The 72,089-nt window shown below is 47.1% G+C and overlaps 1 protein-coding gene across 1 annotated transcript; it reads left to right on the top strand.

Annotated features, from left to right (window-relative positions):
- The first annotated feature begins 29,733 nt into the window (after window positions 1-29,733).
- On the top strand, window positions 29,734-42,371 carry LOC144834365 (uncharacterized). Its single transcript, XM_078689236.1, has 3 exons — window positions 29,734-30,245; window positions 38,015-41,564; window positions 41,652-42,371. The coding sequence occupies exon 2, from the start codon at window positions 38,047-38,049 to the stop codon at window positions 39,355-39,357; it is 1,311 nt and encodes a 436-aa protein (XP_078545362.1). The 5' UTR covers window positions 29,734-30,245; window positions 38,015-38,046; the 3' UTR covers window positions 39,358-41,564; window positions 41,652-42,371.
- Window positions 42,372-72,089: the final 29,718 nt, after the last annotated feature.

The following is a 72,089-nucleotide window of genomic DNA, read 5'->3' as shown; positions in this document are numbered from 1 at the left end:
GAATCTAGGTGGCTAGATCTGTGTGGTCAGAATATCTTTGCTTTGACTAGTTCGCCTTGAGGTCGTTAAACACGTCTTGTGTTTTAGGCAGGGCTTCATATGCTTTGTGGGACTCTGTCAGCCATCTGCTTCCTTCCCTTCCTGAACTCTTTCAGCTGGTACGGGGCGTGGCCACGGAGGCGACTAAGATGGCCGCCTTTGTTTGAAGCTCCGCCGTCCAGGCGGCCTGAACGCGACATCCTGAGGGCCTTAGGCTTCGTTGACCCCGCTCTCCACATCCATCCTGCAGCCGCGGTGATTTGCCGCCGTTTGACACCAGACTCGGGCTCGGAGGTGCCCGGAGGGGGACACACCGGCGGAGGAGCGGATCGCCACCCCATCGGCGGCTGCTCTCCCTGCGCCTAGGTCGCGGGTAAGTTCCGTGCCGGGGCGCTACGACTGCTGTCCGGGGTCCGCTTTGGGTGCCGGGGGCTTTGGCTCGCTTTTCGGGTGCCGGCCTGAGGGTTTGCCTGTGCTGGCTCTGTGGTTCCGGACCGCGCGAAGCCTCGGGCCTAGTGCGCGGGCCAGAGCCGGGGGCTCGAGTTGCGGCTGCCCCGGGCTGGGGTCGTGAGGCGGGCCGGACCCGGGTGCCGGGAGGGGACGCCTGGGCGGGGGTGGGCGCCCTTAGGTTCGGAGCTGTCGCAAGGCTGGGCGGCCCCGCCTCGCTCCCCCTGAGCCCATCAGCAGCGTGGAGCGGGGCAACACTGGACGCTCGGCGGACTATCGGCCCTGATCCGCCATCTTACCTGGCGGTCCCACCAGAAGCGCTGTAGGTACTCCACCGCCTACCAACAACACTTTAGCCTTACCGTCAGCATAGTTGGAACAGAGTCATGGCCCAGTTGCATGGCCGGTGGCGGAAAGCTTGTAGACTCATCTCTGGGTCGCTGACTGCCCTGAGGACCGCCGGGAACCGGATTTGAAAGCCCATCCTTTGTTGTTTCACTCGGCCTGCACATAGCGAGAACTGTAAACGCCGAGAGCATTGCCAGACAATTGCCACGTTATCCTGATTGCCCAGCACATCCACACTAGGCCTCAACATTTGCCCCCCCCCCCGCCTAGCTAGTTAAGCTGCCGCGCGCAGCGGACGGTCCATCGGCCAACATGGGGAAGAGAGACCCTAACCAGCGTAAGCTCAGCTTTGATAAGGCCTCCCTGCTGAGTGATGACACTACCACAGGCTCCACGTCAGGGGCGGTGCCCCCTACTCAGCAGAACAGCACCACTACTTTGGTCGCAGCGATGATGTCCGAAATGAGGGCTGGGTTCAAGGCGCTGGACAATAGATTCGATACGCTGGAACAAAAACTCGCTGACATGGGTTCTAAAGTACAGGCCCATGATCGCCGTCTGGACGTGGCCCAGGCCCGCATTTCTGATGTTGAAGACGCGGGCTCTAAAACGCTAAAACGTCTGGATAGAGTCGAAAAGATCTTGAAGGAAGTGGCCATAAAAAATGAGGACTTGGAGGCGCGCGGACGGCGCAACAACGTTCGCATTTTGGGTGTGGCTGAATCGACCCAAACCGGCCGGATGGACGTCTTTGTGGAAAAACTACTCATTGACCTGTTTCGGAAGAGACCAGTTTACTCCGGGGTTTGTGGTGGAGAGGGCCCACCGCTCCCTGGATCCCGACCGCAATCGGGCCTGCCACCACGCCCTATCATCGCCAGGATCATGAACTTTAGGGACCGGGATGCAGCCCTGCGTGCTGCCCGGGAGAAAGGGGAAATACGGTGGCAGGGCGACTCACTGTCCTTCTACCCTGACTTCACCGCCATGGTCCAGGAGGCACGTCAGAAGTACACCGGGGTTAAGGCTACTCTGCGTAATCTGGGCCTCAAATACGGTATGCTTTACCCCGCACGCCTCAGAGTGGAGATAGCTGGCAGGGCTCGCGTCTTTGACTCCCCATCGGAGGTGCAGGAATTTTGTCACACCTATAAATCCAAGGGTTCCCAGAGCGCAACCAACTCCAGGGCATCGTCACCAGCTCAGGGTGACACTCAACAAAGCGTGGATCTGTTCACGGACACTGGACATGGCTGACAACTAGACTCTTAAGCTTGCTTATACTTTAACATTTTGGACAATTGGCGTTACTACTGGTGACTCACTGGATTGTCTACTACACAATAGTGATTTGTTAGCCCGGATGGCGAGGTGTCGCTACCCCCCCTGGCGATCGCCGTTCTACTTGCGGACTTTCTTGTTTTCTTTTTCATCACTGAGGTTCCAGTTGCAATTGTGCTACTACTGTTCATAATGTTCCCTTTTACCTCCGTACAGGGTGGGGTGTTCCTCTTTGGGGTTTGCAAGAGGTTGGGTGGGGGGTGGGAACGGGGTTTTGTTGGGTTTTGTTTTTATGCAGGTGTCCAGAAGTCTTTGCAATTGCAGTTTTGGTATTGAACTGCTCATACAATAGGTCATTTAGCCTTCCCTTGTTCCCATGGCCAGATTAGGATTGCAGTCGGGCCCCTCAGAATTGTCCATGATGACCTGGAATGTTAGGGGACTGAACAACGACAGAAAGTGTAAGCAGGTGTTTAATTATATAGCCAGGCATAAAATAGACATTGTCTTCCTGCAGGAGACCCATTTGACCACCGAATCCGCCACAAGGGTGGCCAGGGGTTGGGGTACACATCGCTTCTTTGCTCACTACAACAGATACTCCAGGGGGGTGGCTATTTGCATCCACAAGCGCTTACCATTTCCACTGCACCACACTGTCATCGACAAGGATGGCAGGTATGTCATCGTTACGGGAACCCTGATGGGGCACAGGGTCACGCTCGTTGGAATGTATGGCCCTAACACTGATACTCCCACTTTCTTCAATGATATACTGGTACACTTATTGAACTCGGAACCAGGCCTCATACTGATTGGCGGTGATTTTAATCTGCTACTCGATCCATCACGGGACACCACGGCGACTACCCCGGACATGAGACCCCAATCACGTCCAGTCCTTCGAGACGTCTGCACACACTTCTCTCTCGTAGACATTGAAGCGTTGTTGCACACTGCCACGCCAGCTTCTTCCCACTACTCTGGGTTTCACGACACATGGACCAGGATCGACTATTGGCTGGTATCCCCAGAGGTTGTTGAGTGGGTAACGGACTTGCTTACACTACCACGCACGCTATCAGATCATTCCCCCATAGTGCTGAGGTTGAGGATCCCACGGGAGGGGGGTTATGAAAGAAGGTGGCGCTTCCCTGGGAAGGCTTTAACGGATCCAGTTTTCACAGAAGAAATCAGGGAGGCAATTGTAGAATATTTTGAATTAAACACGGGCACGGTGGACACCTGGGCTGTCCTCTGGGAGGGATTTAAGGCAACCATCAGAGGGGTGTGCATCGCTAAACACACTGGAATGCTGCGCGAGGTGCGCGCTGCCCTCTCTCGCATAGAGCACGACATAGCGCACTGGACGCAGAACAACTCCAACACCACACAGTGGAGTGGGAGCGCAGGCGCTTACGATTGATGGTGGAGTTTCGGGAGGAAGCAGAACGAGAGCTCCGATTCTTGACCAGATCATACATGGCCAAACAACATGGGGAGGGCGACAGACCTGGCAGGCTCCTAGCACACTTACTCCGTCCACCTCACTCCTCTTCATATATCACGGAGCTTAGAGGACTGACGGGAGACATATTACGCACCACGCCTGAGATCTGTGACACTTTCCTATCCTACTACACCAAGCTATACACCTCCACATTGTCTGACGATGCTGCTGAGCGAGGAGATTACCTGAATGAGATTGCTATGGTGTATTTAGATAAATGGATGATTGACTTTCTATCGGATCCCATAACATCGGATAGTGTAGAGGAAGCCATTGACTCCATGAAAAGTTCTTCGGCTCCAGGACTGGATGGGTTTTCAGCCGATTTCTACAAGGCTTACAAGGATCTGCTGGTTCCCCATCTGGTAGAAATGTACGCCGAGGCTCTTGAATCTGGTTGTCTGCCCCCCACGCTAAGGGGGGCGGTCATCGTGCTGCTACCTAAGCCGGATAAAGACGCTGCGCTTTGTGAATCCTGCCGCCCTCTGTCCCTATTGAATCTCGACTACAAGATCTTAGCGAAAGTTCTTCCCATCCGCCTCTCGCTTCGGATGGAATCCATAGTCTCTCCTGCCCAGTCAGGCTTTATCCCACACCGCTCCACTTCCCTCAATCTCCGCACCCTTTTCTCCGTTTTACACCGGGTAGACCCCGATACACCAGCGGCAGCGATACTGTTGGATGCCGAAAAGGCGCTTGACTCCTTAGAATGGCCTTTTCTCATGTCTGTGATGCGCCGCATGGGACTGCCGGAATGCTTGGTCAACACAGTGGAATTACTGTATACTCTTCCCGTCGCCCGACTGCGCTTAAATGGTACACTCACTGCCCAGTTCCGACTGGCGCGCGGTACGAGGCAGGGCTGCCCCCTGTCCCCACTGTTATATATTTTGGCAATGGACCCATTGGTCCGTCATTTCCAGGAAAGGCATCTGCACCGAGGCCTCCAATTCCGCACTGGCCCATTTTTGATTTCGCTATATGCGGATGATACCATCCTCTATGTCAGGCAACCCCAAACCACTCTTGGAAATTACCCGATTTGGCAAATACTCGGGCCTTCGTATCAACTGGCACAAGTCGGTCATATTCCCGCTTACGCCCAGTACTGTCGAATGGCCCACCTCCTTCCCCCTCACATGGTGCTGGGATTCAGTGAGATACTTGGGCATCCATGTACATTTGGGGACAGAGTCCATTATCAGATTGAACTACGGACCTGCGCTGGCGGCCCTTGAGGGACAGATTGAACGATGGAATAGACTCCCATTGTCCATGGCCGGCCGCGTTGCTATCATCAAAATGATAGTACTGCCAAGGTTTCTATACCTGTTCAATAATATAGCTATACCCCTTACCAAAATCTTCTTCACACAGCTCCGCTCTTTACTTCTGAAATTGGTGTGGGGCAACAAGACCCCGCGTGTGACTTGGCACGTGCTAACGCTCCCATATGAACGGGGTGGTTTGGGCGTCCCTGACTTTTATCTCTATTTTCTGGTGGCGAAGTGCTCATACGCATACCCATGGTTTCACCCTGACACCAGGATCCCATACCTGAAACCAGAGGCCGATTTAGTGCTGCCGGGATCACTGGCCACCACACTCCCGTCGGGCTTTCCTAGAGATCCGAAGGATATCCAAACGGTTTCAGCTACATGCTGGGCATGGGGTAGACTGGGCCGCCTTGTCGGCCTTCTGCGGCTGTATTCCCAGGCCCTTCCGTTGCCCAACGCCAGCTGGCTCCCGATAACTGGGGAGACAGTGGTGCGACAAACGTTGACCAAGTTCCACATAACAACCGTCGGGGATCTGTTCCCGGAAGGTCATGCATTCACACTGACTGAGGATCCCCGTTTTACCGAGAGGACGTTCAGGGACTCATTTGTTCTAACCAGACTGCGCTCTTTGCTACGCGCTTCATTCTCCTCGTTCCCCCTCCCCCCCGAAGAGATGACGCCCCTCACTTTCATCATACAGCACCCATCGGGCGCACACTTGGTCTCTAAGTTGTATCAGATGTGCTGCGACCGGTATACAACCTTTACCACGCATTTTTTACCACGCAATACCATTACAACGCAGGCATTACAACGAATACCATTACAATGCATTGCGCTGGGGGGCGCTCTAGGATAGGGAATAAGTTTAATTTTCTATCCAACACCTTCCCTAGTGTCCACGGGGACTGGAGTTGGAATAGAAAATTATACTTACCACTATCCAGCACCTCTAAGCGCTATGCGTTGTAAAGGTATGCGTGGTAAAAACCGCGTTGTAAAGGTATGCGTGGTAAAAGTATGCGTTGTAACGTCATACATCCGTTGCGACCTCCTCCCCTCTCGAGATCAGGTAGTACGTGCTGCTTGGGAGACAGATTTGGGGTACACCATCTCGGATGATCAATGGCAGTGGTGCTGCAGAGCGACCAAAAACGTCTCTATCAATAGCAAACACAAACTTTTACATTTTAAGTTTTTGCGTAGGCTGTACTTCACACCAGCGCGACTACACAGGATAGACCCATCAAGATCTCATGCCTGTCCCAAAAGTGGTGGACCATTTGCAGATTTCGCTCACCTTTCATGGACCTGCCCTAAGTTGCATGAATATTGGTCCCGAGTACACAGCACACTCAGTGACATGCTTAACTTAACCCTGGGCCCGATCCCGGAGATCGCTCTCCTGGGATACGTGGCTGAATTTCCAAAGTCAGTGCGCAGACAGGCGGCACTGAGTTTTCTGCTAGCCAAACGAGAAGTGGCAATGAGATGGTGCGACTGACGGCCCCCGCTACACAGCTCCTGGCTCCGGAGCATGGCACACTACAATATTAACAGTACAGAATACTCAGACATGGTCCCTACCACATCCAGGCCAATCGACATTTGGGGCCCATACCGCGCATATATAGCAGGCAACATTGAGAGTAGGCAACGCACCCTTGAGGGTATTGGTTGAGGGATGTGGGGGTACCCTGATGTTGACCATTTGCTCGATGCACACTTTGCGGGGGCTCCCTGCCCACCTTTGTCCGGGCGCCTCGCTGATCTGGGGAATTGCAAATGACACATACACGGGTGGGACCGTTGAGTGGTAACACTGCCTTAAATGATTACGGTGGATTTGTTTCCTCACTGTGGGCCTTTCTCTCTATCTTGGCCATGCATTTTGAGTATGTTCGAAAGATTGAACAAGTAATGATTGTGACTAGAGTGACACCTTATGAAACGACATTGTATATTGAATTTGTATACTTCTCTGTATTTCTGTATTTCTTTCGGAAAATAATAAATACATTTTAAAAAAAAATCTTTCAGCTGGTACAAGATGGCCATGAGATGGCAAAGTTTAATACTAAGTCAGCAATGGACACAACAGATTCTATTGGCAGAGCTATGGCTCAGTTGGTTGCTCCACGTAGACACGCTTTGTTGCTGGAGTCGAAATGCCCTAATGCCCGGGAGAGCTTGAAAGATATGTCCTTTGACAGGTTTGTTTATTTGACAGCCATGCAGATTCAGCAATACAATGCCTCATGGCTGGACACTTGTAGTTTGGCCTTGTCAAGTCTTTGGCTTATTCTTTATAAAGCCACGGTCGTGGATCTTTAGGTTTGAGGATTCATATCCTGCTTCTGCTGTTGCACTTGTGGTGTTGAAGTATTAAGCACTAATTCTGTCTTACCGCAAGAGTGTTTGATTCCGGATTTGACCATTTTAATCTCTGGATTGTCTTGGACTTTGTTATGTGCTCCCTATTGTTGTGAACAAATAGCCATCCTTTTTCATCTTGTGACACCCTTTTTGGGGGTTCTGTTACATTTACACACCCCTCCAGTTTTTCTTAGCTAGGGTAATCGGTGCAGTTCGTTTTCCATTCTTGAGCGGACTGCATATTTTTTACAAGTGCTCCAATTTTTGAAGACTTGTGCTGGTAAATTCAGAGTTTATGGTGTATTCTCTGGAATACATGAGTTAGTGGCCTTCGCCTTGTAGGAGGGTATAGGTAATTCCTTTGTTCAATTTTGGAACATGGTGGTGTGAACTCTGTATCTTAAGCTGTCTGAAACATTTAAGGCTGTTTTCGGGTCATACATTTCATGGTGGGAGCTTTTAGGCTTAATAGCCTAAATAGTCTTATTATTCTATTACAATACTTTTTGCATCTGTCTGAAGGGTAGATATTGCCGAGGAAGAGAAAGACCTCTATGTGAAACCATATTATTCTGTATGTTGTGTGTAAAGTGTGGAATGGTAAGAATGAGGATTGAATGAGATTGAAATATGGGTAATAAATTATGAGAGTGAGTTTTATTTTGGGTTGTCTAATGTCAATTACTACGGTGTATTTGTAAAAACAAATATTTGTGAAGATTTATAATCACGTGTCACATGTTTGTATCTTTGTATTAATTCCTAGAGATATATGTATATATATAAAAAATATACAAAAATAATTTAATGTACAATAAAAAGCGTTGACATTTACAAAAATGTCTGATGTTTAAATGTAATGCTATGAAATGTGTACAGACAGCTGACATATAACGAGGGCACTGTGGCAGTATAAAACCTTTGTGGTTGTTTGTTAAATTAAATAGATCGGCATAGAGGTCTTTCTCTTCCTTGGCAATTTTTTTCCCTCCCTCCTCTTGGACCTAAAAGCATTGCCTTTATCCCTTTGAAGGGTAGATATTACCTTTCTTCTTGAGGTGTGTCTCTAATTTTGTTCTGTGCTTAATAGTCCTTGAGAAATCATGGCTGTTGCTTCTAACAGAAGTGTAAATGATATATATATATAGTTATATCCGTGTCGAACTTACAATCAAATTTTGTTTTGTATCACAAGTGTGGTAGTATGTGCTTGTCGCTGACAAGGATTCATTTTATGTATGGTCTTCATGATATATTTTGGTACTGCACTGATAGGTGCGTTCCCTTTTTCAACAGAACTGTAATGCAGCAGCGAGACTTGTCATGGAGCTTCCTACATTTCACTTAGTCTCCTCAGTAATTCTCAAATTACACTGGCTTCCTCTAGAAAAGAGAATTCTGTTTAAGCCCCTCTGCATTCTCCACAGGGCTCCTCATAATTCTGGTCCTGAAGTAATCAAACGACTCTTCCAACAGTACGTCCCCTTCAAACAGCAGCGATCTGCCAACAAAAATTGGCTGGTAGTCCCAAGGATCACTAGGGCTAGGTGGGGTGGAAGAGCTTTTGCTGTCGCCGCTTCTAAGCTTTGGAACACTCTCCCTCTATCGATCTCTTGCCAAGAGTCACATTTTCTTTTCCACAAGTTTTTAACGACATGGATCTTCGGACTTTAGTACCTGAAAGGCTTATTCTTTCCACTCTTGACCGCTGGTTTCTATCCCTAGTACCTTGAAGCCCTTGGGCAAAGTTTGAGCTCTATAAGATGGTCATTCATTCAGTGTAAAGCGCTTTTGGACTGATTTTTCAGTTCTATTTAGCTATTAGGTATACAGAGCTTACATGGCTCTGTGCATATGTGTTATATATATTTGGTATTCGATATTTAAAAAAAAGAGAACAAAGAGATTTTAATGTGAGATGTGGTTGCTTCTCTTTTCTTGCTTGCCTTGGTGCTTTGAGCAGTCCACGGCTTATCATCGTGCTCAAACTGTCGGACCATGGCACTGAAGGCCATGCAGGGGGCAAGCTTTGTAGATCCTTACGGTTAGGCAATAGATATTGGGCAGCGGAATTCCGTGAATTGTCAGGCCATTGGGATTCTCTGGTGCCATATTTATGTATATATATATATATATACTGGTCCGTGCATTGTGTTCCTGGCGCAAGCTGAGACGATCCGCAACCGCGCAGGGAGACTTTGGTTTGTCTCTCTCTCTCTATATATATATATATATGTACTCCCTCCTGGCTCGCTTTCTCCGGACCCCCTGGCGCTCTATGTTCGGTGCCGGTTTCAAGGCAGAGCCCCGCCGTATTATATTTCTCCAAATTAATCTTTTCCAGATTATAGAAACCGCACTCACAGGGTGTTTTTTCCTCCAGTTAATTTATTACAATTCCAATGTCCATTTTCGAGGATCAACTACCGATGCGTTTCGTGAACACAGTTCACTTGATCACGGTTAGGAGAAACGGACCACTTCGAATTTCAGGCAAGATGTTTATTAGACCATATCTTCCATATGACCCAGCAAATGACGCGTTTCAAGCTCGAAAGCCCTTGTTCACATCATATATATATATGATGTGATATAATTCATATATATATGAATTATGGGAAATGTAGTGCAGCAAGAGTGGGACATGTGATCAATTACACCTGGGACACTGCACTGATGGGGCAACACCTTTGAGAAAGGCAATTGGCCGAAACGCGTCAGGTGCCTCACACATGCTGTTCCCTGCGCCAAAAGAAATAAAGCCTTTCTTCCAGAAACCGGGTTGTGGCGCTTCGTTTGTTGTGGACATTGTTGACGGGAAGTGCTGTCTCCCGTTGTAGTCACGACCGCCCTGCATGGGTTGGGGGTCCCCGACGACAGCCTCTTTTGTTGGAATATATATATATATATACTACTGGCAGTCGCCAGTAGGTAGTTATAGATAGGACCTAATTTCCATAGAAAAATCGCAACATTCTATTCCCATTAACTTTGGCACCGATTAACGAATCTTCGCGAAATTTTCAAAACTGGTGGCCCGCTATGGTCCGCTCCCACCTTAAAAGTTTCGGGGTGATTCGTCAAGCAGGGGGCCGAGAAAAAAGGGGGTCCCAAAACGTGTTTTCCCCATGCAATTTCCCATAGGAAACTTTAGACATGGCTACAGCCCGAACTGCTGAACAGAATTACACCAAATTTGGCAAAAAGGTAGCCCTTGGTTAAGAAAGATCCCTTTTTGTTAAAATGGTATAAATCCGTTCAGTAGTTAGTGAGAAAATCAAAATTAAAAAAGTTTCGATATCTATGGCCGCGCAGGATCCGCGCACCCTCCCGATCACAAGCTTTATGCCAATTGGCTGTCAACACTCCAAACCAGGAAGTGTTGGCAGCCATCTTGTGCCTCGAGACATCAGTTAAAATAAATGTGCAAAACACGAAAAGGGGGCAGGGTAGAAACACCCTGACCCCCTAAGCCTGCTTAGGGGGTCCCAAAAAAATTTATTTTTATTTTTAAAATGGCAAAATCCGTGGAGGAACCATGCTTCATTAGTATTTAGACCCCGGGTAAGCCAAGTCCTAGGGGCAATCGTTTTATTATAATGGGGGGCCCAGAGAGACCCCCAGCCTCGGGGACCGCAACCCCCGGGGCTTTTCAAACATATGTGCGGGGGGGCTCACAGCCCTCTCCCCAGCCCCGGGGACCGCCACACCCCGGGGCTTTATGAAAATAATTGTGGGGGGCTCACAGCCCCCCAAGCCCCGGTACCACCACCCCCGGGGCTTCTAAAAAACATGGGTGGGGGGGCTGAAAGGCCCCCCAAGCCCCGGGGACCGTCACCACCCGGGGCTTTATGAAAATAATTGCGGGGGGCTCACAGCCCCCCCAGCCCCGGGGGCCGCCACCCCCGGGGCTTCTAAAAAACATGGGTGGGGGGCTCAAAGGCCCCCCCAAGCCCAGGGGACTGCCACCCCCTGGGCTTTAAGAAAATATTTGCGGGGCTCACCGCCACCTCCCCGGGGCTCTAAATATTAAAAATGGGGGTTCCGTGACGGACCACCCAGGCCCGGGGACCACCACCTCCCCAGGGCTTTGGTAATGTTGGGAGGGGGGCCGCGCGGCCCCCCTCCTGGAGCCTTGTCATGGACTCTGGGGACCGCCACCCCCCCGGACCGGCTCCTGCAGTGTCCCGGGGTGCAGTTTGCTATGGCAGGGCGGGAGCCTCGCGGCTCCCACCCTGCCATAGCAAACTCTGCTTTGGTATTTGGAAAAGAGAGCAGGAAACCTGCTCTCTCTTCCAAATACCAAAGCAGATTGCTTTTCCACATGGGGAGCTGCATCTTAGCAGCTCCCCGTGTGGAAAAGCCATGCCGGCTCCCGCAGGACGCGGGGAGCAGGCAGGGCCGTGGGGGGATTGGGGACCCCCATGGTCCCCAACGGATAGGGCCAGCCCCGGGGGATGGGCTCCCCGGGGCCATAAGTGGCCCAGGATGGGGGACATACGCGACCCCCTCCAAAATTATTTCAATTTTTATTTATTTTTTAAACGGGAATGCTGGCCCCGGGGGATGGGGTCCCCGGGGCCATGAATGGCCTGAGGAGGGTGGCCATGCAGCCCCCATCCAAAAATGGAAAGAAAGAAATAAAAGTGGCCATGCCCCAGCGGATTGGGTTCCCGGGGTCGATTATGGCCTAGGTAGGGGGGCCACGCGGCCCCCTTCAAAATTTGTAATAAAAAAAAAGTTGGTCAGACCCTAGGGGATGGGTCCCCAGGGCCGAATAAAAAGGAAAAGAAGGAGGGGGCCACATAGCCCCTTCTTAAAAATAAAAAAAAGACCCGCATTGCCCCTAAGGCCCTGCCCCCTCCCTGTGCAGCACTCTGCAAACGCGCCCCCCTGACGCATTTGCTGCAGATGGGGAACTAATTCTTCTTGAATACTGGGGGTCCTGGGGCCAACTAGCCCACCAGGAACCTCCAGTATGCGCCAGGGAGCTGCGTTGCAGAGAGGTGTTTAGAGGCCACGCCCCTTTTTACACCTCTCTGCAACTCAGCTCTGTGGCGCTTAATGGAGGTACCTGGTGGGCTAGTTGCACCCCTGGGAACCTTGAGATTCACGGGTACTTAATCCCCCAACTTAAAACGCTCCATGGGGCTCGTTTGCACAGTAGTGAAAGGGGGGTGGCAGGGCCGGAGGTGACGTGTGCAAACACGCCCTGTGGCGCGTTTTAAGTTGGGGAATTATTTCCTCTTCAATCCTGATGTTCCCTGGGGACCAACTAGCCCACCAGGTACCTCCAATAAGCGCCACAGGGCTGCGTTGCAGAGTGTTGTAAAAAGGGGCGTGGTCTCTGAACACCTTTCTGCAACACAGCTCCCTGGCGCATACTGGAGGTACCTGTTGGGCTAGTTGGACCCCAGGGGCCCTCAGGATTGAAGAGGAATTACTTCTCCAACTTAAAACGCGCCACAGGGCGTGTTTGCAAACATGTCATCTCAGGCCCGCCCCCTTCGTTCACCTCTTTGCAAACGCACCCCCTGGGGAGTTGTAAATTGGGGAAGTTGGTGAATTAAATCCCCTTCAGTACTGAGGGTCCCTGGGGGCCAGGGAGCTGCGTTGCAGAGATTTGTTCAGAGGTCACGCCCCTTTTTACACCTCTCTAGAGCGCAGCTCTGTGGCACTTACTGGAGGTACCTAGTGGGCTAGTTGGACCCTAGGGACCCTCGGGATTCAAGGGGACTCAATCTCACAACTTAAAACGGCCACAGGGCCCGTTTACACAGTGGTGAAGGGAGGGGATGGGGCCTGAGGTGACATGTGCAAACATGCCCTGTGGCGTGTTTTAAGTTTGGGAAATACTTCCACTTCAATCCTGATGCCCCTGGGGGCCAACTAGTCCACCAGGTGCCACCAGTAAGCGCCACTGCTCTGCGTTGCAGAGAGGTGGTCCACGCCGTGCCCCTCTTTACACCTCTCTGCAACGCAGCTCTGTGGCGCTAATTGGAGATACCTGGTAGGCTAGTTGGACCCAAGGGACACTCAGGATTCAAGGGAACGTTATCCAGCAAATTAAAACGGCCACAGGGCGTGTTTGCACACGTCAGCTCAGCCCTCCCTCCCTTCACCAGTGTGCAAACGCGCCCTGTGGGGCGTTTTAAGAGGTAGTGTTAATCTCCCTGCCCTATTATGTACTAGGGTCTTACAGAGGAGGCCATAGTAATCACAGGGGTACCCTAATGCATAGTGTTACCTAGTGTATGTAGGCGTTTTAACTGTATTCTAAGTGTCTTTTATCATAGCACTGGCTCTAGGACTGGTTAGTCAGAGTCAGTTACCACCAGTAACCATCGGAAAAAGTTGAGGGTACAGGGTGATTTTGCAAAAAGGCCTCTTTCTGCTCCTCTGTTTGTTCTTTCTGCAGGTCTTCCTTCTTCCTGCACTGTTCTTCGTCTTTGAGGACTTCTTTTACTTCTTTCTGCATTTCTTTTTCTTCTTTCTGTGTGTTTTTTCTTCTTTCTTCACATGTCCTACCTCTGTTAGAAACGAGCATTTAAAAAAACCTTTGAAATTAACTGAAAAAAACATAGGTTTCAGGCATGTTATAGTTACAAATTAGCCTTTAAAAAACCTTAGAAATTCCCTGAAAAAACATAGGTTTCAGGGGCGTTATAGTTAGTTGGGCATTTCTCTCGTACAAAACCAATGAAATTCCCCCGTTCTAGTTAGTTCAGCTAACTATAACTCGCGCGCCTGCAATGCACTGCTGATGACGTCACATATTACATTAGTCATGACATGGTCAGTGACATCTCTCATGACATCACTGATGACATCTCAAATGACATCACTGATGACATCATCCTTGTGATAGAGTGGCAGACCTCCTCTCACCCTAATATAACCTTCGATACACGCACTCAAAAATAGAAACTAACATTTTCAAAACAATGGACATACCAATACCACTTACAACACACCTATTTAGTAATTCCAAGATCTACACACACACATCCACTCATTCACCAACAGTCCTATACAGTCACTCATACATGTACTCATTCATTATATGTACTCATACACCTACACATCCTGTTACAAACTGACACTCATCCATAGAGTTACTCACACACATAGTCACGCATGCAAAGTATCAAAAATTAATTAAATTGCATATACTGTTACACACACACACCACCACACTTACTGCTACAGAAACTTACACATACTTACTCTCTTAATCAATCACTTATAGAAACAAATACTAATGTATACAGAAACTCTTCCAACCTCTCACTCTCACATATACTCACTTATATACACCAATACTCACATATACTAGTTTAAAACATATGTAGTTACTCATAAAGACACTATTGAGACAATCATTCATTCACTAACACACCCATACACACGCATCCACCCATACAGTCCTGCACACATGCTGTCTTCGATACATACAAACAGTGAGTCACTCATTCATGCATCTATGCACTATGCAATACCCCCCACCGAACCAGACAGACACTCATACTGATACTCAAAAAACCAACTAATTACCTATATAGACACTCATGTAGCTACTCACCAACCCATGCAGCCACTTATACACAAAGTGAGAGACTGATACAGATATTTATATATTTAAACATTACTCAGTAACCCATGTATTCACTAAGATACACTAAGTCAGTTATACAATCAATTTTTCACCCAAAAAAAAATCATCCATTTAGACACTTATATACCCATTTATTCTTCCATCGACCTTGAGATATCTATACTACTATTATAAAGGAAGAACTTTGCACCTTTGAGGCGGGTAAACTCGGGAACCACAGCGCCATTCCTCACACCCGATACATCATTGTAATTGTCAGCGTGTGCAGATGGACATAGGCTATATAAAGTATAAAAATATGCGTTATTTAAAAAATTAACATTAAAAAAAAAAGTAGTCCCTTCGAAGTAGCACCGGCCGCGACCTGCGTGCTGACGTCAGGAGCGCGGGGAGGAGCGGCGTCCAGGAACGCGAGGAGGAGCGGCGGACATGGCGCGGGGGAAGAGCGGTGACGAACGGCGGAATGGCGGTGAGGACCGGCAGACAGGCAGGAGGAGCGGTAAATGGCGAGGAGCGGCGGAGCGGTGAAATGAGCGCGGGGGAGGAGCGGCGGCTGAGGTAAGGCTCCGGGCAGGTGGGGGTCGGTGCAGGCGGGGGGCGGGCGGGGGACGGGACGGGGCAGGCGGGGGCCTGGGCTGCTTGACAATGTCGGGGCGGGCGGGGGGCCGGGCTGCTGCTGCACAATGTCGGGGCGGGCGGGGGTCCGGGAAGCCTGATTGCTCCCGGACAAGGTCGGGACGGGCTGCTAGTACATATATAAAACATATTTATTTTTCAGAAAAACACACATTCACTGGATGATGTCATCAGTGATGTCATGAGTGATGTCACTGACCGTGTCATGAGTGTTCTAATATGTGATGTCATCAGCAGTGCATCGCGGGCGCGCAAGTTATAGTTAGCTGAACTAACTATAAAGGGGGACATTCAATGGTTTTGTACGAGTGGAATGTCCAACTAACTATAATGCCCCTGAAACCTATGTTTTTTTTAGTGAATATGTATATATAAATATATATATATATATATATATATATATATATATATATATATATATATATATATATATATATTACCTACTGGCGGTCGCCAGTAGGTATATATAGTTAGGATTTTTTCCCTATGGGATTTTTGAAAATTCTATGTCTAATAACTTTGGCGTTTGTGGACGGAATTGGCTGAAATTTTCAGGAAAATGGTACATTTTGTTTCTGAGCAGCCCCTGAAAAGTTTGGGGGGGTTCGTCAAGGGGGGGCCGAGAAAAAAGGGGGGTCCCAAAACGCGTTTTTCCCATGTTAATTTCCATAGGGCGGTTGGCCTCACTTTTAGCCCGAACGGCTGAATGGATTTGCACGAAACTTGGCAAAATTGTAGGGACTGGTAGCCCGATGTGCCTTTTGTAGGTCTCAATATATGTGCTCCAGTGGATTTTGAGAAATTAACGTTTAAAAAAAGATATATATCTGTAACAGCGGACTGGGCAGCGGCCCAGGACGCGTACTTTTCGCGCAACGGAGCTTTGTGAAGCGAAGCTGATTGGTTCTCCGGCGTCTGTCAACATTCCAAACAGTCCGTAGCGGCCGCCATCTTGTCTCTCGGTGGGATCGAGAGACAAGAGGAGGTCAAAACAAAGGGGGAAATAACTATAAGGGGGCATAGTAGATCCTCGCTGACCCCCTAGGTTTGATGTGGAGGTTTTAAAAGGGCCCCGCGGGGCAAAAAATAATAATAATAATAATAATCGAACGGCTGAATGGATTTGCACGAAACTTGGCAAAATATTAGGGACTGGTAGCCCGATGTGCCTTTGCTAGGTCTCAATATATGTGCTCCAGTGGATTTTGAGAAATTAACGTTCAAAAAAAGATATATATCTGTAACAGCGCTCCGCTTCGCGAAACGGAGGTTTGCGAAGCTGATTGGTCATTCTGTCACTGGGCTATAGTTGGGCTACATCTGGCTGATATTTGGGCTACATTTGTTTTTTTGTGTGTCTGGCGGCCATCTTTGGGCTACATTGGGCTACATTTGGGCTCCAACATATATATAGGCCAATGTAGCCCAATATATATTTTTCAAAGTTAATTTTCGTAAAAACCACTGGAGCATATATCTTGAGACATAGCAAAGGCACATCGGGCTACCAGTCCCTACAATTTTGCCAAGTTTCGTGGAAATCCATTCAGCCGTTCGAGCTAAAAGTGAGTCCAACCGCCCTATGGAAATGAAGGAAATGAATGGGTAATTTGTAATTAGCAAATAGCTCATCGCAAACTAGGAATGGTAAAGAATCGCTATTTATTCCTTAAAGTTCGCTATTTAGGAAATGCAAAAAACTTTGATGATACATATGGCGGTTCATCTCTAACAAGATAAGAAGCATAGGGATACATTTATGATGACTGGCGCATCACCAGGGATGTGTTAGTCATTCTGTGCCGCTGTTCCGTCACCTATGGTGTGCTGCATTTACAATGCGGCGCATCATGGGGCAAAAACAGCACAGATGCGTGATGTATCTGTGCCGTAAAGGTGGTGCATTGCTGGAGTTGTATCTCAAGTGTGATGAAGCTCCAGCAAGGGTCGGGGGTGCCCCTGTCGCAGGGTTTCTGTTCTCACACAGAACTGTGGACAGAGGATTGGAACCTCGGCGAATTAGGGTGTCCCAAAACTCACGTTAGTAATCAAAAACTCCTTAGCAAGCTAGGTACAGTGTCACATTGGATATAACAAACTCTCAATGTTTAGACAATCCAGAATATGAACTTATAGTACCTCAGGATACGTGGAACTCATGAACAGTCGGTCGTTATATATTTCTTAGAAACCAGAACATGGAGTTAAGAAGAACACATGTGTATTTGAAATGTTTATTTACTAATGCCGTCTTCACAGGCGTAGTATCTTAGATAATACAAGTACACATATTATCAGTAGCAAAATTACCAGCATAGTTACTAGTACATAAAAAGCGAATGGTGATAGTATGTTAACATGCTGTAAATGAATAAGAGTTAGCAACACTTATAAGCAGCCGCGGGCCGTGGAGGGAGTTACGGTGGGGCAGGGAGGCGGGGAGGGGGAGGGGCAAGGTAGAGAGGGCTCCACCCTGCTTCTCCCCCTCCCCGCCTCCCTGCCTCACCGTAACTCCCTCCACGGCCCGCGGCTGCTGATATCTCACCCTCCCTAATACACATATTATATTATTTGCTAAGAAGGTCTCTTTGTGTTGGTTTAGGGCGTGCCCATACTTTAGTGTCTTAGATTTGAAGGAATCACATCAGCATACACCAGCTCTCTCTTCATGTGAGCCGCATCAACTGTTGTGTATGTGTGTTCGGCAAAGCAATATAAAACCCGCCTCATGCCCAGAATTGGCAGAAGTTGCACTTATGTTATGAGTATGAAGTCGTGGAGATCAGACCTCATAACAATTCTGTATCGTGTTGTTCTTGAAACTTTAGCACTCGCTGTACAGATATAGTTTAACAAGCAAAGCAGATAGTAGAGCAATAACATATTATTCTCATGTAAACCACGATGAACTACTAGGTGGAAAGCTAAAGCAACAACTAAGTGTCGTGTGCAGAAGTTGCAAAAAAGGAAAAATGGCGTTTAAACCGGTAATGAGCCCATGCTAACTTAACACGGTGTAAAGATATCCAGGACCTAGATGACACCTCCCCATGATCCGGAAACGAACTGAATAAGATAATAGAAGTGCCATCTCATGAGAGCAGATTGCAAGTTTATATGTGGACGGTCCGCAAGGTAAAGCATTAAAAACTAGGAAAATTTAATGCTAAAGAAAAATAAAACAGCCAAGTACTTTATCGAGTCTTAAGCCAATAGGCAAGGTAAATAATAAAAACTTGACAAATAAGTCAATGAATTGTCAATGAAATGCTAGTACTCAGCATATCAAACATGAAAAAGGTCTATGACATAACTGTGTATGCAAAATAAGCTGCAACAGCCTGCAATAGGAAGTCACCGTCTTCATCCGAAAACAGTTCAGCCATCCAATTTAAAAGCGGAAAAGAACATACGTGCTCTCCCAGCACCGGATCCTCTATCACCATCAGAGGACAGCTCGGTGGGTTTTCAAGAAAGCTCTGTTCCAAGAAAGACTGTGCTGCCGCCAGTAAATTCCAGGGACCAAGTAGTCCATGCATCAATGCCACAGCCATAATCCTTTCGCCAGGACAAACCAACTCGTGAGTAATGATAGGAGTCATCAGCTGATTAAAGTCGACGTCAGGAGAAACCGGTCCGCAGAGACACAAATCAATGGCCCAATCGAAATCACAGGTCAGGCAGTGAAATACAGGCTGGACACAGGTGAAGTAGGAGAATCGAAAAGATAATCCATATGCCGTGCTTAATATCGCCAACGGCATTGTGCCATAATATTCTAGCATGCGATTGCGGAACAGTGTCAGCAGCTGCAGGGTGGGAGGTTGCATAGGAGGGACATCCATATTTAAAAATGTAAAAAAGCACAAGAGCGTCCGCTGGTAATGCAAGTAAAAATGCCAATCCACGAACCAGAGTGGAGAAAATAGAATGAAAGGAAGCAGGGATGAGTCCAAAGATTTTCTCAAATGAAGTCACGAGACCACTGGTAACAACTTTAAAAAAGTGCGCCAGGGACTTTGCGGAGGATGCGTTAAAGATAGTCGGAACCATCTTGCTGAATTTGAAAGGCAAATCTGAATTGAAAAGTGTGTGCACCTCTGTACGGGTGTTCGCTATGTGAAGCACGAAAGTTTCACAGGCCGAACTCAAGGCCACCTCTCTCTGAGACAAAAGAGCTCTTATTCTTGCCATGCCGTTGAAATCTGTCCCAAGGTTGGTATTTGTGGCCAGATTGAAAACTCCCTATGTTCATGTGTGGGAGGAAATAGAACATTTCTGCAGCAAATAACCCGTTGACTTACTGTTACGATAAAAGGAATACTTTTAATTAACTCAGAACAATCTTCATTATTGAGCATCAAATAACTACCATTTTCCAACAACTTGAACGTGGGGATGATAGCAGGAACTGGCGTGCCTTGCAACACGCAAGCCATATTTGGTCGGTGTTTGTTGCATGAACCGTGTAACTGTATGTGCCTACACATTAGTGAATGATCTGGCGTCTCAGTGCATTCCTCTCCATTCAGATAAACTTCTTGATCATCTTTGAAACATCTGTATGTGTATGGAAGCGACCAGACCTCATGAAGAAAAGCACTACCTAAAGGTTCATAACGACCTATTGGTATATATTTCATACAATTTGAAAACTTATATAAAGCAAAAGGCAGCGTTATTAAACCGTGGATAAGGCACGTTGCCAAAAAACCCGCAATCCTCTGCTGATGATGTCACTGAGCATGTCATGAATGATGTAATATGTGACATCATCAGCAGTGGATTACGGGTAATAGTATCTCTAGTTTACTCCCCTATAGCTGTCTTTCTTTTAACATAAGTGTCTGTTTCCTTCCCTTATACTTACTGTTGTTGGTTCGCTTCCGGTTCGCGTACCGGGGAGCGAACTGGGAAGCGAACTAAGAGAAATAGAGGTTGGCACAGTTCCAAATATTGTACCAATTTTTTAATAACGGGGAGGTAGTTCTGAAAAGAACTTTTTTTTTTATTTTTCAGAACATTTTTTTACTTTTTTTGAATTTTTCTGAACAGTTTTATATTTTTTTGGGTTTTTCTTGGAGGGGGCAATGAAAACGATTCATTGTAAAGGGCTCAACAGGAGCAACAAAACAAAAAAAAGAAGTATTTATTATTTTGGGCGTTTCGTACAAACTTGCATATGATAGTCAATAGCTCTGTTGATCAGAGTGATGCTTTTTTCTCCGTAGGAAATGAATCCATCGCAAAATACGCAGATGTGTTTTACATCACCAAATCTCATTTGTATATTTGGCACCATCTCCCTGCCCTCTGGTCCCGTTACTTCCGGTACAACAGATCTTCTGGCCATAATAGGGAGATTATCTAGGTCGTTCCGAAACTGTGCAGCACTGTAGTTGTTAGGATGCCACCTAGTCATATGGCGATGCATTGTGTAGTTTCCGAAACTGTATTTTTTGTCGGTCCCTCTGGACAGTCTATCTTGACATATAAGGCAAGTTACGTATCTTGCATTTACTTTTTTCTGACCTTTGGGAATTTTAAAAAATTGCCAAATGAAGTTTTCTTTCCGGTGAGACGTCCTGGGCTGCTCAGGCAAAAACTGCCTCTCTTCGTGCTCGTCCTCCTGTTCCTCTTCTTCCTCTTCTTGTTGAATTATAACTTGAGCAGGTGGTCCACTCTTCCTTGGATGTGGTGGAGGTGGTGGGGAAGCACCAGCTGAAGCTACTAAAGAAGCCATTGCTCAGTGATCACAAAGGGTCTTTCTCTCACAATGATGAAAGTCAGAGTGAGGGAAGAAGGAGGGATTTTCATCATTTGGGAAAAACAAGAGTTCTCAACCAATCAAAAGTGTTCATTTTAGATTATATGACCTAGTCTTACATCATTAGGAAACCAAAAGTGAAATGAACCAATGAAAAGTGTTATTACCAAGTCACATGACTTGCTGTGTTTACGTTAAGCGCTTTGCAGGGCCTCCCGGTTTGCTTCCAGAAACCTGCGCTTTGCGACTCGCTTCGCGTACCAGTTCGCTAACGTTGTACGTCATATGACGTATCACGCGACAACGTGAAACGTCATGCGGACGGGAGGCGTCACGATGTTGTTTTCTAACGCGGCACTTGCGGTAAAGAAACGTTTACCGGCTCGCGGTCTATTTCGCGGCATCAAGGTCAGCTAACGGGAAGCTTCCCGATTCGCGAAGCGGGAACGAAGAAAAAAAAATATTTAAAAAAAAAAATTATTCATAAACATATAAAATATATTTTTGGATTTAAAGAAGAATACATTTTACAGCTACAGATATTAGCTGTTAAAAAACCAATGAAATTCACAGAAAAAACCATAGGTTATAGACCATATATAGTTAGGAATTAGCATTTACAAAACCTTGAAAATTCACTGAAAAAACCATAGGTTATAGACCATATATAGTTAGGAATTAGCATTTAGAAAACCTTATTTTACTCACACAAAACCATTGAAATTCCATATATAGTTAGTTGCACTAACTATATATCGCGCACCCGCAATCCACTGCTGATGATGTCACATATTACATCATTCATGACATGGTCAGTGACATCACTGATGACATCACTGATGACATCTCAAATGACATCACTGATGACATCTCACTTGACATCAATGATCACATCACTGATGATATCATTCATGTGATAATACAATGCATCTCCTCACACTCTAATATAACCTCCGTTACACCCAGTGTTAAATAGAGAGTATCATTTTTGAAACCATTGACACACCAATACTAGTTACTACATACGCACTCACTGATTCCTATGTCTACACACACATTCACTCATACAATCATTCATACATACAATCACTCATCTTTACAACACTATCATATGCACTCATACACCTATACAGACACTCACACTCTGCCACTCATCCATGGAGTTACTCACACACCTAGTCAGTCCTGAAAAGAATCAATCACACTTCCATTTTCTCATCTATACAGTTAAACACAGAACACCTTACATTTTTGAAACATATACTAACACATAGTTACTCTCTTATAGAATCACTGATACAAGTACACATTGATCTGCACAGAGTCACACACCTCCCAGCCAGCCATACACACACTCAGTCTCCCATACAAATACTTGTGCAACCAATCAATAACCCATATAGCTACTTATATAGCTACTGATCAACACATGCAGCAGCTTGCACAACAACAGACATACTGATGCACACTTTTCAGTAAGATGCATTTAATCACTCACTCATACAGTCAATCACGCACCTACTAAAACCTTCATTCAGACACTTATACATCCACTCATTCTTCAATATGTAAAACATATTTAAACTTTACAGAAACACATAATCACTGGATGTTGTCATCAGTGATGTCATCAGTGATGTCACTGACCATGTCATGAATGATGTAATATGTGACATCATCAGCAGTGGATTGCGGGTGCGCGATATATAGTTAGTGCAACTAACTATATATGGAATTTCAATGGTTTTGTGTGAGTAAAATAAGGTTTTCTAAATGCTAATTCCTAACTATATATGGTCTATAACCTATGGTTTTTTCTGTGAATATATATATATATATATATATATATATATATCATCAAAGAAAAGCCCCCGAGCTTCAAAGATGCACTCCACGAAGGAACATTCAACAGAATTATTTGTTTACTGGAAGCGGTTTAGCAACCCGATTAATCAATGTCCCTTACGCGTTTCAGAGAATCTTTCTCCTTCGTCAGAAGGTATGCAAGTTGGAAAACCTGGATGAACTGCCTCATTTATTACCCTTCTGGCATGCGCTCTCCAGTGAGCGGCATGCCGGAAGTTGCAGTTCTGATTCTTCCCCATCAGTGGGGTTCCTTTGTCTGCCAACTGTTTCCTTATGTTTTTCACAGCCCTCCGGTGGGCCTCAGGCATGTTAGTCCGCTCCCCAATGTGGATTCCTTCGTGCTGAGATGAGGCTGTAATACAGTTCACAGCCCCGCAGACCTAAGTCCAGTGTATGCGGCGGTGCAGTCTTTCACGGCCGGAGCCGCCATGTATTAACATCATCAAAGAAAAGCCCCCGAGCTTCAAAGATGCACTCCACGAAGGAACATTCAACAGAATTATTTGTTTACTGGAAGCGGTTTAGAAACCCGATTCATCAATGTCCCTTACGCGTTTCAGAGAATCTTTCTCGTCAGAAAAACTGCACTGCCGCATACACTGGACTTAGGTCTATATATATATATATATATATATATATATATATATATATATATATATATATATATATATATATATATATATATATATATATATATATATATATATATATATATACATACATATTTGTGGCAAAATGTTATACATCTGGCATAATTGATTCATATCTATATGAGATTTTAATCTGTTTGCTGTCATTTTAGCTTTCTTACAGTGCATTATGTAAGCTTTGAGTGGTAATTTTGTTCCAACAAATTCCTTTATACCATGCAGGTAATATTGTTCATCTTTATTTTAATGGTTTAATGTTTATTCATCTTGGTTTAATGGGAATGAGTTCTGAGGTTCCTTCTTTTGGATTTTATCAGGCCTGCTCTTTCTCTGATATTTCTTTATTGTCATGAAGAATGCGGATTACTAGGCTTTTGTATTGCCTTGGCCCTTTGGGTCAACAAGTTTTCTTTCCCCTTTTGGGTTAGAGGATAAAATCTGATAACAGTCACATGGATATTTAGGGGTTTACCCCCCTCCTTTTCTCCTTAAGGCCTGATTCTTTCGAGTCTGTACGTTTGTTTATTACTTATATGTTCTGTGGCAGTGGTCATGGATTCTATTAACCCCTTCGCTGCGGGGGTAATTCCCCCGCTGTGCTAGGGGGAGGGGGGCGTGCACAGCACCTGCATGCTCATGACGAGCTCAACTTGTCATGAGGCACGGCGCTCCTGTGCTCATGACGAGCTGAGCTCGTCACAGGTGCACCGGCTCCTGTGGAACGCTCAGCACAGCAGGGGAATACTCCCCGCACCTGAGCATTCCATGGGCCATGACGAGCTGAGCTCGTCATGAGCACCGAGCGCTGTGGCTCATGACCAGCTCAGCTCGTCATGAGCATGGGAGGGGTTAAGAGCCGGGCTCTTGTTCTGCTAATCCTACATGCAAATAGTCAGTTGTTAGTTATGACCGGCTGGCTATCTTTGGGAGCTTGCAAATGGTTACTTCGCAGATCCTCCTCAAGGGGGGTATAGCTATGGTATTTTATTCAAAAGTTAAGAAATCTGCTGCCAGATGTAAAAGTTACTTACCTTCGGTAGCGTAATATCTGGTAGAGACACAGTCTAGCTTCAGATTCCAGGGGGAGAGGAGTTGGCCTAACGGCTAGGGCGGTCGACCTCGAATCTGGGCAACTGGCTTCGAGTCTCGGCAATGACTCCTGTGATTCTGAGAAAATCACTTAATCTCCCCTTGCCTAACAAAAATGAATGTGTCCTCATGTAATGCAACTGGTGCTATGTAAAGCCCTCTGATACCAAATTCAGGTCAAGTTCGCGCTATATAAAACTCTGTAAAATAAAAAATAAAAAAATTCCCTGCCCATCCTCCCCACTCTGCGAACGACCTATGAGGTAAGGGTTAAACCCTTTTTCAGTACTGGTTTTAAATACTGGTGACCACTGTCTCATCTAATGATGGGACTCAACAGACCACTTGGTCCTGCCACATAGGTGTTTTTTAGATGTAGTCAAGCCATCCATTTCCAAATGTGAGTGGTCGGTAGGGTCGGGGTGTTTTCTCTTTTACACGGGATTAGTCTCCAGTGATCAGCATAGAGTTATTTCTTTGAAAGGCTTTGTTTGGTATCATCATAGCTTGTTTTGGCATTATCACTATGATATGTAATGGTGTGATTCAACAAACAGCTTGGTGTTGTTTGTTATAGGTTTTGTTTTGCTATTACCATGCCATTTATTACCATTGATGAATGGTCTATATAGTGCAAGGTTTTCTTCCCTTACATGGTGGTTATTCACTAGGGTGTAGAGTTTCATTTAGCCCTGTGCTTTGTTGATTCTTTGGGAGTTTTCTTTAAAATCCATGTCTGCTATACCATTTGATGTTTCTTCTTTATTAACGTTTCAAACATTTTTGATATTTTTGGCACACTGTTTCCACAACCAGTTTCGATAGTGGCTTGGCGTTCATGGACGGAATGTTTCACAGAATAAACAGACGTGCACATGCCAGACGGGAATTATATGGCTACACTGACGTCAATATAACAACAACTCGTAAGGGAGGGTCCGAGGGAAGTGTTTAACGACCAAACAGGTAAATACCCCCTGTGTAACTACATCAATAACAACAAAGCCTGTAGGTCGAGTAACGCTGAGATACAAGAACTAACACTGGTAAGATTGCACAAAAAGGATTACTTTAGTAACCAAAAATCAGATAGGCTATCAACAAATGCTGTTTGAGTCCTATCAGCCCACCCAATGGCGGAGCCTCATCATGTAGGACACCCGGACCTTGGTTTGTGTGCAAACGCCCAGATGTATTTTAGCATCGCATCATTTGACCATGGTCCGGTCACCGCAAATGTTCATACAGAAGGTAAGGCTGATGTGTGCAGTGCAAAAATTAAATCAGGTGAAGTGTCTAAAATGGCTGTCAAAGCAAACAAGGACCTTTAATAGTGTTTGCCTGGACGTCAGATTAAAAGATAGTGAGGTGACAGTGTGAAAAAATCACTGTCTAACTTGCTTGGTAGAAATCAAAAGAATCTATATAGGGCCAACATGTTTCTGCCTTTATGTGAAAAATCACTGGCATTCATCAGGGCCAAGCTCTTATATGCTACTGCAATTACACTATCATCCGTGCTAGAATGATGAAAACATACAAAAATTGGTAGACCATTGTCAAAGTAAAATGAGAGTGGTCATTCAAGACCATCCTACCACATCTTCTTAATATTGCTCAATAGATGCAATTGGTCTTTCCTGTATTAAAATATAGAAAAAGAGAAAAACATGTAGACAATGCAAATACATACTGCTAGAGAAGGAAAACACTCAATTTACAACTTAAACATGTGCTTCTTAGAAAGTGCTATTGCTGTGCAAAACCAGTGATAGTTAAACTAGACTCAGACAAGACCATCACTACTTTGTGATAGCCACATTCAAGGTGCGCTGTGTTACGTCACCAACAGATAATCTGTATATCTATTCAAAAACATTAGTATAACACTTACCCATCAGTATGTGGGAAGTAAGCCTCACCTCACCCGGCAACTGCTCGGACGAATAAGGCACCGCTCTAAACATGTAAATGAAGACAGTTCCTTTAGTAGATACATGTCGTAAGGATTTACCTCTATGTACTGTTTAAAGAACCCAATTATTTTCTAATCTGTCTAAAACTGGTCCCCCCACGGTGAACCAGATGGAGGCATCAAACGACTTGCATCTCCAACCCCCTTTAGCAAATTCAAGAGAGGCGCTCCATGATGTTAAAATAGCACCCTCTCATGTCCATGAATCAGCTGTATAGTATTGCTGGTTCAAACAAGTGAGAATTAACCCACGCGCTATTATCCATTCCTCCAGTCAACTCCAATGTTGTGGGGCCAGCATGCTAGCCATATACCCAACACTCCACAGGAGTAGACGTCATCACCGAGCCGTACGACGTTGTCCCATGGCACACAGAGATACTGCTGAAAAATGTCCAGATCCAGATTGGCGCCTGGGGGGAATTCAAAAGTTAATTAATCTGCGGCTAGACTGTTTCGCTACAGATATTATGTTACCAAAGGTAAGTCACTTTCACGTTTAGTTCATATTCAGATACATTGACAACTAAATGAATGTCTGTTCTAATTTTCTGTTGCCTGAATAACAGTAGCGTTGCCAGTTATTGTTTGCTTTTTGGTTGATTTCTTGTTCTTACCCCTGTGGCGGTATCTGTTCTTTCTATTTTTCTTCTTCCCCTCTCCTGGTTTTATGTATGCAAAATTCTGTTTGGAGCCCTTTTGAAATGGTTTCATCTCTTAGAAAAAAGAAGACAAATCAACAGTGTTGAGTCTATGGTCATCTGATGTACTTGGAGTACTATCGTCAATAGACAAGACGTCTGAGCTACTACACCCACTGATCATTCTTACAGGTTCTTCATGTTGTGTTTGTTTCTGAACTGTAAATGCATTAACATTTTTTTAACAATGTAAGGATCCTTCCATTATTATAGTCACAATCCTCTCTGGCTAATTTTCTCATTTCTTATTCTTTAATGTAACTTGTTGTTTTTGCACCCCAGTTTTGAGAATAGCGTAATTCTTCTCAGTGGGTTCTTTCAAATTCATTCATTCTATTTATTTTTCTACCTATTGTATCTCTTCCCTAATTGTGGCAGATTTTCTATCAGTGGTAATTGCTCTAAGGATTAAAAGAAAAGAATATTCTATAACATACACAGGAAGTAAGCTGTAAACATTTAATAGAGAAGATTTCAGGAGATCAATATGAATTGAGTAAAGTCATTTATATTGAAACATTTTCTTTTTTAGGTATTACATTTGCAATATTGGAAGGCTGCGCAAAATAAGGCATGAGAATATGATTTGCTTGGGACCTATTGGTGAGTGTTCTGTGTTACTTACAAAGATGTAAAAAGAGTGGGTGCTTGCTCTTTATAATAGTCAATATACATGTTTTTAATAAAAACTGATATCAGATACTTTGAATTATAGGCTCTCCTCTTATATACAATACAATCTGTGAAGAAATTAGCCGGAATGTATATTAACACTTTGTATGTTTACAAAACTATTCAGCTTCAGCTATATTGTCTGCATAAACTGAAAAACAAAAAAAATGATCCATGCATGTTACCTGCTGTTTTTTCTGTATATGGGCACATGACAAGTTGGTTTCCTGTCCTTAGGTGTTTTTTTCAATGATATAAATACAGTGTTTGTTTCAATGTATTTATTAACAGCCCTGGATAACTCCTGTGTTTCACAGTGATGTTCCAAGAACGAAATAAAGACTATAATTTTTTCATAAATTGTCTTTGTGCTTTTTGGACTACATGAGCGCATTATACAATACATCTGGACCTGTATTTTGGAATATAAACCATATACCCTATTTGAAACTTGAATTACATGAGGGGTCATTACATCCTCTGGTGCCTCTCTCACCTTTTTTGCAGAAAACGGTAAATTGAATGATCTGGCCAGGTCAGAAAGGTAGATTGTGTAGATGTTGAATATGAGAGAGGATGGACCCCTGAAGACACCACAATGGAGAGCGAGGGGGCGAATACAAAATACTGTAGGGCAAGTTTGCGTTTTCTTAGCTGGTGGGGTCTGAGTGTAATGTTTGGTGGTGCACAGTGTCAGATGCTACTGATAAACCCAGAAGCAGTAAAGCAGCCACTTTGTTCTTGTCCACTGTGAGAGCCATTCACTATGGTTGCAAGGACTGGCTGACTCTGTGCCTCTCTACCTGCTCAGATTTGGTGGTATGTTAGACACTCTATGTCATGCGTTCAGGTCCTGTCACATTATAGTGGAACATGTAGTGAGAAAGGTAACAGACAATTCAACGTGTCTTTGTGTGTGAGAGCCAATTGCTCGCAGTTCCAACTTCTAGGTGACATTTTTAGCTTTAACCCGTGTTGACCAATCCCTATTTCCAGCCTGTGGTCACCCAGACTAAATTTGGTGAGTGTTTGGCTCGGTTTTTAGCATTGTGAGTGGAAAAAGGCGGACAGAAACCTTGGAGTGGACCTATCCGTCCATCACTTGGTGCCCACCGTGTCATGGGAAGTCTACCTCGGTACATGCTCAACAACGACAACAAAGCGGCGAACGCTTCTCTTCACAAGCAGGAAGAGGAAAACAATGCAATCATGATTACAAAGATGGTCTGCAGGAATCCTGAATGGGTTCCAGTCACACAGCCGCATGTTCTGAGCCCCTCCCTCCCTCCCAGAGTCCCTCCTGACTGCTGCTGTGCGCGGGGACAGCACGCACTGTGCATTGAAAGCAGCAGCGGGGAAGGAAGGGGCACGGAAGCTACCCCTGCAGGGCTCAGAGGGCGGCACCAGGGCGAGCGGCGGCAGGGGATTGGCTGCCCGCTGCCCCCTCCCCGGGTGAGTGGCAGGGCGGCCTAGGTTATGTTAGGTAAAGCAGAATCCTGAGATGACCCTGGTGGAGAGTGAGAGACGGGGGAAGTAGAGGGGGCGCAGGGCGGATCTCAGGGGTGGGGGAGAGGCTGCCAGAGCAGAGGAGCAGGCTGGGAGCTCAGAGCATCCCTGGGAGGAGAGCAGGCTGGAGGAGCGCGAGGCACGGGCTGTATTTCAGGGCACCGAGCATAGAACGGCGGCCCCGGCGCTGTACGATCCAGGCCCATCCACGACCGTCGGCACCGAGCGGCTGACGCCCTGGTGGATCCGACCCCCTGGGATGCGGGAACCATCTCGGCCGGAACGGAGCGCGCCTATGCGGCAGGGGCCCACAGCCTGACCCAGAGCCGCGCAGGGGCTAGAGAGAACCAGCGCATCCCATCTGGAACTGGAGGAGGGCCAGGGTCGACCAGGAGCACAGAGCGTGGGGACAAGCTACCCGACCCCACCGACAGAGCCGGCCTCGGGCCCAGCGGGTCGGCGGCCCCAAGCGGCGAGAGAGCCTGTGGTAAGAGCTGCTGATCTGTATATTCAGAGTGCGGGACAGATCGAGGGATCCTGGCGTCTGACGCGGGGATCCATTCTATGTAACCCGAGGGGGGGCGGCTGGTTCTGGTTCAGAGACCTCAGCGGCTTCCTGCATCTGTTGGGGTCTCTGGTAATCTGTATATGACAGGCTCCAAACTTGGTGATACGACCTAGTGAGTCCATGCACCTGTTCGGAGTGTGTGTAATCCACAAGTGACAGCTTCCAACCCTCGTAGTATGTCAGTGACTTAGCGCACCTGCAGCGGTGATCTGCAGAGGCGTAGCTTCAGAGGTATGGGGGTCTGTCAATTCTCTAGGCAATAGTCGGGTACAGGGTTTTTCAGTCGGGTGTGATGAGGAGTATGTCTGGAATTATTACTTAAAAACACAGACAAAAACAGACGCACACGCACTGTCTCTCGTCTATGTTTTAAATGTCTTAAATTGTTTTGTTATTTTACAAGATATTATATTTAAAGTACCCCCTTACAATCTGCCCTCCGCTCCTTTCTCCCGCCTCTTAAACCCCCCTTCTGCACTGCTTCCCTTATAACGTATTGCAGCATGCAATGCCAGCATGGCTGTAGGAAAACCTGAAGCTCACACCTCCCTAATCTTACTGACCAAGCTACGCCCCTGGTTACCTGTCGATTGCCGACAGGATACAGTCCACGACGTCCCTTTAAGAGAACGCATTGGGTTAATGTACTTAGCACACTTACATAATCGGTCCGCCCTAGAGTAGCACAGAACCTCTGAAGACGTCGGGCTCCGCTTCTACCTCATAACATTACATAACCCGCGCCGCCAGATCCAACTGTGAGCAGCACGACGGGCAGAGGAAGTTGAAGTCACGGTGAGATAGCCAGGTGGGATATTGTGCCTGCTGCGCAGTGCTGTCGTTGCAAATCATTCAGAGGTGGTGCAGATGGTGTCGACACACAGATCGTTCGGTAGATGTCAGAGTTTACAGCCCTTGACATACCCATCCGACGAACGGTGCGGATAGCTCCCAGGTGGTTCTTTCAGGTGTGCCCATATGGCGGCTTCAGGTATATTCCAGTGATTTCTTTCGGCTCCTGCAGGCTCCCCCTCCATCCCTGGTGGTTCCTGAAGGTGCCCCCTGCGGTTCCTGTTGGTGTCCTTTAAGGTTCCCGACTTCCTATATGTGCACCAGTGATTTCTCGAGGTACCCGTGGTTCCTGCTTGCGTCTCCCAATGCCCCCTCCAGGAGACTGCTTATGATCCATTAGGGCATCCTCTGGAGTTCCTGCAGCTGCTGCTGCCCTAACTCCGTAGTTCCTGCCGATCCATCCGCCCCCCCCCGCGGTTTCATCAGGTGCCCCCATGCCCTGTTCCTGCAGGAGCACCCATGCCCTGTTCTTGAAGGAGCACCTATGCCCTGTTCTAGCAGGTGACCCCCATGCCCTGTTCTTGAAGGAGCTCCTATGCCCTGTTCTTAAAGGAGCTCCTATGCCCTGTTCTTGCAGGTGACCCCCGTGCCCTGTTCTGGCAGGTGACCCCGTGCCCTGTTCCTGCAGGAGCCCCGTGCCCTGTTCCTGCAGGAGCCCTGTTCTTGCAGGTGACCCCGTGCCCTGTTTCATCAGGTGCCCCCGTGCCCTGTTCCTGCAGGAGCCCCCGTGCCCTGTTCCTGTACGAGCCCCCGTGCCCTGTTCCTGCTGGAGCCCCTATGCCCTGTTCCTGCAGGAGCCCCTATGCCCTGTTCTTGCAGATGACCCCCGTGCCCTGTTCTTGCAGTTGACCCCGTGCCCTGTTCCTGCAGGAGACCCCCGTGCCCTGTTCTTGCAGGAGCCCCTATGGCCTGTTCCTGCAGGAGCCCCTATGCCCTGTTCTTGTAGGTGACTCCGTGCCCTGTTCCTGCAGGAGACCCCCGTGCCCTGTTCTTGCAGGAGCCCCTATGCCCTGTTCCTGCAGGAGCCCCTATGCCCTGTTCTTGTAGGTGACTCCGTGCCCTGTTCCTGCAGGAGCCACCGTGCCCTGTTCCTGCAGGAGCCCCAAAGCCCTGTTCTTGCAGGTGACCCCGTGCCCTGCTCTTGCAGGTGACCCCCGTGCCCTGTTCTTGCAGGAGCCCCTATGCCCTGTCCCTGCAGGAGCCCCTATGCCTTGTCCCTGCAGGAGCCCCTATGCCCTGTTCCTGCAGGAGCCCCTATGCCCTGTCCCTGCAGGAGCCCCTATGCCTTGTCCCTGCAGGAGCCCCTATGCCCTGTTCCTGCAGGAGCCTCTATGCCCTGTTCCTGCAGGAGCCCCTATGCCCTGTTCCTGCAGGAGCCCCTATGCCCTGTTCTTGCAGGTGACCCCGTGCCCTGTTCTTGCAGGTGACCCCGGGCCCTGTTCGGATGTATGGCATTACAACGCATGCTTTTACATCGCCTGCTTTTACAACGCGGTTTTTACAACGGATACCATTACAACGCATAGTGCTTTTAGGCGCTGGATAGTGAATTGTTTAATTTACTATTCCAACTCCAGTCCCCGTGGATAGTAGGGAAGGTGTTGGATAGTACATTAAACCTATTCCCTATCCTAGAGCGCCCCCGAGCGAATGCGTTGTAATGGTTTGCGTTGTAAAAGTTGCATTGTAAAGGCACTGCGTGGTAAAAGTTGCGTTGTAAAGGTTGTTTACCGCCCTGTTCTTGCAGGTGACCCCGTGCCCTGTTGTTGCAGGAGCCCCTATGCCCTGTTCCTGCAGGAGCCCCTATGCCCTGTTCCTGCAGGAACCCCTATGCCCTGTTCTTGCAGGTGACCCCGTGCCCTGTTCATGCAGGTGACCCCGTGCCCTGTTCTTGCAGGTGACCCCGTGCCCTGTTCATGCAGGTGACCCCGTGCCCTGTTCTTGCAGGTGACCCCGTGCCCTGTTCTTGCAGGTGACCCCAGGGGTTCCTGCAGAAGTCCCTGAGATGCCTCAGGGTTTCTTTGTAGCTCATTTGGATGCTGCTCTCTTGGTTCCCCTGGGTACTTCGTTTTACCTCTTGCAGCTGTCGCCCCGTGTCTCCTGCAGATGTCTCCCTGCGATTCCTGAAGGACTCCCTTACATGTACACCCTTAGGTGTTTCCCAGTGTCTCCTGCAGCAGCGCCCCCTCATGTCGGAGCCCCTTCTGGGTCCCTCCTGCAGATCTCCCCGGGGTCGGTCTGCCGTGGTTTCTTTGGCGCCCTGGGCTGCCAGGGAAGCCGTGAGGCCGGTGCAGGCGCTGCTGCCCTCCCACCTCGGCCCGCTTCCCGATGGATGACTGCATAGTAATAATGTCCCGCAGGTACAAAGGGTTATGGAGGTTTATTTTTTTGAGAAATAAAAGTGACCCCCCTATCTATCCTTGCGGGATAGCTTGGATCCCCTGTCCAGCTGCTGTGTCTGCCAGGGCAGATTCGGGGCACTCAGGCGGTGTGGGGGGGAGTTTGGTACCCCAAGGCACAGCAGTGCCAGAGCGAATTCATAAAGGGTCCTCCAGGCAGAGGGTGCGATGGAAATTAAGAAATGTTGCTGGTATATGGTAGAACACCTTGCTGCTGGCACTTGTATGTTTAGGAAACATGTGGGACTACCATTTTAGGTTTGGCCCTGCGCCTGGTTTACATAGTCCCTTGTCTCACGTTTTACACAAAATAATATAGTTACTCTTCGGGCACATTTGCACACTCGGTGGCGCCGTTCACGTTCTTTGCCCCCTCTCTATGCCCTCAGCCACAGTGCGTGATAAAAGTTGCACAGTTTGCAGCGCCTTATCTCTCTGCCCCCTGCATCTCCAGCCTCTCTGGATGTGGCCCCACGAGCCTCGCGCTCCGGGCCTTCTGTGACCCCCAGCTGAGCTGTGCACGCTCTCAGTGACGCTGATCTGCACTGTCTGCAGGTCCAGGACCTGCAGGGAGCACAAAGTCCCGGACGTTTGGTGCAGAGGTGGCAAAGATTTTGAGCCAGATCCGGTGTGCAGTCAAAGAAGTGACACTATGGCTCCCAGCACCTTCTCAGACTCACTTTCTTGTGTGCAGACAGTAACCTCAAGGCGCTGGATTCAGTCGGGAAGCTCTCCGAATGGGACTCCAAGTCCAGAGTCTCAGACGAGCCTGCTGGCCCTACCTGCCTCAGTAGTGGCTGTAGATTCCCCCAAATGACGGCTCACCTTTTTGAGATACCGGGTACCCCAGAAGCATACATGGTGTAGCATGCTACTGAGGTAGGCAAGCACTTCTGCTCCCCACATAGGGGTACTAGAAAGCTACACACATGTTGCAATACAATACAATAAACAGGTAGTTCTTGAGCATGACCTCGCACAGGTGACTGGTGCATGTAGCCTTTCGGTAAACATATATTATGAGTATGGCTGATTGCACAGCAGGGCAGGCCTCAGGCCTTGAAGGACTCTCACAAGCAGTAGGAACAAAGGAGTAGGCAGAATTCTCGGGAGGATGCATGGTCCACATCTGGTAACCCGGTGATATAACCAAGGGAATCCTCGGTACAACTTCTGCTGAGGATGAAGGCCCAACATGGCTCACCTAGGGTGCCTACTACTAGGAAGCCAGTGCATGGTATGGGCAGTGAACCAGATTTCAACAAGCTATTTTGGGATGCACGGGGAGGGTTTCTTTCAGAAATGAGGTTCTGCTCAGCCAGGACCCCTCATGTCAACTATTTCCCCTTGAATGGTGAAAATGTCACAGCCCTCTGCCCCCAACGCTTCCCCTCACGGTCTCGCCCAAATCTCTGTTGTCCATCAGAGAGTCCCGTATGTAACCTCTGCCCCTCAGATGCCTGCATGCTCGATTTCCCCCACCACACTCTGCGTTCGTTTCTCCCGTCGCAGATATCCTCTTCTACCCCCAGCCGCCGACCAACAAGCCCGGTCTGGGTGCGTCCCTATGTATTCTCCCCGTCCCTGAGTTGTGCCCCAGGGGGACCTCGTGTCTCTGGCTATGCAACTGCTGCAGACAAGAGGAGTTGGCCACGAAGTGACCCGGTTGACGGGGACAGTGTTGAAAAGCGTGGCCTGAGTTTAAATACACGCTCTAGCACGGCTGCTACAGGGAGAAAACCGTCAACACGGAGGATGTGTATCTCCTGTAAAGGGGATGCCATCAGAGGTGCCGAGGAGTGGATGGGCAAATAGGCCCCGGTTTGCGTTTGCTTGAATATTTGTGTAGCCCGCTACGTAAGAGCCCTGCGGCGTAGTGCCCCACACTTGCCCATAAGGCCTATGCTAGTGGGTCTTATGGATTAAATAACTGGACCCTACTAAACCTTAATTAGTTATTTATGGGCCTCTTATGTCTGCAGACAATATGCTCATGAATAACACTGTTTAGGAACACCATAACAGAGGGTGTGGGTGCTGCCATGCACAGCAAAGAAAGCCGAGTAAGGGAATTAATGACAATAGGGAAAATACTTAGAGGGACGCAGAAAAGTGAGCATGAGATGCAAAGGTAAGAAAAACAAAGGTAGGAGACAAGATGGGGAGATAGAAAGCGAAAGAATGGGGGGGGGGATAAGGAAGGGTAGAGAGAAAGAAGAACATGTGAAAGGAAATAAAGAAGGTATGGTAGAAGGGGGAAAGGATGGAAGGATGGAAGAGTAATGGGATTGGGTGGGTAGAAGGATGACGAATGGACGGATGGGGAGAAGTGAAAGAACGCATAGATGGATGCATGGGTATACTGGAAGGATGGATGTATAAGTGAAAGGGTGAACGGGTGGATGATGTGAAGGGATGGACGGATGAACAGATAGAAGGGCGAAAATAGTTGAAAGTAGGGTGAAAGGGTGCACAGAACTGTCCGAAGGAGAGTCGGCCTTTGTCCTGGTATGGTTTAAGTGGGGGATAGTTTAAATAGCCTGGCTACTTCCTCGTGTGAGACCGTAATCTGAGGTTTTTTTTAGTAGGCCCGGGCGCGTCTGTGCGTGTATATTTATTTTAGTTATTTAGATGGCGCGGTTCCCGCCGCAAGTGCAACTGAAGACTCTCTCCACCCACCCCTCGCCCAGTCTGTCCCACCCATAAGTCCGGACTCCGGAGTCCCAGGACGAGCCTCAGTTTAGGTTTAAGGTGCACAGATCCCGCTCTGTAGATCCCAGTATGTGAATTATAGCGGGGTGTTCTTGCGACTTCCCTGGATTGAGGTTCATTGGCAGAGCTGGAGAGGGGGGCGGCTGAGCTATACATCTCACGCTCCAGATAAATGTATGAATATTTCAGTGGATTCCTGTTCTCCCCGGGCGCGGCCCCCCAGAGCAAGGTCCTTTCTAGTGAATCCTTGCACGAGGGGGTGGCGGGGGTGTAGAAGGACAGGTGGTGGAAAAAAACAGGAGCGGCCACTCCTCCTCCGGGGCAGAGTCTGGCACTGCGTGGAGCCCTGTGCCTCGCAAGAATCTGCTGTTGTCGATTTCCTAGAAAGCCGCCGGTTCCTGGAACCAGTAATAACAGTGTGCGCCACCCACAGGCGCTCCACACCGCTCTCTCCCCCTCCAGGCGCTCGCCGCCTTTCCTCACTGCGCTCTTACACCTTCCACCTCCCCTCCCCCTTTTATGTACTCTTCCCCCTCCTCCGCCTGCATTCCTTTCCGTGTTGTTTTGCTCAGAAGAGTTATACAAAAGAACTAGGTACAGACGCAGCTGAATCTAGAAATGCACAGCTCATATCCGCGTGCCCCTCCCTGGCGCGAGTACAGGGCCAGCCAGCCTGTCAGGAACCATAGAGACACGGGCAGTGCAGATACCAGCCAGCCTGCCATGAACCATAGAGACATGGGCAATGCAGCTACCAGCCAGTCTGTCCCTTCCATGTTCATGCCATAGAGCTGAGCCAGCTTGTGCCCTCCCTCCCAAGCTTGGACCATAGAGACACAGGGAATCTAGAGCTCACAGCCTCTCCCTCCCAGGTTTGACCCATACAAACACAGGGATTCAAGAACCAACCGGCCTGCCCCCTCCTACTCCCTCCCCTGGCATGAACCATAAAGACACAAGGAATCTACAACCTAACCAGCTTGTCCTTCTCAGGCATAAGCCTTTAGAGACCCAGGAAATTCAGGGCCAACTGGCTTATCCATACAAGGGCCATACAAACATAGGGAGTCCAGGCCCAGCCGGCGTGTCCCCCCAACCCCGTGCATTATCCATACAGTCACAAGGATTCCAGCACCCAACCAAGCTGTTCCTACCAGCCATGTGCAGCAGGCAACCAGCGCCCAACCAGCCTGACCTCCTAGGTGTGAAATATAAAGACAGAGAACCCACAGCCCACCCAGCCCATCCTTCACAAGATATGTTATTATGCAGACACAGACCGTCTAGGGCCCAGCCAGACTGACCCTCCAAGGCACGTACCATACAGAGACAGGCAGCCCAGGGCCCAACCTGCTGGTCCTTCACAGGCCTATTACCATACAGATACAAGGAATCCATGGGTGTAAACATGTCTGTCTGTCCCTCCTATTAATTTTACCAGACAGATAACGGTAAGCAAGGGTAGGGGCGCAAGGCCTTCAGTGGCAAAGGGACTTTTTTTTGGAATAACGAGTCCATGTGTGGTCAAGTTGTCTGAGGGTGGAATTGTTGCATGTGGGTGGAAGTGCACGGTTTGGATGTAGGTCTGACCCGGGGGGGAGGAAGATGGGGGGTTGTAATGCCACAGAAAGGTATGTGTGTGCTCTGGGTAGAACTGCCGCTGCATCATTGATGGTCTCATCCTCACCTGATTGAAGACTGATTGTTGTGTCCTCCTCTTTTCAGCTGCTGGAGCCGCAAGGGTGACTCTGGATTGGATGAACAACTCGGAGCACTTTGACGATATGAACACTCCACCTGGAGACTCCTTCCAGGAGATGTTGGAGATGCAAGAAGACACCGCACCACCACTGCCGGTGGCTCAGTCAATCGAGCTGTGCTCCCCAGCTGGGGCCTTCGCCGATGAAGCGGTGTCCCTGATGACCACCAACAGCATGCTGGCACACTCCCTCCTGAGCCATGGGTCTGCCAAGCGCAAGGAGGCTGCCATCTTACGCCGCAAGCGGGAGTTCACACCTGACGAGAAGAAGGATGATGGCTACTGGGACAAGCGCAAGAAGAACAACGAGGCCGCCAAGCGCTCCCGTGAGAAGCGGAGGGTCAATGATGTAGTGCTGGAGAACCGAGTCATTGCCCTGCTAGAGGAGAATGCCCGGCTGAAAGCGGAGCTCCTGGCTCTCAAGTTTCGCTTCGGCCTGGTAAAGGATCCCGCTGAACAGCCACCCACTGCCCCACGCTTTGCCGGTTCTGTGCCCTCTGGCTACCACCAGAGGATGGACACTAGCTTTGCAGGACCTGTCTGTGAAACACGTGAGATGCCCCTGGGCCGGCCAAGCTTTGGACGCTTGGCTCCACCTCAGGACCCACCAGGCTACTCTGAGGACTCTGGCTTTTCCACGCCTGGGAGCTCTAGCATTGGAAGCCCTGTTTTTTTTGATGAGCGGACCAACGAGCAGGAGAAGTTTTCACCACGCCAAGAGGAGACACCCTGTTACGATAGCCCCCTCTGCCAGGGAATGGACCCTGACCGGGATACTGGTCGGGTATCCCCCGTTGATACAGGACGTTGCCCCCGATATGAGGTCCCTGAAACTGTGAAATGCCTGCCTCATAAGCTCCGGTTCAAGATGTGCACTGGTGCCGAGGAGGTGGAGCTTGAGTCACGCCCACCCAGGGACAATGTTGTTGTCATGGCCTCTCCCCAACAATTGGACAGCGCTGCCCCTAAGGCACAGTTTCCTCCTGGTCTCCAAGGAGAACCCTCATCTCAACCCAACACCTCAAGAGGGGTCTCTCTGACTTGGCGTCCACAGGTGGCATTGGGTAGCCATGATGACCAACGAGGACCGCCCCCATTTGTCTGTGCTGAGGAGGCTCCCAAGTTTGCCAGCCAGATTAACCCAGCCTATCCATGTGGTATTCCAATTTCAATGCCCCCTCACCCGGACTCATCTGGCTACCATGAGTCGGAAAACTCAGTTCTCAAAAACCAGCTTGCCTCTCTGTCTGCCGAAGTTGCGCAGCTGAAGAAGCTGTTCTCTGAGCAGATCCTGATTAAAATGAACTAAGTGTCACCCACCTACCAAGACTGTGCCATGAATGTTGGAGTTCCCTCTGGGGGACCTTTCAATCCCAATCTCCAACTCACCCTCAAGTTTTCCAAATCTCACCCACATGTCTGTATTGAGCGGCTGTCCTGGCATTGAGGCACTCAGACGAACCTTTGAAAGGCTGGACCAGAAAGGGGGGATGTGAATGGGGACTGGGATTCTCTGGTGGGACCAAGAATTTTCTGCCAATTTAATAAATCAATCAGGAGTTTGTAAAGCGCACTATCACCGGTTAGTGTCTCAAGGCGCTGGGGGGGGTGGGGTCGGTTGTACAGTCCATTGGGGGTCATTCGAAGAGCCAGGTCTTGAGTTCTCTCCTGAATTGGTGTAGTGTCAGGCTTCGCCGGAGGTGAAGGGGGAGCTTGTTCCATGTTTTGGCTTCAAGGTAGGAGGACCTTCCATCCGCTCTGAATCAATCCAAAATATTGGAGTCTTCCATCCAGGCTAATCCACTGTCACCTACTTTAGTGCCCATGCTGCACCTGCTGTTGTTGAAGAAGCTCTAAAGATGGCAGATGAGGGTTCAGGCAGCCTCCTGCTATTTCAATGCTCTCTGAACTAAAGCGATTCTCTGTTGTTGGTTGATATTCTCCCACATTCTGATTTTGGCTGAAAAGCTGTTGAATTGAAATATTTTTTCATCAAACCTCCATGTAAACCACGATCACCGCAAATACTTGACCTCCAGGACATAATTAACTGCACTCCTTCAAGTGGTTGACAATATTCAGAACGAGAAATATGTTATGGTTGAATTTTCATGATCCTCCTTGTCGGTAGATCGGCTGCCTGCCTTCAAGTTTCTGAAAAAAATAAGATGAAAAACAACCCTATTTTGGGTGCTCACCTTTAAAATTCTCTCTTTTTTTATATTCCTTTAATACACACCTTGGAGCAGAGGACAACAGAGAAGGAGGGAGCGGAGAAATTTGAGGAAAATAGAAGCATTGTCGATAGACGGTTAATGGATCGTTTTGTTGTGTTGGTGGAGATTTGTCAATGCAATTCGTATATTGGAACACAAACTCGAAAGATGTGGGAAGTTGTGAAAGAACCAAAGTTACTTCTTCAATGCGATCTGATGTCAGCAGCCAGTGTTGAGTAAATCACAACAATGTTTATAAAAATCAAAGGATAAAATCAGGTGTACAAACCATGAAAGAGTCTAATTCAAAACATAAAGTACTAATGATTTAACGTTATAGTTTTTTTTTAGTATGTTCTCCGATTAACAAGTGATTTTTTCCAAGAAGAAATTAGGAGATATGTTGTCCCCTCTACCTGAAAAAATCAGGAAGCTCCTTCCTTTTGAGGCAAGGCATGGAGCTCTTAAACAATTAAATCAAGGATTCTGAGCCATTTGTTAATGGCTAATGAGAACTCTTTGGACGTAAAGGCTCTAATTTACCTCTTCTGAAGGCAATGTTGCTGAAAGTGTTCAAAATTGTGATATCACTTCTTGCCTTGCGGTGCTGAGTTCCTGTGTGCAGGAGTTTTGAGAAAAGAGGAAGTGATCTCACTGCAGAGACACCAGTGTATAAATGCCACATGCTGTCTACACGGAGCCCACTGGTGGGAGCTGGATGTTTTTGACTCCTTGAGTTAGATATGGATATTGGTACACATGTATAAGTGCTGCTGATGGCACTTTCTTGCTTGTGAAACTGGTGGTGCTTGGCAAGAATGTGATATGTTTAGCCACTCAAAACACAAAGTATGGAATCTGCATGCATACAAGTGCCACCAACATCATTTATCAGCTGTGGGTCTCTTGGCAGGCCCATAATCCACTTGGTTCTTGTGACAGGAAGTGATGTCACTACATAATCAAACAGCAGCAAATGTCGAGGCAGATTTACAATTTTTTCACGTAGCGCACTGCAGCAGCCGCAAATGCTGTGCTGCGTGAAAAGGAGAGAGGAAGAGAGCGCCCTATTTACTAAAATAACGCACTCGTCTCCCCTCTCATTAACGCCGGTGCTGAAATCAGCTGCTGTGCGCCACGGAGACACATCTACGCCATGGTGCAAAGGTGTCTCCGTGAGTCTAGCATAGGTTTTGTACTGGAAGGAACCCTTCCAGTACAAAATACTATGCACATATTCACTGTCTTTAACCATTTGTAGCTGCAAAATCGGCTCTGTAACAAAATCGGCTGAAAACAGGCCCGGCAAAGAGCTCGGCGGCACCCCCAACCCCCCCGAGTGGGGAGGGCGGCCGAGCACTTTGCCAGGGCCGGTTGGGGTTCCCAGTCCTGCCCTGTCCGGGTGCCTACTTGAAAAGGGTACAGTTTTCTCAAGCTAAACCCAATCTACTTTATTTCGTAAATTTGGGTTTGCGTGAGAAACCTTGGGTGGTTACATTGGAATGCCCATGCACCACCCTTGGTACCGCCCCACGGCGCAAAGTAATGCTGCTGCACATTACTTTTCCGTTATTTCCAGCGCTAAACACGTTTAGCGCTGGAAAGTAAATTGGGACACAGACTCTGTGCAAAATGTTAGCAAATCCCCCCCGTCATGTTTTGTTTAGATTGTCTGCAATGGCTGACAGCGAACATCATACATTTGGCCACTTTCAGGCAGGAAGCGATATTGCCACATGTAAGCAAGCAGTGCTAGCATCACTTCCTGTCAGAAGATTTTATATAAAGCTGGACTATCCATTTGTCGAAGGATAACAGACCTTGATGAGGTTTATATACATGCCCTTCTGTAGGAAAACCATTTTGTGCAAGCAATTGGCTGGCCTGCTTTATAACAATGAGGATATTCATCCAAGATGAAGGACGTTGCAGCCTTGACTTGTGTTACACAACTGTAATTCAAGCTCATCTCAGTGAATTAATACACTGTGTGTACGGTTTCTGTGTGTCTGTGTGCGTATATACATGTATATTTATAAGATTTTGTGGTTGTTTTTAAAACGTACCGTTTTCACCCATTTGTAAATAAAGCAGATATTCTTTTGGACCTTCTGTTGCGCTGTGACTTTTTGTTGTTGTTGCTGGTAGATACGTGATCTAGGGTGCACGGTGATCATCCGCTTTCTTAAAACAATCTACATTGGATGCAGTTGCAAAATGCTTGTATTTTAGGGGGTCGGAGTCCAAAGAAGAATTTGAAGAGCTTTCGATTTCCTTTTTATTTGCTTAAAGTGTCTATTAGTCGGACGTTACCAAAAATCCATTGCTCTGTAATCGTAAACTATGGGATTCACACTGGCAGTCGCCCTGATAAAGTCCCAAAGTCCACCTGACATGTTTGCAGTTGGCCGTGTGGGTGCACATACTTCATCACTGCCCAGCTGACAATGGAGCCCTCACTATGTCCACACACAGGAGCACCGGCACAGGGGCCCACTAGGCCTGATTCATAAGGCAGAGGTTGGGAAAGCCAGAAGCTTACTCCATTAGTTTTGTTTCCACGTCAGCAGTTGATTTCTCACATTTCTTTCATTCACAAAGAATGGGGACTTGTGGGGAAGCTGACCACAGAGAAGGTCTGCCCCCCTGGGTTTTTGGGGAAGTGGTACAGTCCAGGGACTGCACAGGGGTTTTGGGCTATTCTTGTAGCCCAACATATATATTTGCCTGCTATTTTGGGTGCCAGACACCATTTTGTCATGGTAATGCAGTGGCTGGTACCTATGCAGGAGCATTTTTCAATTGTCTGTGTATTTAGGGCGTTGTGCTCAGTGCACTGTATTTATAATAAGGCATACCTGGTGGCGGTTGCGGAAACAGTCAACATCAGGGTAGCCCAGGCCATGCAGCTGCTGGCAGAGGCTGGGTGGCTCAACCTCCTGCGGGATGGGGCCCAGCTTGGCAGGAGACAGCCCTCCCGCAAGGTGGAATAGCCACGGCGGTGATGGCCTGCGCATCCTTGCACAGGCCACAATCTCAACAAGCATTGGCATAGCCAATAGGTCTCGCTTTTGGGACCTTATAGGTATTTAGTTGTGCAGCCCTACCAGCTCTAAGGTTGCTTATAAATAACCAGCAAGGGAATGAGGCATAGTAAGGGAGTGTGTTGTACTCCAATCCTTTCCTGCGCTGTTGAATGTTTTTAGTATTGACTAATCTGGTCAAAAACACTGCACACAGGCTCTTGGTGCCACAACCACAGGACCTAAACCTTACCAGGTTAAGGAGCATGTTTTAAAAAAATAGTTTTGGAGAAGTGCCATGTTAATCTCATAACAAAAAATCTTGCACATTTAGCTTCGGGGCTAAGTTTTGGAGGACATGCACAGTCGCGTATTATTCAATCTTTGAGTCAGCTGGCTGCTAAAAGAACTGTATTCTCCTTGTGTAGACTGCACAGCTACATAGGTATGTTAACGTGGTGCTTAAGGGGGTCACATGTTAGCCAGGGTTACATGTACCACTGTTTTCACTATTTGCCACCATGTACAGAATTGTACTGCAGCACATCATAGTGTATCCCTGCTGCCCATTATGGTATAGATGTGCGCTAATTCACCAGTGATTGCCAATAATGCAAGCATGACAATGCAACCACGATATGCACAACTTATGAATCATGCTGCAAGGTAAGATCACCAATGCTGTTTTTTAAATTATTTTTTTAGACCCCATCTGATGTATTGTATGGGAGTCATTTTAAGATGCATTTCCCAGTAGAACCGAAACATTTCCCTTCATAAACACATTGGGGCCTATTACCAACAAGTAGTGATAATTATCGCTAAATAGGCTTAGCGACGATTTTTTTATCGCTGCCTATCGCTGGATATGTTAGCAGAGAAAACATGCTATTAGCAGCGTTTTTCTCCATTGTGCTAAAATATCCAGCGATAGCGGCGAAATGCGCGAATTTCGCTGAGAATACAGCGATATTCACGCATTAGCGACTAAATGCTCTTAGCCATGTTATCCACCTCCCATTGGATAACATGGCTGAGAACTGGTCTGGGCAGGTGTTAGTATTTGGAGATATTCACGCTTAGCGCGAATATTTCCATCGCTACGCCTGCCTTGCTAATAGGCGATAGCGACGTTAGCGACTGCTTTCAGTCGCTAACTGGTTGGGTACGCCCACTTTGCATGTCATTAGCAATAAACATCGCTGACATGCAAAGCGGGCCCCAAACCGCTCGCTATCGCCTAAAAGCTGTCGCTAACATCAGTTAGCGACAGCTTGCTAATAGGGCAATGGAATTATCTCCGCTTAGCTGCCGAAAACGACCGCTAAAGCGGCGATAATTGCCTATCGCCCTGCTTGATAATATGCCCCATTGAGACTAGTATTACTACAAGCCACGTGTTACAGAACTCACAATACCAATGAGACAGCTGAATAGAAAAACGTTTAAACCAATGCAGCAAAAGTTACAAGGCTCGTGAGAAATCAACAAGATAGCAGCACTGCCACATACAGAAGTCACTTCCAGCTGAAAAACAGACAAGATAGTGCTGCCATACACAAACAGATATTAAGACCTGGAAGATGGCAGGATAACAAAACTTATAACCAACGCGCCACAGAAAGCAAAGGTAATGAGAACTCAAGAATAAAGCAGCAATCAAATACAGAAAAATATTAAACTTCCAGAGTATCATACGTTATCTATACTACATCTCATGCAGAAGTGAGCTACTGTATCATGCATTTAGAGCATTACTAACAACCAGGGCCACGGACATGAGATAATTGCTGCCTGCCTAAAAGTGCAAAAACAATGACAAGATAGCGAATCTACCAACTAATGTGCAAGAATAACATGAAATTAGTGCCCGCCAAAGTATTACAGAAACCATAATAAATTCGAGACTGCTGGATAATAATACTGACAAATACCGTGTTACAGAAATTGCAAAAACTTGAAAGGATAATTGCATTGCCTAACAAAGTTATTGAAATCGCCGTTGTAGCTGATCTGTCAACCAAACAAAAGCAATTTGAGAAATGCACGAAAAAGTAAACAGCAAGGCAACGCAAGGCGACCGGGGCGGAAAAGCGGCGGACAGTCTTTCCGTCCACCGCGGACCCCCCCATGCTAATATGGCGGGGGTCATTCCGGCACGACAGGCCGGCGGTGGCTACCGTCGGCCTGGCACGGGCGATCCGCCCGCCATCCTAATGGACCCCATGGTGGTTCAGAACATAATGCCATCAGGTGCAGATCCTGGCAAGCAAATTGTTTATTGACTTTAAGAGTACACTAGAAATAAAGGAACTATCACTGAGAGATAAATCCAGATCTCATGTCACGAACTCATAAATGCCAACATGCAACACCCAACAAGGGAGGGCTATGGCAGATACAGACACAGTAGAATTTTTCGTTACGTTGCACCGGAGTGAGGAAGAGGTAGGTGGGAGGAAGAAAAACAAGCATTGGCAAAGCCACCAGATTTGGCTTGGGTAGACCGTGTTCTTTGCAGTAGTGGGGTGAAGAGGGCTGATTGAAAGCCCCTATAATTAAGTATATCACTAAAATCATTTTAGCAAAAATAAAAAAAGGTTTTCGCTTAAATGCAAGACCTTAAAATAAGACCATAAAGTCAAATACCTGTGTCTTAACATGGGCAGATGGTACCTCTGCCAATTAAATAGTAAGTCCTAGTAGCAGCAGGGACTTTGCTCGACTCCGGCAAAACACAAGCATGTGCCTGAAACCCCCGAAGACCAGTAATTATGGCTCACAGATTAATTATATTCACACGGGTTTGGAGGCAAAACAGTGTGCAATAATGTGTCTGAAATGTAACAGGAAGACGACAAGAATGGCGCATCCTGTCACTGCTGACGTACCCAGTGCTGCCCCGGAATAACTGAGGTGGGTCACAGTTGAGCCGGGACTGTTTAAGAGACCAATAGGGGAAGAGGGCTACTCAAAGTCCAGGTTAGTGCCATCCAAAGGTTTTCCAGGGACACCTGCCGACAGCCTAACCAGAGGAACATTTGGGGAGCCAATAAGAACCTAACGGGCTGATGTGCCTTTCTGCCTGGCACTGGATGGACGGTGCATGCAGCCACCTCCAGGGTGCAAGCTCACCCTCTCTTGAACATGCGTGTAGTAGAGGAACCCAATTTGACAATTGAGGCGAACCAAAACTACGGCTCCCAGAATGCACTGGGTTTTGAGGAATGCTTAAGACTGAAACACAAGGTCTCCTATGACATTGCGTCATCTGGTAACTTATCCAGAGTCTTGCTGTGTAACAACCTTCAGAAAGCATGCAACCTCAGTACACGTGTACCCATGATGCTGCCCCGATATCTTAGCGCAGAAGTCGGCTGATAAATGGAGAAAACAAGGCAGCTAAGTCGAGTCGAAGACTAAAATAGAAAGGGAAAAAAAGAAAATCACAAGTGTTGAAAAATATCTCAGACGAGACTGAGGAAACCAGAGAAAACTGAAACAGACAATGAGTGAATGCAAATGAGGGCTGCATCCGGCTTGCTCCTGTGTAGAGGGCGAGGGACAGGGCTTATGGACAAGCACAAGAAAAGCTTCTAATCGTGGGGGCAGGGGCCTGTCAAGAAAAGGAAATGCTCTAGTTTTGGGGGTGCGCTGTCATGACATTTCTCCCAAAAGGAACTGGGAGGGGGTAACCCTCTCATACAGCAGGCTGTGGGGATGTGTGACCAGGAGCCTATGACACACACACGGCAAGCTTTGGGGGAGGGTGTTGATGACACAATGCTGGTGTGCCGAACACTCATTCATCATCCGCCGTGACTGACTCCCTCCAGACGTAAAGACAAGCTTCACTTGATGTTTAATGTAGCGCTGCATAGTACGCAGAAGGCAGGTTCGATGCGCTCCCATTTTGAAGAGGTATAGGAACCGAAATCAAAGGAGTCTAAATGCTAAGGTCCGGCTCACAAAGTCTATAAAAGTGAGGATGCGATTGAACAACTACATTCCTCGCTCCCAGGGAGATACATGGTTGTTTAATTATTTCATAACCAAGTAAATTCGTCCTTATTAGGAAAAGCAGAAGTTGACAGCAGAGTAATCGGGCACGTGGTGCACGGACAGCGTCCAGCAGCCTATACAGTGGATAACAAGCGGAATGGACGGGGTGACTACCCGGCTGCAAAGCAGCACACCAGCTCTGCTGCGGAAAAGGGCAACACATCGGAGGCAGACGCACACCGTCGCATGAAATTGCGAAAGTGAAAGTGATCGCGATCGCGCTTTAAGGGTGCCCCAGAGTAATGCGCTTAAGCAATGCGCTTAATGAAGAAGAGATTGGAAAGCCAGATGGCAGCTGTGCACGAGTGCACGAGTGCTGTGCACGAGTAATTGCAAGCTTTAGGCCACGAGCAAAAGCGTGTGGTCGGATTTTTAAAGCCCACTCACTAAATGTCTCACCAGATCAGCGCATGCGCTGGCTCAGGCAAGACCTAAAAAGTGGCACAGGAAAGCAGGGGGGCCTGCTCTCGTACAAGGAGAGTGGCCTGAGCAGGCGGCGGGCGCGGGCTGCCCTAGCATTGCACTAATTACGTCAGCGAGCGCAGCCACGCCGGAGTACTAGGGCTCCGAGGTGCGTCTAGATGGTTTGTAAGCCGCAAGGCCTCCCAGGGTGGGATGGAGGCCTCGCCGGTCCATAGTTTCAGCATGCAGCACAAGGCCTCACGGAGTGAGAGGGAGGCCTTGTCGATACAAGAAGACACATGTGCGACCTCGCATGGAGGGAGAGAAATGGTGGGGACCTTGAGGTGAACACGGTCAGGCCGACAAATAATGGAACACGTTGTGGTTAGGGTGCGTTAGAAGAAAGAATAAGGCAGCTGCACAGGGGCATGTTATCAGCCCAGCCCCTACCTGCAGTAGACCTCTGGGAAGTGTACCAGCAGTGAGTAAATTAGGGAGTAAGACCAGAGGAAGCGGGGGCATCTGGTCGATGGCCAGGATTTATTGGAGGGAGATTTGAATGACTTTGGGGTAAGGACACAAGGCTTGCCTGGCTCCTGTGGGGGCTAGGGCTGTTCTGAGCAATGAAGTCATGGATGGATCAGCTGGGGCCCCTGTGGAGCCCGGTAGGGAGTGCATCTGGCATGGGAGCTCTCACGGGGGGCGCAAACCTTTCCCGGTAGCTGCAGTGAACAGTTTAGAATGGAGTGAGGGGGAGTGGGAGGAGCAGGGGGAGGAGGGGATAGAAGAAGGGAGACCCAGATTGGGAAGTACAGACAGCGTCTGGACTGTGTAGCCACCAGGCAAGGTTTATGAGAGGGTCGGACATATGGAGGTAGAGCAGGAGTTATCAATAAGTGTCTCGGCATGAGTGAGGCCAGGCTGGCAGGTGGGGGGACTTTCTCAGGGCCATAGCGCCCAGCCAAGTACCTGGTTGAGAGAAGGGTTTTGAGAGTCCACTGTTGAGGGGGTTCCATTCTCTTTTTCAGGTTGGCACGCGGCCTGGCGGGCCAGACTTGGGAGAGCAACGTGTTGCTCAATGGCCCTGAGGGGAAGAGACGGCGCGGTCCATGCAGCTAGCTGGATCGGTGCTGGATGTCATGATCACTGCCATAGGAGAGTACAGCACGACAGGTGGAAGGATTCAGTGAATACTCCGCCAGACCAGATTCGGGGCAATGTGTCCTGCATCAGTAGGAAGGTGGGGATTGCAAGGTACGACCTGGATAGGTTATCAGGTGATCATACTGCACATGCTCTTGACCCCTTTCAGGAACGGTTTAATACTGGCGCGCACAGAGAGTCGGGTACAATTTGAGCACTCATTGCTAGATTATGACAGAGAGAGTTTGGAGGAAGGGGAATTGCGGGAGGATAACGTAAGGCAGGCAGAAGTCTAACAATGGTGGCAAGAAGGCGCAGCAAGGGTCTTCTAATCCATCAGCACCTAGTATATTCCATGAATCAAGGACCCAGCACCCGTCAGCAGGATGGGACGGGTCCTGGTGGCAGCAGACATTGGTGAAGCGATGGGCCCCCGAGCAGGCACCGACCTTGGCACCAGGTAAGAGACTGAAATATGGGTAACAGACAGCTAGCTATGGGCCAAAAGCAGTCAATGACAAGGAGCACTAGACCAGCGGGGAGGCCAGAACAAAAATGGTGTCCATTCAAGTCGAGTCTATGGTGCCTCTTGAACACGCGGAGGCCCGCATAAAGATTGTGTCTGTTGGGGTCCGGGCTGGTGATTCTCAAGCGGGGAGGTCCATTAAGGAAAGGTCGGTACATGCGGGACACAGATGTTGGTACAGAGGAGCACCCATTGCGCATGGACAAAGACAGGTCACTACAATTCGGGAGCGAATAGGAGAACAAAAACAAAGGGCTGCCAGGGATGGAGAATAAGGTCATTGACGCAGGAAAGAGTTAGGACAAGGGGGACAGGGAGGGGTTCAGTTGAGTGACACTAAAATGGACTCAGGTAACAAGCTGGGGAGCAAGGAGGTAAAGTAAAACAAAACTACCTTATATGGGGATATCCACACTGTTGGGGGCATATCTCATGCAGACGACTAAAGAGAGAATTTGTAAAGGAAAGAAAGTTGAGATTCTGAAACGTTTATACAGGGAACTGAGGCCCAAAGAGGGCTCGAAGGAGGAAGAGTTGAAGCTGTCCAAGCGGCTGAGAGTGCCGGTGACAATAGCAAACTGGACAGCCGCATTTCTCACACATAAACAGCTCACTATCCATTGCAGTAATACATTACTCCACATATAATTCAATGCAGTTATTGATGAATAACCTGTTCTTTTTTGTTCACATGCCAAAATTATTACCTTGCGTCCTGGCGCCACCTGATAATCAGATGGTCACCTCGCCCTACTGTGTGAGGGTGCCCCTGCTGGGGTTCCCAAATCTCCGACCAAGACTCTTCTGCGTGGGTTGCGATCCTCCGTAAGGATCAGCCACTACCAGGCAACTTACTAGTGCGAAGTAACTCGTAGTTAACTCCTCAGTCCCCTGTTTAACCACCAGAGAGGAAGGGAATCCCCTGCTTTATTCTATGTGCTGGAAGGCCACATCGGCAAAGGTACTCACTAAAAACCAGAGTGATATTCCTCACATCTGAGTCATGGCACCATCTGTCAGGGAAAAATCTTTTCAGCCCTCCCAGGAGCAACAAAAGAAACACACCAGACATCAGGTCACAGGAACAGATGACACGTATTTTTAAGTACCAATGTTTTTTGGCAAGCAAGGAAGAAGGCAGTACATGCAATCCATGCATTCAGTCTCCTTTCTAACTGAATTACTGTTTTTTGGGCCTTATATGCAGTACAGAAATGCAACATAATCACAACTGAAAGGTCTCAGTGCCAAACACTGGGAACCATAGAAATGTGGTGCAGACCTAACATGATCAGCTAAACTAATGTGGAAGTTAGGAAAAGCAAAGCAACATCTAAGTGGGCTCTGCACAGCGGTTGAAGCTGTCCAGCATGGTCAGAGTGGAAGGCTTGGTTCAAGGCTGGAATACGATCTGTGTAGGAGACGGACACCACTCTATGAAGGAGTGGGAGCACTGTGGAGGTCCTGGCTGCCCACTCGTGCAGGGAGAAGTGTTCTGCTGTGTGGGTGGAGACAGTGCGTGTGCGAATTTAAACTAACTATATTATCTATGTAGTACATGCATATGGATATATATATATATATATATATATGTTCTCCAACACCCACACCCAAACCCTCAAATTACAGTTCCTTCCCTTTCCCTATACCCACCCCAAACCCTAAAACTACCTTTACCACTACCCATCCCCAGGCCTAAGATTACCCTTTCTCCCCTTTATTTATATCCCTTTACCACTGCCCACCCTAAAACCCTAAAATTACTTTTACTCCTTTTACCACTACCCACTTCTGAACAATAAACACATCATTTTTTCACTATCCACCCTAAAATTACTTTCACTTCTCTCAGGGTAATTTAATCATATATGTGGTAAAGGCACCTGTGTGGTAAATAATGCTTGGTAAAGGCATGCAAAGAAAAGATTACACGGTAAAGGACGTTCCTCCCCGCAGCCCGATTGCCTGATTGTTATCTGCAGTAAGATTAATACTGGGCATAACACCCTTGATGGGGTCCACAAACCACTCCAGTTTGCCCATGTATGCCTTTTTGGAGTGTACGTTGAGCAGGGTGTTGTTTGTAGAGTAACCTATATGGGAGGTGTTTGGTGAGGTGTGGTTAGGTGGTGCCCTCTAGACATAATGCAGCACTGAACTAAATGATGGGGTATTGACTAATAGTGTGTGAACAGATGCATATGCATGCAGATATTCTCCCATTTTTAGAGAGAACTATAATGTAGCTGAAAAAAAATGGACTAATATTTGGAGTGTGTGACCACCCACCTCAAGGAATAATCACATACCTTGCCTTGGTGAACCCTCATAGTCACTAAATTAACCTGAGCCCATCCCTTTGGTAGCTATGGCACAGAGCAGACAGGTTTAACTTGGGGCAATGTGTAAAGTATTTATGCAGTAGCAAAACAGAAATGAAGTTGAAATGCAAAATAATACAAATCCCAAACTGAATTGGAGAAATAGAGTAAAACGTAATAAATAAAATTACACTAAATGTAACAGTTTAATTAAGGGAACCAGAGATATGAATTTTTTAAGGTTAAAGTAGAAATAGTGCCAAGAAGAATAAAGTGTCAATGATAGTCAGAGGTCGCTATAGATCGGGACCTAGATGCAACTTGACGCTCACTGCAATGGAGGGGAGCACAGGCCATATACACCAACCAGCATTGTCCTGGTCAAAGGTTTAAACTTCTGACTCTAGTCCTTTGAGTCCGAATCCACTGCAGGAGTACATTTCTAAAGCCTACCAGGGAGGCACGTAGAGACTAACAGGGTATCAGGCAGAGCCCAACATTATGGTTCTGTCCAGGTCTAGTTGCCACTGATCAGCTAGGCAGTTGCAGGAAAAGCTTCTTGTAGCTTGTATCCCTGTAGCTTGATCAGGAGGTCAGCGTTAAAAAAAGTAGACCCTTGGAGTCCAATTCATTGACCTGCGTACAAGAGATAGCAGGTCAAGTCCTTCAGGAATCTTTCAGGTCACACACTGCAGATCTGGTATTGTTTTGTTCTTCCTCAGGTCCAAGAGTGTTCTGAAGTGAATGCCTGGAGATCCCTCATTTATGTTTTGTTCAAGCTAGTGGATGGAATTACTCCTGATCATGCCCTAACCAATGGGGTACAAGTTCCCGTGGCCAACCCTACCCACTTTGGGCATTTTCAGGATGGTGAGAGTCATTGGCCATGCAAAACTTGGACACTGAGGGCTTGGTATGTGTGCGGTGAGTGTATTATGGTAAACCCAGTGTACCCCCAGATCTAACACTAAAATCATGTTTGGGGCAGTCATGGTACCCATTCTAAACTCAAAGATAGAAGTCTGGAAGAACAACAGCAGGTTTTCCAGCAACTAGACAGGGGATACACAAGAATTGTTTTGGTATCCTGTTTCTGTTCTTTTCAAGTGTGCCCACGTGTTATATTTAAACCCAGCAGATCTGCCAAGCATGATTTGACACTGTAATGTCAAAAGGGATGCTAACAGCCCCCACTCTATATATTCTGTCAGATTAAGATGAGTAATCTCTGCCAATTCAGGTCAGCCCATTGCCTGTTCCTGAGAAGCATATCATACATGTTTCACATCAAAGGAAATGCTAATTAAGGTAAGGTTTAAGGACATACATTACATTTCTACACGCCCTACATTTAAATACTAGGAACCCCGCCTTGTGGACTACAAGGCTTGCATAAGGGAGACATTAATATTCAAAATGAAGATTTTGACCTGTCAAGGGTGCTACTATCAAGCTACACTGGTGGGCTGGAAGCCATGTTTGCACTGGCACTGTAGTGAATAGCACAATGGGTGCTAGATTCTATTGGTGGTATTTAACTTCCAGGCCCTGGGTACACTTTGTACAAAATACTTGGCACTTACAGGTAAGTAAAATATAAAAATTAGGAATGTGCCAATTCAACCATGTTTAAATGGAGAACACACCACTTTCCTATTGGTTAGGAGTCCCAACACCAGCAAAAATATAGGGTCCAGCAAAAGGTGATAAATACAGAGTGAACACACAGAAAATGCAGATTTGCCACACAGACCAGCACCCAGCCAAGAACTAGGATACCCTATTCAATCCCTTGAGGGGCTTCCCTGCTCAGGCGATAGAAGGAGAGCAATCCGCCACTTCTGCCGTGGCACATGTCTGTTCTATGCTCCTCTGGACATACCGGTACCCCTCTGTCAACATCTTCCCCAGCCACTAACCATGTCTATGGGGAACCCTTCCCCTCACCTGCAGACCCTGCCTGTGTGGCAACTAAACCAAGCTTGTTCACAGATGTATACCAGGTTTTCAGTACCACCATGGCCAACAAGGTGATGTTGCCCACTCTGCCCCTAGGTCAGAATGGGCCACATAAGGCAAGTAACCAACAGCGGCCACTGACAGCTGACAATGTGAAGAACCAGGCCCAGAAAATGCCACAAGGACCCTCTATGATTTGTGCTTCCAAAAAACTTGCATTGTGCAGCCAATGATTGGGTTAACAAAGTGTGAGCATGGAGAACACACTATCAATAAAGCAAGGCAAAAAATTCTGCCTTTACTGTAGGAAAGATTACACTTCCTATTTCAAACCAGGTTCAGAACATGTAAAAAGACACTGAACTGTGCGTCTATGAACTAATGCACTATGGAATCTGGGCATCTGAGCTAGAACATTCTTCTCAAATTTGCGCAAGATTTCTAAATCTCGGCAGCCATCTTGGGATCAAGAGCATATATCAGGCATGCCCTAGCACACTCTGCTTGGCAATCGATGCTCCGCGAAAAAGCAGGCATCTACATGCCATCCCGCTTACCTGAAAGGAGTTCAACCCAAACTGCTTTGGACTCTTCTTCATCATCATTCTATAATTGTTCCTGCTAAAACACAAAAGAAGAGAGACTTGGGACAATGTCTAGAAAACCACAGATGATTAAAGATTAAAGTATGCACATTGTTAATCTAGAAATTGAATTTAAAGAAAGACGCCATGACTGTTATACTAAATCGCACAATAGGCTGATTAACATAACTTCACTTCTGAACCTAGTGATACAAATTGAGCAGCGCATGCCTTCTAAGTGGATGAAAGGCTTCAGAACTTGAATGAGTGTTAGAGAGTAAAGCTTCCTTAGTGATTTATCGAGCACACAACTTGCCAGAATAGTTCCTCAATTCAAGGATGCCTTATATTTTACTTTTTTAAGAAAACAAAAAGACTTGGACTTGCTTTCTAAAGAACCCTTGGGATACCTGCCAAGGGCTTTGGTAGCATTCAGGGATTTGAGTGCGAAATAACTGACTGGTTGAGAAAGGTATGTGCGTACAATCACACAATTTCTTGAGGATAGCTTATTGTTAGAGACGAGGAAAAGAGTACTTACTGATTGTGAGTTCTATATTCACAGTAACCAGAAAAGAACCCAAGCATGCAGCGAGAAAGAGTATTTGTGTAAAGAAATGCATTAAAGAATCAGTGTGAAGAAACACTGCAGTTCTGGAAATCTCTTAGCTTCTCCCAAAATTCCATGTTCTCCCTTCCTTTCAGCTCAGCGTTATCTGAGAACGATTGTTGTCGTCACTTGCTCTGTAAAGCGCAGAGGGGCACTGGTGGTCAAGCCTTGTGCATCGGTCCCACTGGCCCAAGAGTCACAGGTTGCTTGAGTTCTGTTTGCTAATTTGTACCCGACATATTGCCAAGCCCTTGATTCCATCCTACACTGAGCGATGGGCACTAACAGGGTCGTTACGACAATCTTTGAAACAAAAACATCATTACAACAAAAAGTCCAGTCTTCTTGAGAAGAAACACAAGACCTCAGAAAGGAATTACCAACAATCCATAGCAAACGCTAATATTAAACCATGGATGTTACCCCGACAGTGGTGGGTTCAGGAATTTCTAAAACGTTTTCACCGACATCAGGTCAAGCTGGAGCTACATTACTGCATTTAGTAGACTAATCGATTAATCGTTGAAACTGAATAGCAAGAAGAAGAGAAGGACTCCCTTTTTTACCAGGGCTCGAATGGGGAATTTAAAGATACTCTTGCTCAAGTTGTCAATCTCCCTTAGTCCGGGGAAGAGCTGAAGATTAACTGTGAGACGAGGAGGCAGGTTTAAGAATTATTCCAAGGGAATCATTGAAGTTACAAGCAATTTCAGAAGACACCTCTAAAAGTAATCATGGGCTTGAGCCAATGCAAGTGGATGTATGACGTTTCAACGCATGCTATTACAACGCATGCCATTACGATGCAAGTTTTACAACGCAAGTCGTTACAACGACTTGCGTTGGGGGCGCTGGATAGTGAATAGTTTAATTTACTATTCCAACTCCAGTCCCCATGGATAGTAGGGAAGGTGTTGGATAGTAAATTAAAACTATTCCCTATCCTAGAGCACCCCCCAGCGCAAGTCGTTGTAAAAGTTGCGTTGTAATGGTTGCGTCGTAAAGGTACTTCGTTGTAAAAGTTGCGTTGAAAAGGATGTTCCCCAATGCAAGTAAATGACATTATGGGTCCCTTATCTCCTGCATAACAAGAAAAAAAGAGAAAGCTAAAACTCAGTATGTACTGCGGCCAAAGTGGTCACTGTGTTAAAGATTGTAGAGCTAAATCGAAGAACTCTGAAAATAAAGAAAACAAGGCCACACGGAAAAGACAGGTTGTGGTGGCGATCAGTGTTGATGATGAGCTTAAGTTGAGAAACTGACTATCTCGTATCTGAATGAGGTCCCAAACCTGATAGAAATGACCTTCAAGACCTCCACTAGCTTAGCAAATACTTTACAAGGATCAGTTGCATACTTAAATGTCAATCTCATTTTGTTGTCACCCGATGACAGACAGATTAAAGTTCCCGCTCTATTAGATTCTGGGAACACTGTAAATTTTGTTGATCAAAACTACGCCCAAAGACTGGAAGTTCCGTGTGTTAAGAAAGAATGTCCCAATGTACATTACCACATCAGTTTGATTATCATTAAAATATAAGAAACACATGTAGAAAAGATCAGGTTTGACCTCATAGAAGCACCCCAGATCAAATGAATCCTGGTTCACTCAACATGATCTGCAAGTACACTGGGTTACCCCTTCAGTTTAGTTAAATTCAGATGCAAGAAGAATTGTCTCCCATACTTAGTGGCCTTCAGCAGGCCAGCAACTCCAGCCAGGCTACTGACCCATGGAAGCAGTGAGAATCAAGTATGTTGTGTAACTCTTATATGGGATTCCAGGACAATTGTGACACAGTTAAAGCTAGTGAGCTTCCCCTTCATCATGACTATGATTGTTGCATTAGTCTCCAACCATGGGATACCATCCCCTTTAGTAGGATAAATGCTTTGAGCAAGCCTGAAACCGAATATTTAAGGAATTACGTCAAATAGAATTTACCCACAGGTTTCCTCCAACCCTCACAACTGCCCACATTCTCTGCTCTCTTTCTTGTTTAAAAAAGTGAGGACAGTTGCACCCTTGTATTGATTATCACAGAATCAATTGAATAATGATTAAGAATAGTTACCCACTGCCTCTAATACCAGTATTATGGGAGCAGTAATCTTTGCTAAGCTGAATCTCCGGGCATGTACCATTTCATCAGAGTATGACTGGGCGATGAATGGAAAAGTGCATGTATGAGCAAAAGTGGTAGCTTTGGACTCTGCAATGGACAGGTAGCTTTCCAATACTTTCTGGACAATGTCCTAAGAGGATTGTTCGACTTATTCTCTATTGTCTAGATTGACAATATCTTGGTTTATTATAATTCTCCTAACAAATATGTCCATCAGGTAAAAGCAGCCCTGGGAAGATTACAAAACACCATCTGTTTGCTAAACTTGAAAATGTTGATTCCATGTAACAGAAATAGAGTTCCTAGGCAATATCATTAGTCCCAACTGAATTCAAACGGATTCTAAAAAAAGGTCAAACAATTATTCAGTGGCCATCTCTCTCTACCCCTAAGAATCTACAGAGCTTCTTAGGATTTGTAAATATTTATAGGCAGTTCATTCAAAACATTTTAACAATAATTCAGCCCTTGACTCACCTATTGCAAAAAGAAGTTCCATTTAAATTGACTCCTGAGTCGGAAAACACCTTAAGCAAACAAAGTAACAATTTGTAAAGGCATTGGTCTTACGACATCCTGATGTAACCTTAGCATTTTTATTAGAAGCAGGCGCATTTTACAACGCCATGGCTGGAGTTTTATACCAAAGGCACCTTGACACATTTCAGATTCATCCGGTGGGCTTTTATACATGTAAGTTTAGCCCGTGCGAACATAACTACAGCATATCTGAGAAAGAGTCATTGGCAATAAAACAAGCATTTGAAGAGTGGTGCCATTATGTAATAGGCATCAAGCGTACCAGTGAAACTTATTGTGAACACAGAAATCTCCAATTTTTGAAGTCAGCAAGGGCACTAACACCATGCCAGACTTTGACTTCACCATAAATTACCATCTAGGACCACACAAGGGAAAGGCTGATACCTTGTCGGATGCCCTAGGCCCAAGCATCTAGACCAGGAGTCTTCAAACTGGAGGGCGGTCCCACCTAGGGGGGTTTCAACTGATCCCAGGGGGAGCGCAAGGGTCTGGTTAAAAGAAGCATCATCCTGATAAGAGTGCTTTGTTCTCAACTAAAAACAAATGATCAGCTGTAGGCCACTCTGTAATGGTCCATTACTAACATCCTTTGTCATTTATATCTGCTGGAAGTCTGTGTCAAAAGAGAAGGGACTCTAAATATTCTTCAAACCTCACCGCTGCCATCCATAATCGCACTGTGGATACTTTTACACTTAAGCCTAGCTAACTAGAATAGAATGTTTGGCAATCATGTATTTGATTGCATTTTTAAAAGGTTTAAAATAACTATAATTTTTAATTTTGTCTAGACATATTTAAACATTGCACATTTTATAGAATAATTATGAAAAATTCTGGGGGGCCCAGGTATTTTGTTCTATACTGGGGGCGGTATTAAAAAGTTTGAAGACCACTGATCTAGACAGTTGCTAAATTTAACTACTGTTGATCTTTTTTATTAAAAGATAAAACATTCTGAAGAAGTAGCATTAATTCATAACTGTAAGAAACTCAATATTTGACCATCAAAAACCCGTCAGGATACATCACCCCATTCCTGTTCCTCTGACCCATTTGCATACCATTTGTATTGATTTCATGGTTGAATTACCACTTAGTAATGTTCTGACAGGTGTATTGATTGTCATAAATCATCTAACTATGATGGAGCATTGTATACCCTTAGCAAAGCCCCTTTCAGCTCCTGAATTAGCTCAAATCTTTTCTGAACACATAATTAGATTACATGGCATTCTCGGACTAATAATTACTGATCAGGGAACGCAATTTACACCCCATTTTTGGCAAAATCTATGCATGCGTTTGTAATAGATGCCAGACTATGTACCAGCTATCATTCAGAAACAGATGCAATGATTGAACATCTTCACTAAACCCTAGCAAATACCAAAGATGCCTGTAATCCAACAGGGAGAAAATTGCAATGAGAACTTCTGTATGGCAGGATTAGTATATAAAAATTCGGTACATCCTACCATGGATTGCTCCACCTTTTACTTTCTAAATGGTTTCCACCCAAACATTCTTCACTTTGAAAATCTCATATCCTCACCCTTGCCATCTGTTCAACAGTACCTCAAGAACCTCAGAGAAATTACAAAAAGGTATTAGGAACATTTAAAAAGGGCCAAAGACCAAGGCCGAAATATGCTGACAAAAGAAGAACAAAAGAACAGAGAAGTATAACATCAGAAATAAAGTTTAGTTAGCACCTAAACATTTATCACTTTTGGCTAATTAGAAATTAAAGCCAAGATACCATTGCCGTCACTGATACAATACACATAGTGGTAGTAACATTGAAATTGCCTCCCAAAAGTTGAATCCATTCAGTGTTCCATGTTTCTTTGATCAAATTATGTCATCCAGAAACTCGATTAGGAAAACCTCTAGCTCCTATTGAAAAAGGAGAACTGGAATGCAATGCCCAACAAATTCTAGACTGGAAATTAGAAGGAGAACAGCTTTACTATTTAGTAGATTGAGGATCTGGGCCCAGGGAAATGTCTTAAGAAACTGCTGAGCACCTCCTGCATGCTACGCGACTGCTAAAAGTAATTCCAGAGACATCCTATAAAACCCCCAAAAATCACTGTGATGGCTGATCTTGAGTGAGGGACTGTCATCATTACCCTGAAAATTATGCAAGGATCGTCCATAATTTGCAAAAACAAGATGACCTGCGCTGTGTAGCCGATTATTGGGTTAACAAGGTGAGGGCCTACCAGGAAAGTTTTAAAGACAAGTAGGCAGAAAAGGGAGAATTTTCCCTATTTTGCATCTAGGCATCTAGCCGTGTTGAAGTGTATGCCTGGCCTGAATTTTGGAGATGAAGCAAGTTGCATATGATATCCTGGACTACAGGTTTAAGCTGGACCCAGGTATTTGGGGATGCTGTAATGGGCAAATCTCTTCCATTTAGCTGAAGGCTTGTGTGGTAGGCTTGAGAGATTTTCGTAAGAGTTCATACATTCCTTTACTATATAGCTTCCTTTAGCATTCCTCCTTGGCACCGTACTGTGTTTACTCACCACTCCATACTACTCTCACCTGCTGTGAGTAAAACAAACTAATATGAAGGCAGTGCCAACTAATGGAGAAGTTACTATATACCTCGTGACACAAAATGGTCATCCCTCCCAGGGTTTCCCCAGCTCCATTATCCAGGCTTTTTCCTTCAATCCGAGTTGGTTGCAGAGAGATCCAGCACACAGTTCACCAGCATACCCGTTATGCCATCGACATGCCATTGACACCAGTTTATCTGCGTACTCATCATACACACTCTAGTCACACTTCATTCACCTAGTAGCATAACACCAACCCCGCATTCGCCTACACCACACTGTACCCTTGCTTGTGGGCACAGACTGCTGTACGGATACATGGAGGTTAGAGCTGAAGGGGCTCTACCTTGACCTTGTGCAGTCTTGTGGGGCTTCGAGCTCCAGCCAGTGTGACAGTCATTTTGGGTGTGGCAAGGCTATATAAGGCCATGCCCAATAGACTTTTTTGTTTGGTATCCAGAGATTTCGGGGCAGATTTGCAAGCCCTTTGCAACACCTTTGCCCCGCCGTTGCGTCACTATTGTAACGCAGCGGCTTCATACACAATGTGGCCAATTTAGAATGTGAAGCATCGAAGGAGATGTGTCACGTTGTAAAGCCCTGCATCAAATTATACCTGTGTCAAGTATAATGTATGCAGGGTGGGCATTCCTATGCAGGAAAGCCTCGTAGAAGTGATGCAGTGAAATCTACTGCATCAAAACCTTACACCTGCTTGAAGAGGTACAAGGAGTATAGGCCTCCCCAAGCATTGCTGGAGTTGCATCATGCTAGCAACACAACTCCAGTGATGCGTGACTTTTGGGCCAACAGATGTGTCAAAATTTCTGACGCATCTATCAATCCTAGCACCATATTGTAAATACGGAGCATTTTTGGTGTCGCCAGGGTATCGCAGAATGGCACAGGGAAACTGACGCATCTCTACAGATACATCAGTTTCTTGTTAATCTGCCTCTTCGAGCGAGCAGGAGCTCCCTCTTGCAGTCGACATCACGCAAAACTTATGACACGTGTCAAGCCTCAGAACGTACCTGTTTTTTCCTACAGACGCTACATATCAATCCTTGGACTCCAAGTCGACATGAGAGAACCTAGGAAATAAAGACTATGTTAGCACAAGGAATCCAGTACTTGAGTGGAACAAAGAAGGTGAAATGGTAAGAAAGTAAACTCCAACTTACCTGATTAGTCTACTCAGCGAGCCAAGGTACCTTGGGGAAGAAAAAAGACATTGCAATGTTATTTAAGCTATTAGCTGCCAGATATAACATTTAACAAGTGTTCCTGGCCTGACCTAGCAACTTTAGGGATTTGCTACAATACTTTAAGGTCAGAAAGCTGATGGTAATAGAGAGGAGTATCACAAAATGCTACTACCACTCTAGAGACAAAGGGGGATATTCTCAAGAACGTGTGATAACCATCGCAACTTTCAACATCAGTCTATCGCTGGAAAATAATGCTGTGTTAACTAAGTATTCATAACACGGAGGCACCATGCAATAGGCCCCCGACAACGCGTCAAATGTCCGCGATAAAGCCAACGCGACGCTGCAAAAATGTGAAACACGAACGCAAAAAAAGTTGCAATGAGGCTAATTGCGATACAAAAAGCTGCGAAAACCAGCTACAGGCCTGCAAATCCCACACGTCAAGCGGGAAAATGCACCATAAAAGCAAGAAAAAGAACACATCAAAAACAATTCAAAGTGCATAGCAACATGGATGCACCCGGACTGAGTGCAGAGGTTAACGAGAACCCCACAAGCACATTTGCATCTAACCATGTCCCTGACCACACTTCCTCATCATTGCTGTCAGGGTCTGAGTGACCCAGTCAGGCAGTGCCTGACGGGCTGGCTGACATGTCAGTGTGCGGGCTGTTTTTAAAGTCCAACCTGGGCAGTGCATGCGCTGCTCTGCAAGGCATGCTTTATTAAGGTGTGGGTGTGAAGCTTCACCCACTCTCTACTCAGTTTTTTCATTGCCTATTGTAAACTGTGGCTTTTCATTAGTCAATATTCTTAGTAGTCCCTCCTGAGTACCACCTTTTCCCATTTTGTAACTTCCCATGGTGACACCTCCTGTTACTTGTGTTGTTGCCTTGGTAGTCTTTAATTACAGCCTCCAAGCACTATTTTCTCAAAGAGCCTGCTCTTGCTGGCAGGAAAAAGCAGGACACGCTCTCTCCTAACGCATTTGCAATGCAATAGGTCTCGCATTTGCAAGAGTTCAAGCTATTGGCATTGTAAATGACAATGTCCTTTATCTATCTGTTGTAAAAAAAACATAAATAAAATTGCACTGTCACTTACAATGCTAATAGCTCAAACTCTCGTAAATGCGAGCCCTATTGCATTGCAAATGCTTGCTTTGTCTGTTTTTCGGCTTGATGTTTGGTCTGGGGGATGTTTTTACTGTTGATTTCCCTGATATTAAAACAAGCATTGCCTGCAGCAAGTTCAAATGAATGCATTCTTCCACACCTTGTAAAACACCTATACAGCGTGTCTTTACAAGTTAAAAACTGCCCAAATTTACAAACATGGGCCACTTTCTTTAGCTTTATTATTCTCTAATGGAGGCCACTTTTATTTTGGTGCCCGTTCCTGTTTTCTGTCCCAGTTTTAACCTGCTTGCTCTACTTTCCTCATTGTCCTTTCTAGTCATCCTAATCTCTTGCTCTTCCTCTTACTCATCCCTCATCGTATGCCTTCTGTATCCTCCTCTCTGTAGCAATGTCCATGGCAGAGGAGCTTTGCCCCACTGCTGAAATACAGCAGACAGAAGAAAAATAAAATACAATAAAACTATTTTATTGTTATTTTATTTTTACTACCAGTCTGCTGAGTCTAAGGTGGGGTGAAGCCATGCCACAGCGTCACACAGCAGGAGGAGGAAGAGTGGTAGGCACTGAAAGTGTGCATGTTGGTTTGGCCGGCTGTCCACTGTTGCCCAAACCACCACGCACAATCGGAGATATCCTAGTGATCAGGGCACATGCTCTCAGTCGCTGCTGAAAGCACAAAACCAGAACATTATGTCCAATCTCAGTGTTTCTCTTATGCTGGGAGTAATGTTATGTTATGTTATGTTAATAGTTTGTTTGAGCGCACAGCTGCCCCAGCCAAGGGGCGTCCCGGCGCTAACTGTAACATTATACCAGAAAAGGAAACTACAAGAAAGGCAACCTAAGTTGAAGGAAAGAGAAAAGTCTTAATGGCTTTTCGAAAAGGGAGAAGCTCATTGATTCCACGAATAGAAACAGGCAGGGAATTCCACAATTTGGCCGCCAGTAGTCGAAAGGAGCGACCTCCGACGCGGCAGAGTCTGAACTTAGGTATGTTTACCAGATGTTGCCCTAAGGAACGCAAATTACGTTGAGGAGTGTACGGGGTTAAGAGTGGGCGAAGTAACTCCGGACTGGTACCTTTCAAGATTTTAAACGCTAAACAGATCGTCTTAAACTGGATTCTAGCTTGAATCGGTAACCAGTGTAAGGCTCTGATGGTGGCTCTAACAGAGCATCTGCGAGGCAGCCCGACAAGAGCTCGGGCTGCTGAGTTCTGTACTCGCTGAAGACGCAGAATCTCAGCTTTGTTAGCACCCAAGAATAACGCGCTGGCATAGTCCAAGCGCGATAGAATTGTCGCTTGGATAATAAGCTGCCGAACAGGCGCTGGGAAAAACTTCAAAATAGGGCGAAGGCCCCTCAACAAGCCCACACAAGTCGCTGCCACCTTCTTCGTGTGGCACTGGAAATTAAGATCTGCATCCAGCCACACTCCCAAGTTCTTGACCACTGGCTTGGTGGAAGGCATAATGCCTAAGGAGGCTGGCCACCAATGTTCGTTCCAAAGAGAGGTGTTTTTTCCTGCCAACATCACCTCAGTTTTAGTGGCATTTAATTGAAGGCAGTTTTCAGCCATCCATTGGGCAACAGCGGTCATACCATCTCGGAACCTCGAGGCTGTGGTCGAGGGACCTTCAGCCAGGGTAACAATCAGCTGAGTATCGTCAGCGTACGAAACTAACGTAAGGCCCCATTCCCTTGCCACAGCCGCGAGGGGTTGAACATACAGATTGAACAACGTCGGGCTCAACGCAGAACCATGCGGAACCCCTTGGCAGATGGAATGAACTTGAGACTGAAAAGGTGGTGCCGAGACCCGGAAGGATCTATCCGTCAAGAATGCACGGAACCATTCCAGGGCCTGATCCATGATCCCAATAGCCTCCAAACGGTACAGCAGGATGTCATGGGACACCGTATCAAAGGCAGCGCTAAGATCTAATAGTATAAGCGCTGCACTCTGACCGGCGTCAAGGGTAGATCTTAAGTACTCCGTGGAGGCCAACAGGGCTGACTCGGTACTATGACCCGCTCTGAAGCCGTTTTGAGACGGGGCCAGAATGTTATTAAGGGTCATATGGCGAGCCAACATCTCATTCACATGAGCTTCAGCTATTTTAGCCACCCATGGAAGCAGGGAGATTGGCCTAAAATTCTCAGGCGAAGAGGGATCAAGTGTGGGTTTTTTAATAATAGGGGAGACCAGAGCCTGTTTCCAAGCCAGAGGTACTATCGAAGTAGTAAAAGACAAGTTAAGTATCCGCTGGAGAGGTTTCAGCACAAGATCCATAGAGTCCAAAAACTGTGCTGGCCTCATAGGGTCAGATGGAGACCCTGATTTAACCTTTTTACAAAGTCTCATAAGTTCGTCACACGAGAGCTCAGGTATCATGGTGAGAGTGGATGTCTTCTCCCTGACCGTGACAAAGCCTGAAGCAGAGAAATGCTGAGGAAAAGTAGCGTAGATTTTCTGCACTTTGCTCAAAAAGAAAAGAGCAAGGTCCTCGCATTGCTGTGCTGAATTTACATGTGAGGCTGAGGTTTTGGTGTTTTTTAGTTCCTGAACAATTTTAAAGATGTATTTCGTGGGATTCGAACTGTCCCTGATTTTTTCCGCGTAAAAATTCGCGCGTGTGGAGCATATCATTCTATGATAATGTTTTAATTTAGCCGTATACACAGATTTGAGGTCTTTGTCATAGTCTCTTCTCCACAGACGTTCTGCTCTTTTACATTCCTTTCTGAGTATTCTTAGAGAATCTGAGAACCAAGGGTTGGAGGTTGAGTTCCGTCCTCTGACCCACCTAGCTGGAATCAGGGCGTCAAGCCCTCCACTTATCCAGTAGCAAAAGGCGGTATATGCGATCTCAGGGTCAGCCATATATCATGGCTCAATATCATGAGAGAAGTGCTGGGATTGCGGGGAGCCTGTGCTCATGGGTATTGTGTGCTGGAACGGGAGCAGAAGATCACAGCGGCCGGCAGGAAAGGTAAGTTTATATATATATATTATTTTTTTTCCCACCCCCCCACCTCGGATTGGTAGTAGCCGCCGCTGCCGATGCCATTTGTCCTTTTCATTGCTATCTCTCTCCTCCATCCTGTCCTACTACCCCTCTCTACTTCTCTACCTCTTCTTCTACCTATCTCTTGCTGTTGTCCTCCCTCGCACACTCTCTACCTCGCGACTTCCCTTTCTCTCCACCTACCTCATGCTGCTGTCATCACACCCCCTGCTCCTCTCTTTTCCCTGGTCCCTGCCCTCTTTCCTAACCACTTGCACCATCCTCTACTCGATCAATCCACTCCCCCACCTTCTCCCCACCACTCTCTCCCCCTCCCACTCTTCTCAGCCACTCCACCCCCTCTACTCACTACTCTCACCACTCTAACCCCTTTCCTCTGATCCCCCGTGCTGCACGACGGATTCAATTTCTTACCAATTTACCTTTGTTACTTATGTCATCACATGGATTGTAAAGCATGCTGACAGCTCTCTGATAGGGTGTGGCTATAGAAAATTGTACAACAAACAAAATATGCAGACTGTCTTCTAACCAGGCCCCAAGGGCACAGTAATTGGCTATCAATCATGTCCTGCACAAGCTAACCTTACTTCAGTGTTGATAGATTTATGTTAGTGTGGAACGTGCAGTGCTGTTGTTTGTAGCGCGTTGCCAACTAAATGTCTTTGGTGTCCTATTGTCCATTGTCAGATGTTTGAGAAAAGTGATTTATAAGTGGGTGTTAAATTCAGCCTATTGAAGTGGGGTATAAGGTGAGAAACTGGAGAGAGCAAGTTGTGCTGTGGAGAGAATTGACAGGGTTTTGGGGTTCCAGAGGAAATAGGATGGCAGAGGGTAATTGATGGACACAATTTAACTAGCATGAGGTTGATTTTGGTTTCATACTTGATCATGTGATTCAAGGTAGGAGGGTCTACATGGGCGCCGAATGATGATGGTCATAGGGATGAAAGAGAGGGAGTATTACTAGAGAAGATAAACCATAGGGTGAGAAAGCATAATGAGATTGTGCAAGTGGCGTCTGTGGTTATAGTGAACGCACCAAGTTTTAGGTTGTGTGCAGCACAAAGGCAGTTGCAGCCGGTACAGGTAAGAGCGGTAGGTCGATGGGGTGGGGCGGGGCAGGGTGAAATTGACAGATGACAGAATAGGTAAAATAAAATACATTTAAAAAAAAGAAAATCACTTACCTTGCGCTCGCCGCATCTCTGACTCGGCTATGTGTCGAGCGCAAGGTATGTGGTTTTATTTATTTATTTATTTTTCCCTATTCTGTCGTATGTCGACTCCCCCATATCTCGCTTATGCAAGAGCTACTGGCGTAGAATTTTAGTAGTCAAATATAGCAATATCATGTGTTTAGAGGAGTTCTGACAACTTTTTGACCCAGTGCTACTGCACCTGCTGCACCATTCAAATCATGACTCTGTTGTATGCAAGGTAACTGCATTGTGGCTGCCTGTTTAGTAGTAAAATGTAGCATAGCTCTTGTGTATTAACTTTATTTTTAACGCACAACATTTAGAATTTGAACATAGTGACCAAATAGATTACATTGAAAAAAACAATCCGATAATGCCTACAAAGTACAGAGAAAGGTACTGAGGCATGAATAGGAAATGCAGCAAACATTCTAAGGCTACAACATCTGCTTTATACAACTAAGTAACAAAAAGCAAGCATACCAGCATACTGTTAGAAACTCTCTGCCTTTTCCGTGGGAAGAAATCTTATCTTGACAGTGAATGGGGCTTAAACAGTTTGAACAACATTAGTAGAAATATCGTAAATGCGTGTAGCCAGGAAAATTCTAACTAAAAGTTCCAAACAGAAGCAAATGCCGATAGACTCAGTTTTTGCACTAGTATGATGGAGATCGCAAATTGGATGGCCAATAACTGCCTCCAATTGAACCCGAGCAAGACGGAAGTCATGCTGTTGGGTAAGGCCGAGGAATCCTGGTCCCCGGATTGGTGGCCAGCACAACTAGGCTCGCTTCCCTCGCCATCTCAGAGTGTGAATAATCTGGGCATCAAATTAAACCACACCCTCACAATGCAAGATCACATTTCCTCGGTAGCCGGGGCGTGTTTCTATAGATTAAAATTATTACGGAAAGTCCTTCCTTTTATCCCCATGACACATCGCAGAACGCTGACTCAGGCAACAATTATTAGTCGGCTGGATTACAGAAACGCTCTGCTTGCTGAAGTAGGTGCAACACACATAAGGAAACTGCAGGTCATTCAGAATACGGCCGCTAGGCTGGTTCTGAACCAACCGGCGGGCACTCCATCTTTGACTTTACTGAGAATCCTACACTGGCTTCCAGTGAAGCAAAGATCCTTTTTTAAAGTTTGCTGCCTGACCTTTACGGCTCTCCGGGGCCGCGGACCACTGTATCTCCAACTAAAGCTGAAAAAATACACGCCCAACCGCCCACTGAGGTCCAGTTCGCGGCATCTTCTGCATGTCCCTCGCATCCAACGAAGTAGGACTGGGGGTAGGGCCTTCTCTTACTTGGCCCCTAAGTATTGGAATAGTCTCCCTGTGACCCTGCAAGATATCCCCTCCTACCAATCTTTCAGGAAATATCTTAAAGCCCACTTGTACCAGTTCTAGTTGTCCTGCTATGCCTCTTGTGACTGCGACTGAGAAAAAAGCGCCGAGATGCCACCCGGTGATTCGCGCGCTATACAAGCAAGAATAACATAACATAACAAATGAACACAGTAATTCGGGGATGTGAACTAATAAGAGCCCCCTTTTAAGAGATATTAAATACTAGAGATTTTCACAAGCTATGTGCAGGCGAAACCTAAATTAACAAAATTAAGAGGCATTGTGTACCACAACACACCACTTAATTTGCCTGCTCTTGCTGCATAATTTAGTCAATTCTGCCACACAATTTGATCTTCTACTGCGGAAAAATTGCAGTGACCCTGATTAATGCCTTAATTCCAAATTCTTTAAGTGAAACCTGGAGGAATTTGTCCCCAAATAAATGCCCGAAATTTGGAAGTAGCATGGGAAATAGGTTCAATAATACTGATTTTTTTGTTACTCCCCATTCTATTGGCGATATAAGTGGGATTACTTGTAATTCTGCAGTGATTCCATGTCCCGAAATTATAATACAGTCGTATTGGTAAATCAGGGGGCCAATAGACTGCACTGAATTTACCGCAATACTTCTCATGAAGGTCAATAGTTATGGGCTCGAGGTTCCAATGGGACCCAAGAGGTTGTTTTTAGGTTTCGCCTGTCGAAAGCTGCGCACTGCGCAGCTTTTCGCGCAGGCGAAATCTTATGTCTACAGTATGTGTGTGTTGTCCCGCCCCTCTGTTCCATTGGCTAGCTCCATAAATGGAGGCTAGCCATTGGAACAGAGATATGTCCGTCATTGTGCGAGGCAATTGGTGGGCGTTCCGGCGATTTTTTCCCTCTCCGCCCCTTTTAAAACGTCATGCGGCGGTGGGCGGTGATTTTTTATTTTTTTTTAAAGCTTTGTTTTCGCCATTTTGGAAGTGTTGTTTTCAGGGATGGGTTGCACGATGTCTCGCTGTCTGTTTCCGCCCCCCCTCCCGCTGTCAGTGTGCCCGTTCCTGCCCCCCCTCCCGCTGTCCGTGTGCCCGTTCCCGCCCCCCCCTCCACTGTCCGTTCCCGCCCCCCCTCCCGCTGTCCGTGTGCCCGTAGGTGCTTGGTGGCAACGGCCCATCATTGGCTGCGCATGGGGAAGGGCGGGGGCAGCGGGTCACGGCGGCGGCATGGTTTCGCCGTGCGAGTGTGTCACACAATTACAAAAAATCCGGGAGTGCCGTGTCAGTTTTGTGCTCTTCCCTCAGGTCCTCCCCTGCCCGCCTCCTCCGCATCCTCCTCCACCTCATCCACCCTGGCAGAGCGGACCCCCTCCTTGTCCTCTGCCCCGGCGGGAGCCAATGGCGGACGGAGGGCGCTGCTAGGCAACGGCACGGCCGGGGGCTCCTACTCCGAGGGAGAGCTGGTGCCCGAAGCACTCCTGCCCCAAGGCGGCTCCGGAGAGCCCAGTGCACCCGCCGGCGGTGAATGCTGCCTGCATGCATGTGTGCCTCGTCTGCACTCTGCTGGGGGGTGCCTGCGCGCACTTCTGGGGGGAGGAGGGGAGTGCCTGCATGCATTCTCTACTTCGGTGCGCCGATGGGGGTGTGCGCCTGCATGCTTGCCTCGTCTCCGTGCTGCTGGGGGGTGCCTGAGTGCACTTGTGGGGAGAGGGGAGGGTGCCTGCGTGAAGTACCTCTGTGCACTGCTGAGGTGTGTCTGCATGCTTGCCTTATCTCCGCTCTGCTGGGGGGTACCTACCTGATGTACCTCAGTGCACTGCTGGGGGGGGGGTGCCTGCATGTACTTCTGGGGGTGGGTGAGCCTGCATGCATGCCTCGTCTCCGCTCTGCTGGGAGGTGCCAGCGTGCACTTCTGGGGGTGAGCCTGCGTGCATGCTCTACTTCTGTGCACTGCTGGGGGTGTGCGCCTGCATGCATGCCTCGTCTCTGCTCTGCTGCGGGGGTGCCAGCGTGCACTTCTTGGGGGGGTTTGTGCATTTCGGGGGGTGAGCCTGCGTACATTCTCAACTTCTGTGCACTGCTGGGAGTGTGCGCCTGCATTGTCTCCCTCTGTGCACTGCTGGGGGTGTGCATCTGAATGCTGTATCGCTGTACGGCTGGGGTGTGCCCGCATGATGTACCTCTGTGCAGTGCTGGGTATGTGTGTGTGTGCACCTGCATGCCATTCCTCTGTGCACTGCTAGGGATGTGTGCCTGCAAGCACTACCTATGTGCGCTGTTAGGATATGTGTATGCCTGCCTGCTCTGCCGCTGTGAACTGCTGGGGGATTGTGTCTGTATGCTGTACTTTTGTGCACTGCTGTGGGTGTACACCTGCATGCTGTACCTCTGTGCACTGCTGGGGGTGTACGCCTGCATGCTGTACGCCTGTACCTCTGTGCACTGCTGGGGGTGTACGCCTGCATGCCGTACCTCTGTGCACTGCTAAAGATGCGTGCCTGCAAGCACTACTTATGTGCGCTGCTGGGAGTGTGTGCCTGTCTGTTCTGCCGCTGTGAAATGCTGTGGTGTGTCTCTGCCTGCTCTGCCATTGTGAACTTCTGGGAGTGTGCGCATATCCGCCCTGTTTCTGCGACCTTCTAGGAGCGTGCCTGTCTGTTCTATATCTGTAAAATGATGGGCGCGAAGCAGCTTGCTCTACTTACATGTACTGCTGTGAGGATTACCTTCCTGCTGTATCTCCGTGATTTGTTGAAACGAGTGCCTCTCTGTTCTACCTATGCGACCGGCTGGGAGGTGTGTTTGCCTGTTCTATATCGGGACTCCTAGGAGACCTGCCTAACTGCTTAGATATGTGCCTGCCTGCTCTATCTCTGTGAACTAATGGCATGGGAGGCTAGTCTGTCTTGTTTCCTGCTGGACACTGTTTCTGTATCCCAAGTGCCGTGTACATCCGGATGTGCTGCAAAATAAGTTTGAATCCCAGCTGTGGTGCAAATTGTGTACTAAGGGGTTGTGTGCGTGCCTGGGCGTGTGTGCGCATCTGTGTGTGTTTGCCTGTGTATTTGAAAGCATCTTTGTGTGTGTGTTTGCCTGTGTATGTGAAAGCATCTGAGTCTGGGGATGTGTGCGTCCCTATGTGTGTGTGCCTATATATGTGTACGCATCTGAGTGTGTGTGCGTGCTCTGCTCACCTACCCACGTGAAGATTTCAACCTGCCTCAACTCTCCCGGGACATAGCCCCCTGTCTTGTGGATATTAAACGAAAGGTACCCCATGCAGCGCTGGAGGCATTTGCTGTGCTGGCCTCGTCCATGGGTTTAGATAAAGCCAGCCTCTTCAAGGCCGTGGATATTGTGGCACTTAATGAGGAGGGGGATGGAGTGATGCATGCAGTCCAGGCAAGGCTAGCCAGAAAAACCCTTCCCAAACGTGATGCACAAGGTCTAGTAGACTATGCCACCCCTTTACCTACCTCTGCTCATGGAAGAGGTGCTCACATTCTTCCAGGAGCGGACTCAGACTGGCTTCTGTCAGGATGTAGGACTCAGAGTGCACACACTCCCAGCGGTGACAGTGCCCTCAGGCGTCATGGATCCTACAATGACCTACTGCTTCTGGCTGATCCCACCGTTGGTGCCAGGAGGGTGTTAAGCGCAGGTAAACGGAAAAACATACTGCCTTGGGAGAATGATTCCGCTCCAGTAGTGGGAGTTCAAGCAAAGGATTCCCTATATGCCAAGGAGCTCCAACAGCTAACTGTGATTTCTTTCATTATTCAGTTTTAATGTATTGTATATTCGATGTTTCAAATATTGAGCCTGCTTTCAGAACTAGAAGCTGCTAACGGAGAGGCTTGTTTATCTGTGAGCACCAACTCTTCATATTTTAACATTAGAGATGCCAACACAAATTGCAGTGCCTCTTTGTCGTAAACCCAGGGCAGTGCTACCACTCATGCTGTTAAAGATTCTGCATGTCTGGGCTGGCTACTTTCTAGCTCTGATCGTTTTACGTGTGACTGGTG

This window comes from Lissotriton helveticus, chromosome 1_1, assembly GCF_964261635.1.
Source record: "Lissotriton helveticus chromosome 1_1, aLisHel1.1, whole genome shotgun sequence".
NCBI lineage: Eukaryota > Metazoa > Chordata > Amphibia > Caudata > Salamandridae > Lissotriton > Lissotriton helveticus.
This window is presented reverse-complemented; position numbering and strand designations above follow the sequence as displayed.

Excerpts from the sequence above, each read along its gene's own strand:
- LOC144834365 (XM_078689236.1), top strand. The coding sequence starts at position 38,047 with ATGAACAACTCGGAGCACTTTGACGATATGAACACTCCACCTGGAGAC.